The sequence below is a fragment of the Gallinula chloropus genome (assembly GCF_964237585.1).
Source record: "Gallinula chloropus genome assembly, chromosome: 2".
NCBI classification, from domain to species: domain Eukaryota; kingdom Metazoa; phylum Chordata; class Aves; order Gruiformes; family Rallidae; genus Gallinula; species Gallinula chloropus.
The window spans coordinates 71381041-71441988 of NC_140086.1; the positions used below are offsets into that span (position 1 = coordinate 71381041).

The following is a 60948-nucleotide window of genomic DNA, read 5'->3' on the forward strand; positions in this document are numbered from 1 at the left end:
GAGTGCAGCCCCAGAAATGAGACTAGAGCCCTGCAGGAGTTCCGTGCTCTCACATTGCTATTTTTTTTAAGAGAAAGAAGCTCAATTAATTTGAAGGTTAACTTAATTAAGTAAAGCTCACCTACTTATCTGGCTCTTCTAAGCTTTTACATCATTCCAGGTACTGTGGAGCCATTCATTAGGCCTCACAATGTGCCTCTCAGGTAAATAAGCGCTAATCGTATTTCACAGAGGGCTTGGACAAAGGCAGAAACAGTTAAGCCCAAAGTTTTGAACATCAGGCCTGTGGGAGTTGTGAGGGACACAAAGGAAAATGTGGGTCAGGGGAGGGAATCCCATAGCACCCAGAGGACTGCGGATACCAGTCAAAGGAGGAGAAAGACACCAGAAATGAACAGTCACCCAAAAAACCAATGAGTGTTTACTAAGCTCCAAACTGTGTGCTGCATGTTCAGGGTGGTCCACTATGGCTCTTGACTGGAGAAAATCCACAGCTGCTCCTGTTCCTGCAGAGATCCCAGGATGCAAAGGGCACCAGGACAGTGTGGTACTAAGCATCGTTTCAAATCCATTTAAGGGTCCTGCTTTCACAGAATCAGAGAATGGTGGAGATTGGAAGGAACCTCTGGAGATCATCTAGTCCATGCCCCCCTGCCAGAGCAGGATCACACAGAGCAGACTGCACGGGATCACATGTATGCAGGTTTTGCGGATGTCCAGAGATGGAGACTCCACAGCCTCCCTGGGCAGCCTGTGCCAGTGCTGTCACTCTCAGAGTGAAGATGTTTATTCCTCATATTGATACAAATCTTCCTGTGTTCCAGTTTGTGCCCATTGCCCCTTGTCCTGTCATTGGGCACCATTGAGAAGTGTCTGGCCTCCCCTTAAGAAAAAGGCTAGCTCACACTCATCTGTGGGTGCCAGCCCTGGCAGGGCACTCCCAGCACAAACCCCAGTGGAAATGCCACATTCACAGGCACATTCACACAAGCTCCTGTTGCTTTCACATGGTGAGCAGTGGCCAAACCAAGTCACGAAGGCTTGTCCTCTGCCACTCAGGCCGACGTGTTGGGGACAGTGAAACACCGAGTCTGGTGCAGGGCTGTGTGTGCACGTGAGTGTTGGACACTGGAGGGAACTGTCTCCTGTTCTTACATGATGGAGAGGGGGTTTTGTCCTGCTGTCCTGCAGTCACATGTACTGCAGCAAAGGAAACCTGATGCAACTGGACAAGGTCAACAAGAGAGACAAAACCAAATCTGAAACAGGTTTTTCAAGATCTCCTGCCTTGAATCCATGTCCCAGTTATGCTCTTTCTGCCTGTCCTCATACACCCAGGTTAGAAATCCTTGCCCACTTTTTCTTTTCCTATAAAAGAACAAAGCAAGCATGAAGTTTATTGTTACAAGAAGCACGATGCCATAATCAGGTTAAGAAAACAATTGACTGGATACTGACAGATATTACTGAATGAAACTTAATTCTGAAAAGCTTCATTCGCTCATTGGGGACACTTGTCTTGTTTACAATGACACTTCTGTTACAAGTATTTTTGAGGACAGATGCTTCTGAGAATGAGAGGAACCTGATGGTTTTGTGAATCTGGCATGCAAATTCATCTGGCAGGTTCAACCGCTGTTTCTTCACTTATCAGTGCTAATAAAAAAATCACCTTTATTGGCCTCATTTGAAGAAAGAGAGAGGGAGATGAAAAAAGAGGGAAAAAAAGCAGAGACATGAAGGGGAATAAGGACAGGAATAAACATGGGCCTTGATGAGCAGCTCTGAGGGGTTAGTAGCAGAGGTGCAAAGAGCTCCATGTATGTCACTAACCCACTGTTCTGTCTGCATTGGGTCTCTGCCAGTTCTGTACCTGACTGGAAAATTCCTTGGTGCTACTTAATTATTCCATAGTTCCTGGAGTTTCATAGAGAAACACATCTCCTGATAACCCTATTTTCATCTTGTCCTATTCTCGGCATTTTCAAACATGCACCATCTCCCGCTCCTGCCTTGGCCAGTCACATTGATCCTTTCCTGTCTCAGCAAAGCTTCCTCAGCGATTTTATACCTCTTTTCATGAATCAAAGTGGTTGCTTTAAGGGTTGATTTTTCCCTGAGTAGCTGTTCTGTAAGTAACAGCCTCAGCAGTTGGTTAGGTATCTTCTCTAGGTTCCCTTTCCCTGACTAGAACAGAGGCTGTATTTTAAGGACACATTTTGACACTCGTATCCTCCTCATTTTGAACAAGCAAGCAATTTTTTTTCCTTTTGAAAAAAAAGGAAAAAAAAAAGGAAATCTGTGGTAGTTCTAACCTCCTAAAACTTCTCCTTGAAGAACAGCCACATGTGCTCCAACAAAGGAGACTGGCAGCGATCATGCCTCATCACTGCCTAACCTGGAGACATCCAGATTTGCAACTTCAAGGAGGCTTCCAAGACTTAGTCCCTTTTGAGGGGACTTTGGGATATCGTAACGTCAACAGTTTTTGCTTTCCTGTGCTTGCAGGAAATGACATGGCAAGAGCAGCTTAGGTCTATGCAGACCTCTCCTGGCCAGGAGAAGCACTCAGGGTGGCGTGCCAGCAAACTGAGGCTGAGAAGTACATGCTGAAGCAGTCCTGCAAAGCAAAACAAAACAGAGGGGCAGAGCTGCAGACACTGTTGAAAGAAGCCTAAGTGGAAATTTCTGCCAAGCAGTGCCCAGGGAATTAGCGGTGGGACTGCCAAACCCAGAAGTGGTTTGAGAACCTCCTGGATCATAGCTTGGAAAATGCACTCCACATTAAGAGCTACACATGCTCCTAAGAGTCCTAGTTTAGCCTAAAAGTCAGTCTGATTAATTTATACACTGGTCAGGAGTGGGAGCAACACGGAGTGCGGAGCAGCAGAATGGAGCTGGGGGAAGGGGAAAAAAAAGAAGCAATCAAGAGAAAATACTGTTTGGAGCTCTGTGGTGGTGGAGAGACTGGATGTTACTAGCAGTGAGCAGGTTTGATGCTGGGGCTGTTCAACACTGTTAGAAAAGGCAGCAGATAATGAGAAACAGCATAAAGTATAAATCAAGGTAGGAAAAATTTACTGCAGTCTCTGCTGAGAGACTGTGGATAGAAAATTTGGAAAGATAGGGTGAAAATACTAAAAGAGGCCAAAGAAACGAATTCCTCTAGAACCAGCAGAGTGTTTTTAAATAATTTTCCTTAATAATCTACTATTTGCATTAGCAGAACATGCCATTGCATTATTTGGGCATGCAAACAATTGTTGAGTTCCCAACTTCTGCTACTGGAAAAAAATGATGACCCGGGGGAAAGAATTTCTGTAGTAAATACCTCAGCATGAATAATAAGATGAGGTTATTTAAGTGACAGCTCCTTGAAAAATTAGCCTAAGTTCCTAATAACTGTACTACATAGCTTAAAGAAATCTAATTTTATCTCTGCCTCCCACACAGTAAATCTCCCTATCACATTCTTTCCTTGCTTCATTGCTATTTCTTTGCTTAATAATCAGCTACTTAAAAGATCGAGGATAATGTTAATAATAGGCAAATTAGATACACAAAAAAAGAGAAATGTTTTCTGTGCTTTCAGAGGTACCCAGCATGACTGTCATAAAACCAGAGCGGAGGCTTGAGGAGGGAGCGTGGAAACCCGGGCAGGCTGCGGAGGAACAGAGCAAGGGCTCTGGCTAACTTAGTGTGGAGCAGACAACATTAGTCAGTGTTGCAACAGTAAAATATTTAACAACGGGAGCTCAGCTCCCCTTCAGCATTTTCCTTCCATAAACTAATTAAGCTATAATATTATGAGCACTTCCTTTCAGCCTGGGCTTTCCTTCCAGCGTTACTACCGGCAGGCTGGGCAAAGCTGGGTTATTGCTGCGATGAAACAAACCCACACTACATTTTGCCTCAGTCTCCTCCGTTATTATTTTCTTTCCAAGCCCTACACAAAGCCACTCACATGCCCAGTGGCTCAATCTCACTTCCAATTAAGTCAGCGGTGGAATTCACATTGACTTAAATGGGAGCAGGTTTGCATCTCAAAGGCTAACAGTCAAGGCTTTTAAGAGTCGGGCTACTAATAGGGAAAGGAGAAGGAGTTAGGAAATGTCGTAGTCCTCTCTTTTCTTCGGAGCGGTAATTCAAAGTGAATAGAGTAGGCAGCTTCGGTTTGAAATTATTTGCAGGGAGAAAAAAAGTACGTAGTGAGTCTATTTATAATGTGGTGATTCAGCTCTTCTTACATAGTATGCGTGGAGGGATCTGCTGCGGAGAGGGAGGCAGCACATAGCAAGAATTACCGACTCTGCCTTTAAATAGTTCGCAAGCCCTTTCTTAGCCCTTACTACACTGGGTCCTTAGCATATTGCCGAGCTTGTGCAGCAGCAAACACATGACTGGGTGCTAAAATGTTCTAGCCGATTAACTTGGTTATACTGGAGTCTGCTGCTCAATAAAGAGTGGAACACCCAACACTGTCCAGGCACCTCCTCAGCACTGGCCTCCTGCTATGGACAGGGCCCATACAAAGCCCAGGAAAGAGAGAGAATTTTGGCTTTCTTTTTACAAAACTGGCAAGTCAAGCAAAAGGCAGAGATGAGACCGATTTCTCTCATGTGAGCCCATTAGCTTTTGGGATGGGGAAGGTTAGTGCATGGGTAAAAGACTGAGGAGGTCTTTGGAGAGAGCCTGGCAGAGGCGTCCAGCATTTCAATGTCCCACAGACCCTCCAAAGGTAGCTGCTTCCACTCAACCCAGTCCCTCACAATTCCCACTCCTCACAGAAGAGGCACCCGCCCAGAAGGGCAGCCCTTTGGGAGCAGCATTGTAGGTGGTGACAACCTGCTGGCAGCAATAACCAATTTGTCCTCCTCTCCTCTCTCTCCTGCCCCTCACACCCGAGGAGGAAGAGGGATGCAGGGTGCAGAGTGACTGAGCCATGGTCCCTGGCACACAAGAGCTTCTCCCGGCGGGGAGTGAGTAGGGAGGACATAATTACCACCACCAATGGGGCCCTGAAAGCTGCTGCCATGCGGGGTGGGGTGCTGCAGTGAGCCCATGCCCAGCGGATGCTTGGCTCAATTCCAGCAGGCATGCAGCTGGAAAGTTCTCAGGAACCTGTGGCTCCTGCCCAGCGCTGCCCCATTACGTACAGTGCCGTCATTCTGTGGAGGCTGACACCATGGAAAGTTTGAGACCCTCTCCCAGCTGGATTTTATGTTTCTGCAGGATGCCCACAACAGCGGTAGTTGTAAGTGCACACCACACATGGGGGGGCACAGGAAAGCCTGCCCTGCCCTGCCATGCTGTTGGAAGAATTGTCCATCTACTCTGGGTATTGTTTGTTCTTCACCCCACTGATGCGTTCCACCTGTAGTTATGTCTTTCATGTCAGTGCCTTTTCCCCTGCTAGCAGAGTGGAAGGAAACATGTTTGCCTTTTGCAGTGTTTATTATTGAGCTCAAATGGAGAATGCTGAAGTGTAGCGCTGCCCGAGTAACCCAGTGTGATATGCCCACGCAGGAGGGAGAGGTAAAGGGAACAGCTTTTTTGCTGTTTTGCTCCAGCTTGCAGGTTTGAAGATCTTCTGAAGAACTGTAATGGCTCGTGCAGCAGAACTGTGGGCAAAGTTTCATTGTCTTTCACTGTGAGGGGAAGCCAGGTGGCTCAGCAGAAGTTGAAGGAGCTGTTTGAGATGAACACGAGGGTTAACAGGCATCTATAGCATCAGCTCCCAAATGTTTGCACCTCTTCCCTCCCCAGTTTGTGATTTGGAGAGTCCACATGCATGCACTCACACGTGTTGTTTTTCTCTCCTTCTTGGCACCATTCTGCTTTCCAAACCTTTTTGATTTTCAGGGCTTCAGAATTCAACAGTCCTGACCTATTTGTCTAATTAAAGCAGAGCTCTTGGGTTTGCATTTCTGCATCAAATGCTGAGGGCTGATGTCATTCCAAACAACCACACAGTTGATACTGAAACAGTAGCTTGGTACATGTACAAACTGCAAAACTTCTTGGGGGAGGAAGCAGTGCAGTCCTGAGGGCCATAGGTCTGGGTCCCCTTTTCTTCCTCTCTTCTTCCCTCAGGCCCTGAATCTTCCTCTCTCCCTTCCTCCTTCCCTCCCAGCCCCCCTCAGAGTGGTACAACCTGAGCTGAGGGCCCATGCCCACTCCTGTGCTGTGGGTGCCCTAATGCCAGCACACCTCCCTCCTGCTCCAGCTGCACCGCATGACCGACAGACCCCCTCTGTCTCAGTGTGCCAGGGGAACAATGAGGAAAAGGTGTTCTGTTGACGTTGCATACCAAATCCCACCGGTGTTCCTGGCTGCTGCTGACTCCACCTCGTCTTCGGAGAGCAGAAGCAGAGGAGAAAGGCATTGGAAGCACAGTGGGGTCAGAGAGGAGCCTGCCTTTGTGGTGAGGGCACCCAGCAGCTCCAGGATGGTTTGGTACTGTGTGCATGCAGGCCAGCAGTGCTGCAAGACGCTGCCACGGCAGCTACTCTGCCTTCACAGAAAGTGAGATGACTTTGAAAAATGTCGTCCCTCAGCTGGCTAGCTTTGTGGGGCAGCGTGAAGAGGGAAGGAATCTCCTCCCCGCTTTCCTGCTGCCATGGGCACGGATCTGACTCAGCCTGTCACTGCCACTGGGATCTTGAGCCACCCCTGTGTCAGAGTTACAGCATTGCTCTGCCAGATCTTGCCTTGCACCCTGCCCTCACCCGCGGCGGGGAGGGGGGGGGAGGGATGTCCCCTGACCCTCCTGCCCAGCCTGGCCCCGTGCAAGTAGCGCTGCAGGGGTTCCCATGCTTGCTGTGCCCCTCTGGCTCAGCTTCATTTACAGGGACACTCTCTTCCTGACTACTGGAAGTCCGCCCAAGGCTCTTAATGGATGTTTCCCCTGCATCATGACTACTGATAAACATTCTTCATTAAAGTACTAAATTAATCTCTGCTGAATATATGCGACGCAGCCTGAAGCACACCTCAATCTCCATTAACTGCATTGTTCTTGCAGCCGAGAGAAACAAGATTTATTTTAGTCAGTAAAGTGAACAAACACCACCTGTGATCCACTCAGGAAGCTGACCTGAGCTAGAAGGTGACATTTTTACTGTTCCTTTTTGACTATAACCAAGGCTAATGGTGCATGGATTATTATGCTTCCAGCAAAGCCGTCTTTTTCAGTCGAAAATGAGGTTTTTGTCAATTAAATTCTCAGTGAAACAAAGACTTGTACACCATGCATATAATAATTCAATTTAAAAAACACACTGAAAGAAAGGAGCTTTAAATAATGGCGCTGTAAATGACAGATAAGATTATTTTTTTTTCCCGGTGGCTCGAGTGAATCGCCCCTTTTGTTTGCGTGCTCTACATAGCGATCGCCAGCCTGCAAATATGAACAGCCCCTTTGCTTGCCAAGCAGCCCACTGGCTAAAGCAACTTACCCAGCACCACTGGTTTTTTGGATGAACAGGTTAAGCCAGTTCCTCCTCGTCCTGTCAATGTGGAGCTCTGACAATGGGTTCATGTTTTGGAGAGGGATGGAGAAATGCTTTCAGCGAGCTGTGTGGGACTTTCCAAGCACTAATAGAGCTTAAACGAGGGCACAGATTACATCTCTTTATCATGGTTACTCCCGGGAAGTTCAGAGCCTGTAAGAGCACAGGCTTTTTCCATGCGTGTTGTGGAGCAGGATTGCTCCAGTGGAGTCAGTGTGAGCCAAGCAGACAATGCCTTCAGGAGGTAGCCTGCTTGGTCTCCTGCACGTGGCACGACAGAGTTAAAAATGCAGTCAGGAATTACGTATTGGAGCTTCCATTCTGTTAGGTGCTCTCCGCCAGGACTGTCGGAGGGTCTGAGCCTCAACAGGGCTCAACAGCTTGAGCGCTCCTTAAATCAGAGGGGGCTGAGGAATGCCTAGAGAAGGGGGGCAGGAGGCAGAACAGGGAGGTAGAGAAGAGATGAAATCACAAAGGTTTGGGCGTGCTTGGAATAAACTTTTAGATTTTGTGTCCCACGCTCAGTGTCCCTCTGTATCACTACCTGGGAACACAAAATGAAATCAGAGCCCCTGTGAGCCAGGAAAATCATGTCAACTTGTGCTGAGCTGTGCAAGGAGCCGGACCAGGTGGGAATCACATGCTCTGATTTGGGACACAAAGGACATGTATGCCTCATGTGAGTGGAGATGGGGAAAAAAAAACCACCCAAGACTTTTAAAGGAATAATTTAGGTCTGTTCAGGACTAAGCTTTGGTTGGTTATTGGAAGAAAATCTTGTGAGGCAGATAAACTATAGACAGTACGACTAATGCTGTAATGATTATTACTGTCAAAGGCACCCAGCTCCTTCTGATTCCCTTGAAAATCCCCATATCGCTGCGTGTTGCACTGACGGAGCAGAGTAAGGCCTCTGATTAATACAGGAAGAAAAATCTCCCACCATTTTCATGCTTCATCTATGGTTTCCATAGCAGATTTGGCACCATCTCAAACCTTCCTCAACCCTATACCTATTATCAGTTACGTTATGTTACAGTGCTGCATTTTAATTGCTGTTTTTTCTGAGACAGAGGGAGCTGAATCTAAATATATCTCAAGCGCCGGCAGTGGTATTTAGCACAGCTACTGTAATTAAGTATTCAGCCATCGCCAACAAATAAACTTCTCACTTGAGCAAATAGGTTCTCTGAAAAACACGTGAGTGTTTGACAAAATTCCATTTTCTGTTATTTTAATATCATTAGGAGGCCTTGGCTTTCTCGATTGGCGGGGTGCGCATCTAAACTGCCAAGAAATTACCCGGGTTTGATCACAGCTCTTTTCCTTTTATGAATGCAGACACTGACAGCTGTAACAAAGATGCTCAGCTAGGAAGCTTTTTCTCCTTTAAGAGAAATGAAATATTGCTGAGTTAAAACCACTAATTACAGTTTATAATAACAATACTTCCTGGAAAAAAAAAATTAAACTATACTTAACTGCTGAGTTGATTTTTTTTTTAGTTTATTTGAACTAGGGGTTTGGCTACAGTCTGATGCCTAGCTACTTGCAAAAATCTTCTCAACTGGTACAGTCTAGCTGGTAGATCCCAGAGGGAAAAAAAAATGCCTCCCTCCCCTAATATAGGATTTTTATATTTTTTTTGGCCAACCATTTGCTCTGTATTTTTAGTGCAAAACTTAATGTATGCTTCGGGAAGCAAAGAATTTGAATAAAGATCACCCCAAAAAACCCCAAAGTACATCCTTCATTTTGAGTGTTTCAGAAGGCTCCTGGAATTTTTGCTACCTCCTATTGGATACTTTAAAAAGGGGGAAATCACTAGGCAAATTGCTTAGGCTGGAGTAAACTGGTGTACCTGTGGAGATTTATATGCAGAGCTCCACTCTTCTATCCAAGTGCACATGTCCCTGTTTTCTCCTTACATCTTGTCTCCTCCGAGGTCTCCCACTGGGACTGGGAAGTTTTTCTCACTAACTTTTCCCTCAGGAAATGCCTGAACATGACGTGTTTGAGAATAGCGAGAGATGGAACTTCTCGAGCAAGAATTTCCAAATGATCAGCTTTTATGCTCCTGGGATTGAAAGGCTGGCTGGAGGCGGGGATAAGCACATGCAGGTGCAGCAACTAGGATTTTCAACCCAATGGGAATTAACGGGGCGTTGGATAGCGCTGGAGCGCCAGTCTCCCATGAGTGATTTTGCCAAGTCTCTCTGCCGACTTGTACCAAGGATCAGGAGGGCAAACTGAGTCCTGCAAATGGCATTGAAAACTACGCCAGGAGTACCAACCCAGGCAGCCACTTTCTGAATGAAAGCACTCTCTCTCATTCAGCACAAAGTGTGCAGGAAACACTGAGCCTGATCAGAGAAGTGAAGGAGAGAGTATTTCTTTGCCTTTCTTTTAACTACCTTGTTAATCTTCCCTGGGGAAATAGCAAACGGAAAAGGACAACAAAACCACAGTATTTATCAGGTAAGGGAATATTAAAAAAAAAATAATCCGCCTTGTGAGGATCCAAGGACCAGCTCCTGCTACTCCTAATCTCTTGAGCAGAGCTTTTTTTTGTGTATATTGCTACTGAAACCAATGAGTACAGAATGGGGAAAAGCGTGAATGATCCTAGACAGTCTGTAAACATGTTCTAAATTATTCAGATCTCACCTCACCTTATTGCCACATGAGGAGACATGTCTTTGTAGGTTCTTAAAAGATGTCAGACCAGAAGGATCTGAACATTTCTAATCACCTACGTTATTTTAACAGCTCAAAATACAAATCCAGAGTCCTCTCCTGAGTATTTTGGTGGCATACACGAGTTTTTAATGCAGATATTTAAAACATCACATCCCAGTAAATCCAGTCTAATGCAGTATTAAAAGGAAGGTGTCAGTTGAGTATACTTTAATACTTTATTAGATGGGACATACTGGCACACAATGTTTTAAACAAGTGGCAAAGTTAAGTCGAACCAAAGAAATCATGTTGCAGCTCCTACTCAAGCTGTGGCTCACCCTGCTGAAGATTTGTCCCAGCAAGAAACAAGAACCATACTAATAAAGGCATGTTCTCTGCTCAAAACATGTGAGGCTACTCGACTCTGTTTCTACTGAAAGCTCACCCCTACAGCTGCTGAGGTACAGAAACAAAACTGCTGAGTTTCAAAAGGGCAGATGACGAGATACTTGTGAAGCCGCCAGTGTTTAATTCTTGTCAAATTTGCAGAGAGAAACAAAAAGACCAGCGCCAGTGGCACTACTACCTGGTTCAGCTCCTTCAAATGCATTCAGCAACAGGCAGGAATCTGACATCTCCTCTGGATCTAGGAGAAAGCTTCAAAGGCTAATGCCAAGGATCACAGTCCTGCTTCTGCTTCTCTCAGATGTTCCGTGAAGGAAGTCCCACGCCTGTACCCGTCTCTCGCTCTCTCTTTACACCTCTTTCATGTCGGTTTCTTCTCCTTGTCTCAGACTCGGTTGAAAAGATGTGCCCCTCTGGCTGCAACACAAGACACGAGGGTTCAGAAAAGCTCCCATGTCCTGTGTTGTAGCCGGAGGTCTCACAATAGTTTAGAGCGAACCCTCTGGAGCGCAGGCTGCTTTCGCAGGCACAGCTCTTTTCCCACTTCAACCTAAGTGTCAGTCTGTGAAAGAGAAGCGGAGGAGAATGGAAATCAGGCACTGGCGGACAGCAGGCAGGCAGCACTGTGTGCTACTGCTACTGTCAACATTGCCAGTGGAAAAACGACCCAAGTAACTGCCAACCCCAGGGCAGAAAGGTCAAGTTCAGACTCGGCGTTAAAAGCTGTCACTCTGCTGACCTCAGCAAAGACCGGCCAGCTCGCAGCAGTTGGAATGAGCCCTCCTGCCTTCCCACCAGGATCTTCAGAACCTGAAGACCAAGAGCGTCTCTTTGGCAAATTTGCGGGCACCTGTTCTTTCAGGGGCAGATAAAGCTGAGCGGATAATTAGCAACTAACCACGTATTAACAAATTCTGCCTTTTGTTTCTTGTTTGCAAATTGCCCTTACACGGATCACAACATTTCCAAATTTGTTATGCAGAATTATTTATGAATGCCTTCGTAATTAATAATTCCAGGTCTGCAGATCACTCGTGAGGAGTTGTGAGCGTTTGGAAAATCACACTGCATTTCTTAATTATGTAAGCTGTGTAAAACTTAATACCTGATGAGGTTAGTTGTCTAATTAACTGATGCCATGGATGCGCAGCACAAGAATTCACTTTTAGTAAACATTCAAACTTTTGAATTTAAAAAGGGCACTGTTGAGAATAGTTTCTCCTAATAAAGCCCTGTGCCAAATAGCTGCAGAAAACACCCCCTAGGAATGGCCCAAAGAGTTAAATCGAAATTCACTTATGAATCCAAGTGGATATTCACAGGACAGCATGTTATTTACTGCTTGCTCAACTCAAGTCATAAATTAATGCTAACAAAAATATTCAGAGCTGTTGTTGAATTTCTTATGAGTACAATATTTACTTGTATGTGTTCTTTTCCTTGTGGACTTGCAATGCATTCCCAACTGAAATGCTTTGAGAGGCAGAGCTTAAAAAGACTTTTTTTCTCTCTTTTTTTTTTTTTTTATAAATGTCAATCCAGTACAGTACATTGCTGTGCATTACAATAAAGATCAGCAATTTGGAGCCAGGTATACAAGACAAGATTATTGCTATCTCTGTTCAAAATACCTTTGGCAGATTTATTGCTTTTTTGTCCCTGACTCTCTACATATCACTTTTATGCTGCCACTACTTCGTTTGGTACTTTCGCTTCTCCAAACAAACTTGAAGAAGCCGGAGAGGAAATGAAATGTACTTAGCTGCTATTTTTATGAAGGTGACCCACTGGATGCCTGTTCAGGCACTCTGATGATAAGTACTCACATTAATAGAATTTAGTAAATTACATAAGCTGTTTGCTCTAAAGTGTCAAACTTCTGTTCAAAAGATTTTTAATTTTACTTTTTTTTTCTTTTAAACTTTCTTATCTACTTCAAATAAAACTCGCAGCTATCAGCTTTGTTCATTTCCAGTCCTACCTCACGTAGAATAAAGTACAGTTCAACCAGTCACAGCTCAGGTTAGCTAAAGGACAGAGCTATGGAGTAAAAGATCTTTCCATCTGAATGCATCAGAAGGAATGATGTCAGTGGGTCTTACAATCACCTGGCTCTTAAGGCTGTCTAATGATAAGCGCAACAACAGTTTTCCAGCCGTTAGTCTGAAACTTGAAGAACCCCCAAATCTTTTTGTGTATGTGCTCTGAGACTTTTGCTATGAACTATATAGTTTATCTAGAAATCAGTTATTTCCAGCCACCTGCCTTTCTTATCTCAGCTGCATAGTAAAAAAAAAAAAACCCAACCACAACCACTTTTACATTCAGAGTGAAAAAAAAAATCATGCCAAGCTCCATCTGTCTTACCAATTCCCCAAACTGTGCCTAGATAGGCACTAAAAGGAAATCAAAACACAGAGTACTAGAAACTTGGGACCCAGAATTAATCTGCTTTTTACAGAAAAATTATGTTCAGATAAAGCTAAAATATTCAGTTCATCCCCATTACAGCAAGGAAATTCAAGGTTAGAGCTGATATTGCATCCTTAAAGATTTGCTGATGCCCTGTGGAAAAAGCATGAAAATCATTTGGGTTAGAGAAGATTCTGCCTAATTAGTCTATATTTCCTTCTTTTGTGTCTCCTCGTTTTTGTTCACGGAAGGCATTTCCAGGAGAAGTTGCTCTGAGTTCACGAGCCTCTCCGGAACGTCCTCGTGCGCTCCGTGAGACGTCTCAGATAGGAAGCAGGATGCATCAGCACTGCGACCCGCTCTGTACAATGAGGCCTTTTACCTGCTTTATACCACCGACGGGGGTAAGTCGATTTACAGCTAAATGGGAAACCTGTGCCTTCCTCAGGATTCATTTCCCTGGTCTGACAGTACAACCATCTTTCACTCCACAGCTGTAAACTTTGAGTCACAACGAACACTGATGGGAGGGATGGTGGGGGAGAGATTTGCAAATCACCTCTTGCGCAGCGTTTCGCTCCCCTCTCCCCTGACCCCAGTGGGAATCAGGTACAGCAAGCTGCAGGGAACAGTCATTGAAATTTGGCCTCTGAGCTAAGCCAGTCAGCGAAACCTTCACAGCGAGCCATTCGAGAGCTATCAGTGACGATATCATTAGGCAGACAGCCATTACTTCTGTGGTGTGCTTAAGGAGCAAGAATGGATATAATGTGCTCAAAACAGTACAGAGGTGTCCGAGGGGTCCTTCCCCTGGGGTGAGGAGCTGCCATTCCAGAGCCGGCTGTCAAATCAGACCTAAACTAGAGGTCCGAGAGGAATTCTGACTTACACTGCCAAACCCACACTTAGAATTCGGTGGTGTGGCTGGACCCAAAATGGGAAGGGGGTTATTTTCCAGTTCTGGAAACACATCATGGGGATACTGAAGCCACAGAATGTGAATTCGAAGTCAAGCCAGGATGATTTGTCCTCATCTTCAAGACATTAAATAGTAATGGGCAAAGAAGTAAGTATCCAGATCCAAAGGACAGCTTCAAGACATTAAGACATTACTGTCCAGATATCCAGATGTCTCAATGTCTTGAAGCTGTCCTTTGGATCTGGATACTTCCTTCTCTGCCCATTACTATTATTTGTGAAGGGAGACATTTCTTGCCACTGCAGGAATCAATTGTCTTTCCCAGCCCCTATTCCGTGTTGCAGCTTTTGAGTTTGTGACAAATACCCTTTTATTCTTCTAATTAAATTTCACATCTGTTCCACACCAGTTCACCTTATTCTTTGGAGAGGACAGTCTTGCTGGGCCTCACTGAAAGTTTCAGTCATTTTATAGAAGCAAAAAAAAAAAAATAAAATGTATGTGTTCTAATTTACCTCACCACTGTGAATTAATTTGCAATTTGGTGTTTAAGGTGACACTAAACTAATTACATATTAGCACATTAATGTAGCTTCAGGCTGTAATAATTTCCTTTCGAATGAACAGTGCACACTTCCAGCAAAGTCCTTAAGAACTGTTTTGGAATGCAAGAAAGCGATGATCAATGATCAATTCTCCTGCTGCTGCTACTTCAATATAAAGTGAAGAATTGTCTAACTTTATTTTTAAGAAAATCAATCTCTCTTTATTATTAGTGAAACATTTTTGACAAATTATGCACCTTGCCTGAACACAAACCCTTTCTGTACTCAACAGGTACACATCCCCTCAGACAGAATTTGGCCCTCGGTGACTTTAAGCTCGCCATGAACCCAATCCTCTCATCTGTATTCACTGTGGGATTTCCCTCATTCCAGGCTCCAGAGCCTTATAACCATGCAACTTGGGACAGGGCCTCTGTGGGACACGTGGCAGTTCTGCTTTGACATGGTCATGCACAAGCATTTATCCATGGTGGCTGTTTAACTAGCATAATTCAAGAGAGCGAAAGGCAAGGAATTTACCTTTAAACATGGGAACGCTTTATACGGTATTTTCTGAATTAAAGACTGTGATTTAAAATAATCCTGTAAATTGAAAATCTGTATCTGATGTGGCTGAAGGGGGACTTCTAGACCTAACTGTCTTAAATATAGATTTTAAATCAATATGAGTAGTTTTGGAGCATTACCGTTCAAGGATTTTGTGCCACCGCTGTTAAAGCATTATTAATTCATGTTCTTATCTTTCTCATTTCATAAAGTGTAAGTGGGTTTTTTGGTGCAAGTCTATTAATGTAGGAGCTATAATCCATCTTTTTCTATTTTGCCTCGGTATTGTCTCCCCAGATCAAAGTTAGATTATAACACAGAGTGAATTTCATAAATTATTTTGAATGATTTCACGGAAAAAAAAGAAGAAAGGGGAAAAAAATGCAGGTTAAAGTCAGAAGCACATCACATATCACACAATTTACCAAGAAACAGTCAAGACTGCTTGAGATAATCTTCTAAAACTCAGCAATAAAAAGTTTGTTTAATTTCTAAAGATGGCAGATGTCATAAAAAAAAAAAAAAAAAAAAAGAGGCTGATGTAAAAATAAAGCCTCCAGAGTCTGGCAGTGCTGTTCGGATGTCAATAAAAGATAATGCAACCTGTCAAATTTGCAAGCATGTTTTATCCAACCTTCGCATTCTACCTTCCCCACTCAAGCATTACCTTCCAGGAAACATCCGCATCTGTCTGATTATCCTAAAGTAATTCTGATGAAGAGAGCAGGTTGCAAATTAAAAGCGTCTTTCTCTTCCCAGTTATCTCTCTCACCCCCCCATCTCACTTTTTAATCCTTCATTTCTTACAGTTCAGCTAATTTTTTCTCGAAAGGTTAAGGAGCTAGCAATTATTTCAATGGCTTTTGCAGCTTTAGGGTAAGTGTCTCATCTGATCTTTATTTTAAGGAGCTTCCCTTCATGCTTCATATTCAATGCCTCTTGTCGAACACCGAGGTTATTCCAGAGTTGCAGTACAATGGTAACTTGGGAGACACCAAGTCTTGTACCTACTAGAGCATGCACACTGCAGTATGCGGGAGGCCTGCAGTTGCCATGGATGGGTTGTCATGCCTCACACTCCACTGAGATGGTTTTGCACCACCAGATAAAATACTAAAGTCTGCTGCTGGTTTTAAGCTGATTTAGATGTATTTGCTTCTGGGAAAAGTTTTTTCCTTCCTGTATCCACTAAGATTTTTCTATTTTAATTTGTCTTCTATTAAGTCAGCCTTCACATTTTTTACTGGCAGCTCATAGGTTGTGACTACAAAGTTTAGGAGAGGTTGCTTGGCTATTTCCATTGTATATGTTCAGTTTTGGAAAGAGGCACAAAAAAAAGCGCACAGTCTCAACGAAATGAGCATTTATTTTGAGGCTTCTTGCTGACAGCCCTCATCACTGAACTGAGAAAGTTTGCATCATATCCCCACGATATCACTTTGCGTTGTTATGCTTGATGGATTCAATCACCCTGGCCACTGTGTTTCAGGAGAATCTGTCCAAATTCTGCATCAACCTCCAAAGAAAGTCTGAACGTCAAAAGATCTGCTGCTTGCTTTCCAGCTGTACAGCAAGCATACATAAATGGCATGAATCACTCAAGATCACAGATATTTCAGGAGCCCAGGAGGGTGGAGCACTGGGTCAAGGAGAAAATGTTTGTGCTTGTCATTCTCCAGCATCTGTACTTAGCAAACCTGTCCCTGTTCAAGCATTCCCTCCTTGGACACAGCTGGTTTATGCTGTGAGGGGGCTGCAGTTCATTATCCAGCAGCTTGGGCAGCACAGAGAAAGTCCATCTCCACAGACAAAACCAAAACTGAGATAGGCATCAATTTCTCCCCAAAAAAGTGTCTGTTTCCTAAATCTGGAAAAAGAGAGGAGAAGCTGGCCCAGCATTTCCACTGACTGCAGAAGTCGCACAAAACAGCCACTTTCACCCCAGGATTGCCGTCAGTTTGGGGGGGACAAGCTCTGTCTCACCAGGCAGCGCTGTGCTGCTGTGGGTTTGCTCTGCGTGGCTGTGCTGCTCTCCTCACTGGGAAGCCACTGGCACATGCCCGCTGCCACGTGCACACACCCTGCGACGGGGATGCTGCGGCTTGCACAGTTCAGGGTCCTTTGCCTCCCTGTTCCTGCAGGGCGAGGACACACAAGGAGACTGTCTTTGTCATTATGACAGGCCGTAATTTTTTTCCCCACTTCTTATTCAGCTGTGATTCGAGCTGTCCTTCTCCCACAGAAATGTGCTTGTGTAACAGCATCCTCGTCCTGCTTGTGTGCCCTTAGCACCGCCTTTCCACAGCTTTCGGGGTACCAATTTGCAAAGCAGAGGTAGGCAGCCCTCTATTAAAACTGGCCTAATTAACTAAATGAAATAGCACTGAGGGAAGGCATGTGGCTATACCCGTGGACTGCTATAAAAGTCTCATCCAGTCATACTCTTCACTGATACAATGACCCTCAGACAAACATCTCCATGGGCTGGAGACGTGCCACTGGATATTGCTTCCTTGAGAACTGAGCAGCTATTACAGACATTTTATGTCTGGGAGTGCTGCCACTTACCAGCTTATCTATAGTTATAGTATGGGGCAATGAAAATAAGATTTTAAAGGTGGTACTGAACGGGCATGTGTTGATGTGTGTAAAAATCTGCTGTGGGTTTTGAGCTGGTGTCCAGCAGGCACCAGAAAACAGAGCTGGACACAGTGTGACCAGCGTGCTGCACCGACACACGCCAAGAAACCTCCCAGGTGCTGTCAGCCCTGGGCAGCACTTGCCACGTAGCTCCTCCCAGCTAGCCACCAGATCTCTGCTGCAAATAAAACCTCTAAACTTCACTTCCCCGGAAACTGATTTCCATATTCACCATTAAGCCCCTGTTGGGGCTGTCTGGGGTATGTAATTGAAACATGGTGAATAACAGAGCCGATGATGGATATAGAGATGTTCTAAATTTGCCGGTCTGTAGGTGGTTTTGTCCACTGCTACTTCCCTCCAGTACTAAGCCCTGACTGTAGCCTCAGAATTAAATACTGTATATGAAAAAATTGTTCCCACAGCACAACTGACAGAAATTTGAAATGATATAATAATAACGTACAGTCCATTTGCTGTCTAATGTATGTGTGGGATTGAATAGCTCTCTGCGATATATTCCCTTCTTGCTAAATTACTCTAACTTCAAACTGAATTAAAGTAGTTAGTTGCCACTACACCGTTGAACTTTGATAGTTGGATCCATTCCAAAGCCTGGGACTGCTGTCCCTTTTCTTGCAAAACTTCACAAATAGGGGGAAAAGACACAGTTTAAAAAAAAAAAACCACAAAACAAAAACAAACCAAAATAAACCACCCCAAAACCCTGAGCTTATTCCATTCTCTAAGCTGTTTCTTCACCAATCTGGAAAGTGTGATTAGGACTGTGAAATGTGGATAGTTGGAAATGTCCCACCATGGCAGGGATCTGCTGTATACATGCTTCCATTCTGTTCTTCCACTGCCACGGTACAGCTATTTCTCAGACTGTGGCTCTGTTTTTACCCATGTACCAATCAACACATTTAAGAACAACACCCTAGCTGGCAATTGTTGCTTACACAGTGACTTGAGATCAATGCTATGGCAAAGCCATGAGGATACCTGCTACCAAATTCAGCACAACAGTAATCAGTGCAACCCACTTGCTCCACGTAGCCTCAGTGGCATGATGTGTGGAAAGGACCTTCCCTTTGAACATCCAGCCCAGCACCGGCAGTCGGGGTGCCAGGAGGAGCTGGGCTTCAGTTCCAATCACTTCTGAAGCGGCTCGAACCCCTTCATAGGCGGCCAGTATTTCCTTTTCTGTTGGAATATAATTGGCCTCGGATCCTTTGTAGGTCCGACTCCAAAGCCCCAACGGTCGACCTCGAGTCTCCCCTTGTGCTTTCTGCCAGAGACTCCAGGTAGGGCCATTCTCTCCAGCCGCAGTGTAAAGCACATTTTTAACATCTATCTCTGTCCAGACAGGCCCAAGGGCCACTGCATGGACTATCTCGCATTTGATCTGCTCAAAGGCTTGTTGCTGCTCAGGGCCCCATTGGCTCTTCTAACACCATTAGCTCAAGTCCCTCTGTTTTCCACTAGTGCCAATTATGCTGAACTGCGTGGGCACATACCAAACTATGGGGCATACAAAATTATTGCATTAAAGCATTGCATATAGAATCCTACCCACACGGCACACGTTAGCTCTGGCTTTGTTACTGCTTAGGCACGCTAAGCCGCAAACGTGACTCGGGTCATAGCCATTTACTGAAGTGTCTATTCTACCGCTGACTACAGCACTGGCTTTTGAACAGGTCCCACTGTAGCATGTTGGTGGAGGGTCAAAGTCAGTAACTGTTCATGCTGGGTATGTCTGGTACCTCTCTGCTCAGCGCAGACCTCCTGTTTTATTGCATTTGCTTGGCAGTGAAGGAGGTAGGCAGATACAATCTGATGAAGATGGTTACTGGAGAATCATCTTGTTATAATCTCCATGTCTTTGATTACTCTTAATTAAGTGAAATTTTTGTGCAAAGTCCTTCTGACTCAGAACGAGCACAAGTACGTCCATTCCAGTTCTTAAGAACATAAAAGACTATGCCACCATCCTGCCCATAGATGCCCTTCTGCTACCCATCCCTCTTGGAGAACAAAAGCACTCAGTTAAGGAAGGAATAACGTACGAGGCATTTTTTTGAAGTTCAGGCTATTGAAGTGCAGCATTTGAGCACTTCGTGTACTTCAATGACTATTCTTTCAGCTAGCTGCAAAGGAAGAAGAACAGACACACAAAAATAGTAAGTACATAGTCCGAGGTCACACAGACCACGGCAGCAGGGTCTGGCAAGGGCAGTGTCAAAGCTTACACGTTCTCAAAACCCATAATATTTTCACGCCTGTTGTACAGAGGTGATCCTGAAAGCACATTCACTGCTACAGCCAGGAAATGCCTTCCAGAGCATGTGCCCTGGCAAGACCAGCATATTAGAGCACGGCTTTCACGGCCTGCTCACACACATCGGCCACTGCTTGCTGCCGAGACAGCTGAGGGGGAGGAGACGAGGAGGAGGCAAAGGACATCACCCTCACACCTACTCTGGAGACAACCTTTTCAGGGTGTTGTAAATAGATCAAAGACACTGAGTGGGTTCTCTTGAATACCATGTGTCTCTGTTTGCCAGAGTCAAAGGTGCTTTGGGCGGAAATTTTGGGCAAATTTGATGGCATTGTGTTCAATGCTGGGAATGAAAGGAACAATAAAACAAGAGAAGGTTCCCAAAAATACCTGTGGGGGTAAAAATGGGAAAAGGGAAACAGAAAACAAAGGAAACATTCCTTATGGGAATCATTCAGCGATCTTTGGCTGCTACAGATGTCACTAGCTCTTCTGCAGCATTGCTAACAAAAACCAGCTTCAAGAAAACCCACTTTGGTTGGACTTGGTATCTCAGTTAAATGGCTCAGCTTAATCAGCATCATATGTTTGCACAGTGTGCGCATGCTACCTGTGGACAGACCCTCTAAGTAAATCTAGATTAGAGCTTGTGGTCAGATTTTAATTCAAGTGAATTGGCTGTAAATTGAGTTAAAGATGGTAAATGGTGACCAGAGCATGCTAAGAACGTGCAGTGCAGGCTGAGCTCCAGTGCAGAGGCTGTCCAGAGATACCAAATACAGGTGAGCTGCATGCCAACAGAAAGCAGAGGAATCTTTGTCAGGACCCGAACTTGGAGCTTGGTGCATTTTCTACAGTCAGTCAGCTGAGGGTACAGATCTGGAGAAGGTTTACAGCTATGCATGCATGAGAGACAGTGAGAGTAACTGGAAGTTTTCATTAGGACATTCACAGACTGTCTGTGCATGACAAGTAGCCCAAAGTGACAGCACAGACTGTGGGTGAGCCCTGGCACAGGCTGCCCAGGGGGGTTGTGGAGTCTCCTGCTCCAGAGATATTCAAGACCCATCTCTACATCTACCTGTGCGAACTATCCTAGGGAACCTGCTTTGGCAAGGGGATTGGAACCAATGTTCTCTGGAGGTCCCTTCCAATCCCTACAAGTTTGTGATTCTGCACAATGCAGCAGAATGTGGTGCTGAAAGCTGACCCTTGTGATGGAGCTGGTGATGAGCTATTCTGCTTCCATTTTTGCCAGCATGTTGGTGCAACAGGGCTAAAATTTGCCAGGCACCAACCTCCTGCCAGCTTGAACAGAAAATATGTGCTTAAATAATCTTTGAGGATCTGTGTATAAAATGGTATTACTGTTGCAATCCACCAGGGAAGTCTTCATCTCCAGCTTGGGAAGCACTGCTTATAGAGGTGGCGGTCTGGGAAATACGTAAAATAATATATTTGTATAAGCAACAACAACAAACCAATAAAGAAAATGCTAGTATTCAATAAATGAGGACATATATTTCTCCTTAAGATGCCATAGACAGGTAAAAATAGCCCTATGCCACTTCTAGCATTCAGACAGACAGATTACTTTTGTAGACCCACATAAAAGAATGGAGGTAAAGGAGAAATTAACTACTGAATAAAAACCTTCTCTGAGGTTCAAATGTTCAAAAATTCTTCTTCCTGTAAATACAGTTTTTCTAGCTCAAACCTGAGTAAAAAAAAAGCAAGCAATCTCCATCACTCAAAATTATGTTCATTTACAAAGCATATACAGAAACATGCTCTACAAAAAATCTCTGTGTCTTGTTATAAGCAAGGAGGCATCAAAATCCATAATAACAGCATTCATAAGAGAAAGATCAATATAGCATCTGGTATTTCAAAGGCAGAAAATGATTCTATTAAATTTCTACTGGTAGAAAACGCACTGGACAAAATACCTAAAACCCATAGTGGGTTTTAGCCTCTCACAATGTGCCACTGAATAAATCACAGAGAAACCATCACAAAATTCTTTGCAAAAGATGCACTAGGGCCTGCTTCACCCTTTTCTGCTTGAAAGAGCTCTCCAAGGCAAGACTGCGGCTGGGGATGTCACTGACCTTCTCCATCTAAAATCTTATCAAAACATCTCTGCTGTCACTGGGTTGTGGGGGTAAAGCCTAAAGTTTGTATTTTTTTTTTTCTCCCTGGTTGCTATTGTTCTGATATTGTGTGTGTGTGTGTAATTAATTTAGTTGTGCTGCAGCAAAAATAATAAAAAGAGAGTTAAAACTGATTTTTATTCCACTTTTTAGATACATAAAAGCAAAACCTAAGAAAGGCTACAGTGAGTTAGACCCAAGGTCTGCCCTCCCAGGAGAGCACCCTGCCCTTACAGAACTGACATTAAGAGATCTCTGAATACAGTTTTGCCCTTAGGACTGTTGACAATCTCTTGTTCTGGTATCTTGATAAAACTAAAACCAAACTATGGCCATAGGTGAATGGTTATGGAACAGTAAGAATAGGACAACCATATATGAAACTTCTTTATAATACTCTCTCTGCCTTTAAATTGTTTTAGCTCGGCACCTTACTTCTCTGAATGTGGGCTTTATGCATTTTGCAATGCTCAGTGGATTTATTTTACTGAGCTTCAGCCATCTGTTGTAAATTTTTAGTATCTACCATGTCCTTTAGCAAGGAATTTCTCAAGTCATCTACCTGTCATGGGACAAACAAAATGAGACAGCCCTAGCCAATGGGCAGCTACAGTGTCAGCCCACTGGCTGTCAGTGTTGTCATGTACTCTGTTGGTAACTCATGGATGGAATTACACAGGAAAATAGCTTTGAAGTGTGATGGGGAAGTAGATGTTGATGGGTATCTGCAGAGCAAATATGCAGATGTTTCCCCCAGCATGAGGGACACCAGAGGAGAAAGCGAGGAAGTCGCTGTTTGCAGACCTTGGAGACTGTGGACGCCAGTAGGCTGGACCAGCCTACTGGGTTACCAGCAGGGAGATGGTGCCCATGGCTGCCTCCGACCTTCCCGGGAATGGATGGCTCTGTGAATACAGCACAGAGGATGAGCTCGGGAAGAGCAGTATAGAGTCAGGCTGTGTTTCAAATAGAAGACAGGTGCTGCTGGCCCAGGAAGAAACCAGGAAAGTCGTATTTATGTTCCTTATCCTTTATATAAGTGACCAAACGTTCCATCATTTCTGCAAGATCTGGCATGCCCGTGGAATCAGAGAGGAAGCTAGGCCGAAGCGGCAGCTCCCTTTTTTCCCCCTGAAACCTGTGCGAAGGCCCATGTTGCTGCCATAAACTCTGACCCTTTGTGCAGTCAAATACAAACCCAGCTATCCACAGCACCTGTAAGTGGCCTTGTCTTAGAGTAAGGCTCAGTGCCTTCCAGCCAGGGACATTAAATCAAGCTAGAGCCTGCATTTTTAACGGGCACCTGAGATAAAACATAGCAACTGGTACGCGGCCTTAGAAATTTGTACATTGGTAGTAATTAATACCAGTCATTAACCTGGGAGCCACAAGGGCTTATGGTGTTTGAAGGCCTCCAGTGGATGCTAATAAAGCCAGGCTTTTATACAAGGAACAGAGCGGTTATGGATAAAAGCAGTAGGATAGATGTGACAACCAGCAATTTTAACTTATCACCTTGGAGCTTTATTTTTGAAAGCTTTTACTTCCCACTGATTGCAGGCTTCCAATTTTGTGTTGTCATGTAATAAATTACAAAAATTATCTTCCTTTTTTTTTTTTTTTTGGCATGGTACTTCATAGACAAAGTGTCTAAAAAGCTTCTTTTTTTTAACAGAATGAGTTAAGTATTGCTGCCATGGTGATTATAAGAAGAAATCAGCACCAAACAGCAGCCTGGAAATCTGGATACAGATTCAAAATTCTCAAGTAGCCAGGGTATTTGATTTGAGTCCTTTCTAACTGGAGGCTTTTGCTGCATGTATGGAGGGGGTGAGGGTGGAAGGCTGGGCCAGAGAGGTGCTTTGGGAAGGCAGATCTTTAACCCTTTTCCTGAGAGTGAGGGGACTGTCTAACATGCTAATCTATATGAAGGAGATCTGAAGAAGATCATTCCTAGCAGGGAAGTGAACCTACTCCTCTCAGAAGGCCAGGTGAAGGAGGAGGCATCATCATCCCTGAGGTGGCTGTAAGGACGGTACCACTGTGCTGATCACTTAAAAGCTGTCCTGTTTGACCAGGACCTTCCCAATTTGGCTCTAAGGTAACTCTGACTCTTGCATATACCAAGCACTTACAGAGTGTATTAACATTCACTGCCACACTTACTCCCCACTGAATTTATATTCTAAATAAGTATTCTGGACCAAGAGGTCTTGTTTGCTGACAGTGCACATGCTTGATCATAACCATCATAAAAAGTCAGCAATGGATGCAAAGAGAAAAATTATACAAGAGCCATTGTGAAGCTAGTAAAAATGTTTTGATATTTAATTAATTATATTCCATGTATCACCCACAACAAGAGGACAAAGACGTTGTGGGAAAATTAGAGGGCTGAAAGCGTGAAGCCGTAAAAAAATGCCTTACTCAAGCCCTGCAACTTACCTAGAGCAGATATAAAACCAGCAATAACCTGTTAAGCACCCGACTAAAAGGTAAAGTCTTTGCATCAGAAAAAGGTAGCAAGATCAATGATGGAAAGCTTCTGCCATGAATGTCCCCCATGGCTGGCTTAAGCAGGGAGCCCAGGGACTGACAGCCAAACTGACCTCTGCCAGGCACATGGAGATATAGGGTCACTTCAGACTGCTTTGTTCCCTGCCTCGCAGAGTGGTGTTAAAGGATTAGTCACATTTTACTGTCAGTGGCACTAAACTCGTTCATAGTGATCTATGTGTTATAACTTATAATATATTATTTATAATATTTTAATCACCTAAAGTTCAGGGACCTCAAAGCACATATTAATTAATGCCTACTCTAATTAGCTCTGCCTCAGAGAGAGGAAGAAGGCAAAACTGTGCAACCTGATTAGCACCACACTCCAGCACCATAATTAAACCAGAACATACAATGTAAGACATATCAGGAGTTAAAGCAATGGAAGGTTGGTCATCACCATGGCAGCCTCCCACTCCTACAACTTCCTTTTTCCTTAATGTGATTCTTCTTTTTCCTTTGTGTCTTCCTATGAATGGCAGTTTTCACAAGGGAAAAGGGGAAAGATCTGCTCCTCATGGGCCAAACTCAGCTCTGTTCTCACAGTAACAGCATCATCTTCAGCAGAGTTACTCTATACTCCATTGTGCCTGGAAGAATATATTATTATTATGAGGAAAAAAATCTCTTTGTGCCATTGCCTTCACATCACATGTAATGGTTTTTTTCTTCCTTTTTTTTTTCTTTTTGGCTACCAGCCACTCTACATCTGTCTGCAGGCACAGAAACCTCTGCTTTGCTGCCTTCAAGCATTCTGTCTCCTTCCCCATCCAAGAATCCCTGAAGATACTTTGTGTTAAATTTCACAGCTGTTGGATTCTGGAAGGAGGGGGAAGAAAAAGAAAGAAAAAAAAGTTCTTCCTATTTTCTGACTCTTCACAATAAATTAACCGTGGGCTGAAGGGGCAATGAGTGTGCGAAGGTCACACAGCCAGTCAATGGAAAAGCATCAATACAGCACTCAGTAGTGCCACTCTCTCACATCCTTCCCTTGTCTGCTGAATGACCAAGTTAGGAAATTCCAATCACTCCATTCAAGCATCTTCTTACATACATTTTAGACATTAAAGACAAAATTCCAATAAACTGAGCTGCTGATCCTAAGTCTCTGGAAGTCACTAACAGTTTTCCCATTAACTTCAATGCTTTTAGGATAAGACCTTAAGAGCTTTCTAATGATATTAGAAAAAAAAATGCCTAACTCTGTAGTGCTATCATATAGCATTAGTTTTCCACCTTTTTTGCTTGCAGCTCCTTAAAATTTACTCAGTAGACTTGGTTTTCTTAGTGAAGTTCTACAGACACCTTAGGAATAGTGCCTACACTCTCAGACAGGAATAGGTTATACACTGAAAACATCTGTTAAGAGGAAGGAAAGGCCATTCATTAAATAACCCCCCCCCCCCAAACCTTACCAGTAACTAAATATAGGAAAGTTCTGGTATATCTTTCTTATTTCATGCTAACTACCAAATTCTTTAAGCTCTAAATTGCAATTAATTTCCCTCAATTTCACTTCCCCTGCCCTGTTCCATAAAATTTCTCCAAATAAATAATGAAATTGAATAGTTAAGCTTGCAGAAATTGCTATTACTTTATCAATGCCAGAGCCAACAAAAGCATTTTTCATGCACCTACATAAAAGAGAAGGAACTGAATAGCTTTTAGGAAATGTGCTACATTTTAATATGCCCTGGTGACATGCAGAAGCCTGTCTACAATGCTGAAAGGAATGGAAGTGGAAGAATGGGTGGAAAGGGCTCCACTGATAACACTATCTGAGCTCAGAGCACTCGGTAATACCAAGAAATTTTGTACACTTATGCTGCTTTGTCATGAATTTACTGTTGGTAGAACAAACAGTGGTGCCTTGCTCCAGAAACAATTCTCAGCCAATAGATTTTGCATCAAATCCTAAATCATCATTTTATTAATTTTGAAAACGCAAACCAATGCAAAATGTTAATGTTTCAGTATCCTTGACTCTTAACTTGACACTTTACTTGTGTTTGCTACTATTTTCCTTTACTGTACTATAATTTATTTTGCTATTTAAACCCATTTGGTGATATATTTAAGGTGTTTTATTAATTCTGATAGGTTTGTTAACATGACCCAACAGCGTATTTTGTCGATTTCAGCAGGTTTCCTTCCACTACTCTGCATCAAGTAACTGAAGAGACATTCATGTATGCCTAAATTAGACCAAGGCAGCAAGTGAGTTTAGGCTCACTTAACCTTCCCCAAAGTTTTAGAGGATCTCATTAATGTTGCTCTGCAAAGCATCTATACTCTTATAATGGAGCCATTATGTGATATTGTTACGATACTTTCTTCCCAAGCTCCCAACACCTTGCAAGTAATTACTTTTTATGTCCTGTTATTCTCACTAGCAATTTTCAGGTTGTATCATCACAATTTTCAGGTTGTATCATTGCAATTTTCAATTTTGACTCCTCCCATAAAATAAAGTTTCCTGAAGTCCTCTGTATGTTTTGTACCTTTATTAGAAGGAGCCAAGAGGAAAAGCAGAAAACAAAAAGTCAAGGTGTTGTGTCGTGGTTTTACCCTGGCTGAGAGCTGAGATCCACTCAGCTGCCTGCTCTTCAAAGGAAAAGAGGAGGGGGAGAAGAGGGGGGAGGGAGGGGTGAGGCAAGGGAAGGGAAAAGGAAGGGGCAAATAACAACCCCAAAACCAGGAAACCAAAAGCCCATGGGTTGGGATAAGGATAGTTTATTAAAATAGCAGAAAGATACAATGTAACAATGCTAACAGGACTTTAGAGCAAAAGATATATGAAGCTGTTGATACACAATGCAGTTTCTCACCGAACCCACAACTCAGGCCGTGCCACCCAGAGCCGTCCTGGAACCCGACCGTCTCCCAAAAACCACGCGTCTTGGAGCTGCCCCTGCTCCTTCTCCCATCAGCCCCCCTTTATACTGAGCATGATGTAATTGGCATGGAATACCCTCTTTGGCCAGTTTGGGTCACCTGTCCTGGCTTCGCCCCTCCTTTCTCATGAAGAGCTGAGAAAGTCCTTGACTGTCTGACAGCAACTAAAAACATCAGGGTGTTATCAGCACTGCTTTCAGTTTAACTCTCAAACACAGCATTCCATCCGCTGCTGCAAAAGAAGTTAACTCCATCCTGACTGAAACCAGGACATGTCGTTACCCTTATTTGTATCTACAAATAATGCTTTGCTCCATAAATGATTCTCTGAGCTCATAGTGTTAAGGTTCAGTTGTTAGCTTGTCCCAGTTTAGCCTCATATGGATATAACCAGTATATTCATGAACCCTTGGGCACTGGGAGAAGACTTCCTTGAATTTTGAAGATGAAAATAATTTAAAAAACAAAAAAAAGCCCTGTTTACAAGGTAAAAATGCATGGCTACATTAGTGCTTCAGTAACTGAACCCAGCCTGAGGCCACGGGTTGAGACAAAAGCTTCTCTCAGAACCCCTTGAATTTGGGCAGATGCAGATATGAACTGGATCCTGGGGACACAGTTAACTGGGAGCAAATGCGACAGCCACACTTCACTGAAAAACCTACAGAATTTTTCACCCAGCTGCTTCTTTCTCACGAATGCAGAACCGTGTACAAATTCTGAAAGCTTAATGAAGGTTTTCAAGAGAAAACAGAAAAGAACAGTTTCCATCACCTCTGCAGAGGATTTGCAGAAACCAGCGGATGCCGGACTAGGGGACTGGATGCAAAGACTGATGTGGCAGACTGACTTCCCACAGAAAGCTGACAGTCATTTTGGAAATACAGAGAAGAAAAATGTCATCATTTTTCCCATCTGCCCCCAGCTTCTCTCTTCTTTTTAACCCTCAGGGAACTAACTTTTTTTTTTTTTACCAGGAACCCAAGCGCACTGGGGTAACGTAATTTCAATAAATTAAGCACCAGCTGTTCTTTTTAGAGCTCTGTTTTTTAAAATTTATTAATTATTAAATATTTAAGCATTAATTATACTTCCTGCATGTGTGCATGCTAAAACACAAAACGCAGGGCCCGCTTCTCTGGCTCTCTGCATTCAGGTGGCAGAGGCAGAAGTGGAAACCAGATGGAGCACGGCAGATGGGTATTCTGCTGCTGCAAAGAAGTCCCTGGAGCTGTAAAAGGTAATGCAGTCCAGCTTCTGAAAATTATGCTTCAGGCAAGATGACTAACTAGAATAATCACAAAATCAGGCAACAGAAAGGAAAAAAATAACTTCCTGTAATAAAATGAGAAGGGGACACAATGATGGAGACAAACTAGGAGGTTGACTTAGCAATACCTCGTGGTAATGAGCGGTGATCATGATTACAGTGAAGAGACCTATGCCTGAAAGCTGGCCTGCTTCTTCCAAGTACAGCAGATGATCTAATAAAAAATAATATCTCCCCTAAACCCTTGCCTCTCCTAGATTTTTAGTCCATTCTGAGTAGAAAAACTACAGCCATTTCATTTTTCATTTGGAGATTTTAAAGAGCTTTTTAAAGAAGCTTACAGATATCACTGGGATTCTTGATGGACTATATCCAAAGAAACACAAATATTCCTTGATGCTTTGATACTTTACAATCTATACCCTGACTTAGAACGAATGTTCTATTAGATAGAACATGGGTACAGTTAGGTGCCTCCACATGGGACAATTGTAAAGTCAACCTGCCGAGTCTGGCCAAGTGGCACTGCTGGAGATGGAGGTGCCCCTCTCTTCTGCCTCACTTCCACAACATAGCTGCCATCTTGAGCTGCAGTGGACGCCACGCTTCTCCTGCAGTTCACAGTTATGAACTCTGTCCTGAAGATGGACACTAAAGCCACCCCTTTCTCACAAAGTAGAGAATTACAACTACCTTGGAGCTCTCACTTGGGTTCTCAAATCCCAGATTCAAATCCTTCAAATGTCTGAAGATGTTTGGCCTCTTCTCCTCTATCCGTTAGTACAGTTCGTTTATTCTCTGCCACTTCCAATCCAATGAACATTTAGTCACTTCCTAGAAATTGGAAGAGCTTCAACTGAGGGAAGGACAACCTTGGCTCCATGTCCCATCACCCCTTCTCTCAAAGCATACTCTATAGCCTGGTGTTTAAGCTGCTTCCCTTGTGAGGCAGAAAATGCAAATTAATATCTACTCAGGCAGAGGTGGGATTTGAAGTGGGATCTCCCAATTCCTGTATGAATGCCATTAGACCAGGCCGAGGGTGTCAGAGCCATGCTTAAAGAATGTCTCCAACACTGGATGCTACACAGGAGACAAACATTTCTAAGTCTGAAATTCTGACAGGTCTGAGGTGCAAGACAGATGCTGAACTGCTCAGCAATGTCAAGGCTGGAGACATTCTGGGCATGTAGAGAAGCAAGACTTAAGGTACCTCAGGAATATCTTAACATTAGACAGACTATATCTGATATTCAGAAGCAAGTGGTTCTGCACATATGTGATTGCAAATATCTATATATTTTCCTATCTTGGGAACACTTTCAGCATGTCCAAGCACCACCAGCTTCCAAATCTAAAACACAGAGCAGCAGGCTTTGAACAGAAATGTAGGGTACATTAATTCAGGCTTTGTAAACTAAAAGCTAAACTGCTCATTAAGATCCTTGGATACTATACATATGTGGAGAACGTGGTGAGGTCATGAAGGTGTGCTAGGAGACAGAAAATGAGCAAAACCCTCTGTATACATGGGGTCAAATTTCCCAAGCTGTCTCAGCTGAAGTTCTATCTTTTGTCCATATGGCAGTTTCACATGTATACATCACCTGTGCAGCTGAGTACAGCTGGGCTTGAACTTCTCTGAATCCACTCCCATTCAACTGCAGGCATAAACCCAGTGAAGACCATGAATCCTGCCATGAATTTGGTACAAATCTCTCTATATAAGTAATTTTACAGTCATACAAAAGGAGGTTTTTAATATCCTATGCCAGACAGCTATTGAAATTTCATGGGTGTATGAGATGGACACATTTTATGACCTCTTAACTAATTATTGTGCCATTACTACCCTTAGTGCTTTCTACATTTGCTGACCCCATACTACACTTACATACCTCTCTTCATATGATTTCAGACTGAATATGACTTTCCTCTCATCCCCGTTTTCATTTAACTCTGATCTGTCCCTTTTTTGAAATTCTGAGCTGGTTTTCATAAAAATGTTATCTACAATCAAAGTTCTGCTTCTCTTTAATGCCCTGGGATATGGCCTTATCTCATGCTATTATTAAAAACCAAAAGCTCTTTTATACAGGTATATTTTTGACCTCTGCTCTTCTCTATTTGGAACAAAACCTGAAGCAGCACAGACAAGAATAGAAGCGGCATCGCTCAGCTCCCAGTTCTGTACTTTAACCACTAGATGATGCTTCCTGTGAGTATATAACATTTCATTTAAATGCAAAACTCTTGCTATGTTTGCTTCCACTTATGATGTGTTAATATTATTTTTTACGTCCTGTCTCTCCTTGACCTCTTCTGTCCTCCTGGGCTTAGCAGATTTTTACAACAATGGAGGAAGGTTTACGTTGCTACTTGTCACTCAGCCTGTATGTGAAAGGCTCCCATCACACATCTGGGGGTAGTTATTACACCATAGTCAGCCCTGTTTGAACAAAGGACTCTCATGGCTCTGTGAACAAAACTTCTGATAACACTGGCCTTTTAGGAAACAAGCAGAAACCTTTTGAGGACATTGCCACCAGCCAGGCTTTTTTATGTGAGAGGAAATGTCCAAGAGTCCCTTTTTTACAGCCACATGGATAAACGGGGACACAATCCACTTAAACTGAAGGCACTATATTTGTACAAAACAGCCTAAAGACAGAGTCAGCCCCAGTCAATCAGCATTACAATAAAATAAAAACAAACACTGTGGTTCTGTAGATAAAGTTACCAGGTAAGTGGATAAAGAGCTGTTGGCATATTGTGCTCTGCCAAGAAAGTAAGACTGCCAGGAAATTAAGGAATAAGTAGAAGTGAATAAAAGTCTCAATAAAAGAGGCTACGTTGCACAACAATTTATTAAAAGGAGCTTTTAAAATAAAACTATGACCTTGACTTATTTGTGGCTATGACTTATTTCTGACTGTAGATCATGAGGCTGTTTTCCAAGTGCAGAGGAAGGTAAACGAAACATGCTATTTTCTACAAAAGCCTGGATTCCATTTAAAAAGCTTGTCAATCAGAAGTGGGGAGGAGATATGAGTAAGAACAACCATAAGAATAGTCATTATCTTCTGAAAAATCAAAGCACCTCAGGCAATGTATTTGACCAGCAATATGCTCAGATGTTCGCATCATTTTGATCGGGAATAACGTTAGGCTGCGAAGCTCCAAATTTGCACAGCACTTTAGCACCCAATTCTTCATTGAGATGGCAAACAGCCACGGTGAATTAAGCACTTGATGCATTGAGAGATGGTCAAAATTGAAATTTCTGTTCTGCAGAATCCTGACCCTTCAGAATTTGATTATGCTCTAAATCAGAAAGAATGCCACTACTTCAGAATTTCCCATTAAACAAGTGTCTTGAAGAAAAGGACATTCAGGAATCCGAAACAAAAGCATTTGGGTAATGACAAACCAATTTATTTTTATATGATTGAATGGTTTTAGTTTGATGTAGCAAGAAGCTTTACATCAATTGTATCTAAATGCTATCTAAACCACTTAAGATAACATTTCATGTCATCACAGTAATACGGTTAACATTAATAAGTAATGTAAACGGCGGGACAAAATAACGAATGAACATTAGTAAACCAGAAGATTTTTATGAAACTGGAATAATTATTTCTGATGACTCTCCATGGATATCTGCACTGTATCTGCTACAGAACCTTAAAACAGTTGTTTGCCCTTTGTTCACTGGTAAAAAAACCAGACAACCCTTCCATTGCCCAAAACTGTTCTGGCCTCACTGCAGTGAGCAGGGATTTTGGCATTGACATCAATGAAGTCAGAACTTTACTCACCAATTTCAGAAGGACCACTTGTGTAGTGGAATACATGCAAATATTATTCCTGTATTGATCTGAATCCTTAACGACAAAACTTCAAGGAAAAAGACCTCATATCAATCTCAGCTGAGAGCATCGAGCAAGTATCTTAAAAATAGTTCACAGACTTTCAAACCAGCAAAAGCATCCAGACAGATTCTGAGACCACTTTCCACGAATCTACATCGTCTGGAACAACACTAAAAAAAATATTTCAAAATCAGTACACCAAACCACCAACTTTAAAGTACTGCCAGCCACAGGAAAACAGCGCCTCACTATTTTTATCATGCACTTAGAAAAAATCATTACTGTTACTGCATTATTAAAATCTGCATACTTATAAATAAGGTATCGACTTCTGACATTACCGAGATACTGTTCTCAACAGTTAATAGAATAAACCCAAACCATATGGTAATGTAAACAACAGGAGAATTCACCAAATGGGGGCAAATACGCCTCAGGCACCATCTATTGTGTGCACGTATGCCTACAGGGCAGAGTGCTGTCACCCAGCATTATACAGAAGCTCCATGTATTTCTCAGGAAACAAGTACAAACACTCATAACAAATCATGGTGCTAATGATATGTCCCTCTCTCAGTAAGACATTGCCTTCCATCTTGGTTATGCCTGAGAAGAGAATATTTCTTTTTTTGCAAGTTCAAAAAAAGAATAATAATAATAATAATAATAAAGAGAGTAGATTCCCTTCTTCCCTCCTGCGTAATCCCTCGAACAAGAGCTTCATTACAGACCTGAAAAGCCTCATGAGGCCCTTCTGTCAGGGGACAGGCATCTTTGCCCATCTACACTGCCCACCGCCTTTCTCGTGGTACCTTGGAGACTAAAGATCTGCTGGATGTCTGCCAGCATGAATATAAGCAAGAGGCTAAAGATCCTTACATTGTTTTAGGCCAGTATAATCTGAAGTGACATCCTCACTGCTGCAGATAGAAGACTAAAAACCATCTACCTCCAAAACCAACACCCAGAGCAAGGTAAAAGGCAAGTTAACTTGAAACAATAGAGAATCATATTTGAGGAAAAGTAGAAAACAGTATTTCAAGCCCAAATCATGCTACATAAATGACTGCCAAGTGCCATTGAAATTTTCATAGTGATCACTTAAAAGCTTCTTTGTTTTCTTTAACTTAATGTTTATTTTTGGTACATTAAGCCAGTATTTTTGGTATCAGTGGGTGGAAAGTAGTCTATAATGTCAACTTCATATGCGTATTAGCCAGAGCTTTGCAACTACTTTAATCTGAACAGATGACTGTGCTTAATAATACAGTATAACCTTTCTTAATCTCCAAAACAAATTTGCAAAGGGAGTGGAATACTTTGAGGATAATGAATGTGATAGGGATATTATTTTTTTTAAATCTTGATGTCATTATTTGAAACTGACTCAATTAAATTTGTTAAGTAACTTGGGGCACCAAATGGAAATGGAACCCTACTTCCTAGGTACAGAAATGCAGTAGGAAGCAAAGCCCTGACACAAAGCACACAACCCAAGCAGCCAGGGGATAGGACAGAAGCTCTTTCAACCCTCTTATGACTGGTCTGGAAACTGAGCAGGGATCTCCCAGGTGCCAAGGTGTTAAGTACAAGTCCCAACCACCACTGACCCCACTGGATGTATAATTGAACTGTGGCAGCCGGATACAAGACAAAATGGAGATGGAGAGCAAGTCAGCATCCACTGAAATGCAAGTCTAGGACCAACTGCCTGTGTCACAGGTGTGTTATAACACATCAACAATGCAATTCCACTGAAGTTCTCTATTCATCACATAAGTATTGCTGGATATTGATAGTAAATTTGACACAATTGTAAATGTGCAATATTTATCCTATGTTCCTTAATTATCTCTAAGGACAACAAAAGCAAATAAGGTATTTTTAACAGTGACGAAAATTAATTCCATGATAAAACATGCAAAAGTTTCACTGGAAACTTGTGGATAATGGTCAGAAGTCAACAGCACCTCAAGCATAAACTTAGAGTATGTGCAAGCATTATTCCGGGCCAGTTAAGGTGCAGTAAATATTTAGCATCTGTGGGTTCCTTATGATTTTCATAAAGCCAGAATGAAAGGGTTAAGAACATAATTCTGTACTCCTTTTTCCTTTCTCCTTTATGTTGGCTTTTTTTTGGTTTGTTGTTGTTGGGTTTTTTTTAAGGAAGAGCCTCCCTAGAGGTCTCCCAAGGTCTGAATCCATCGCTGCATTTAATCACTTTTGGTGTCTCTCCTTCTTCTTTGCAGCAATTTTGCCTGAGCACTCTTGGGACTGGTGTTGCATTACAGATTCATCAATGATTTGCTGCTTACTCTACATTATCCCACAAGTGCTGAGGCAAACAGTTCTTTGCCAGGATCAAATGATGTTCTATATTCGCCTGCAGTTTAAAATCTTGTTAATGTTGACACTTCTGAAGAAAGCTCCGCAGTGAAACTGGAATGAGGAAAACCTGCAGGCTTTGGTGACTGCCAAATAAATGGGTTCTCAGGGCACTAAGTTTTTTCCACATCCTCTGTATGCCCACAGGGGCATCATCAACTTCGGTGACATCTTTACCAGAAACAATGTCAAATAGAACACCTAGTGCATCCTGTCTGTGGGTGATGTTGCTGATGGGTGACTGCTACCCTAAGTTGCTAAACCAGCGTGCCTGAGAAGAACTTTGCTCTAAAGTCAATTAACTTTAATGGAAAGACTCCAAATTACTTCAATGATCTTTGGACCAAACTCAATAAGAACTAATTAGGTCTCCAATCCAAAGGTTAGCTGTCAGAATTATTAACGGATTTTTGTTTGTTTGTTTTTAATATTGGATGAGAGACTCTTTTTAAAATTATTTAGAGGGACCAACATCACTTTGAAAGTCATAAGTTGCAAATACAGATGCCAGTATTAAAAATACTCATTTCAGATAATAAGCAGTGAAATTTTACACACTGGGCAAATATGGGCCACTTCATGGGGATGAAGTAAGTACAAACTATGGATAGTGACACCTGTAATTTAGTTCTGTGGCATTTACTGTGCTCCACAGCCTAACCAAACCTTACATGTGCTCACCGTGAGTACAACTAGGTTTACTGACAACAGCTTCCAGTTTAGGACTGGAGATGGACTTCTTGGAACTCACCTCACTCCCTCTTCTTAAAACTCCTGACACAGAAGAATGTCTGGAAAACTTACCACAGGAGAGAAGACACTTGAATGACGATGACAATACAGGTGGGAATGATACCCTCAGCAAATGGCTGAGCAGTCTTGGCACTTTCTAAGATTTATTTATTCTGGTGGCAGATCATCACCTGCAAAGCAAATTAAGAGATGTTCAAAATCTGAAAGACACAAGTTAGACTGGGGTGAATTATGTGATGTCATTTATCTGAAGATTTTCCTCATATTTTTTCTTCCTTAGAAATTTTCCTAGTAGGCTTTTTCTTTTTCCTTTTCCTTTCTCCATTACTAACAATAAATTGCTAAATCATTTCTACATATTGGTCAGCAGCTTATTTCTTTTTTAAAGGAAGTTTTCCTGGAAATTGTAGGAAATACTTAAAGTTTAAAGTATAATAAAGGTACTCAAATTATAGCATACAAGAGGGGGAACAGAGATGTAACTCTTCCCTATGAATTGGTCAGACAATAAAATGATTTAACTTGGAGCACAGTGTTCAAAAAAAGACCAAAAATCTGCTTTTGGATACTGAAGTCCAAGTCTCTCTGGTGTGAACAAAATGCCAAGTCATATTCTGGAAGAGCATGGGCCAGCACCTTTTCTGCTGAGCTCTGACAACCCAGTTACAGGAGCAGAGCCTGTCTTTGTGGTGTAATGGAGGAAACAAGAGGGAAGACATAGCTCACGCCCTCCCATGGTGCACACAAAGGCAGAGAGCAAAAAGCACTAACTGTGGGCAGAGACTGTTCCTTCCTTTCTCCCTGATGGGTACTAATCCCCCTGAAATACAAGGGGGGAAGGGAATGTGGATGTACCCCTCTCCTACATCTCCTGTCCCCTCTTGTACCCATCAGAGGGACAAGGTCAAGTGAATTCTGGCAGAGGTTTTCAACAGGCTGCCTCCACCTGCCCCTTCTCCAGAGGCCATGTCAGCTGCAATGTGCATCTGGTCCATAGCCCCTTCAAGTCACAATCTTAGAAGGGATGAAACAGCGGGGTACAAATGGGATGCACTGAAGGTCACCTGATGAAAGTCATGGTGGGCGTGGGTAGACGCACTCCTCGTCTGCTCTGTGTGTGGACCTGAACCACTGGCAAACCTGTTTGGCCTGGAGCACTGCTTTGCAGAGCTAACCTGGAGTAGCTGCCAGTCTCTTGCAGAGCTACAGGCTCACTGCAGAGCTGTGCTGTACCCTCTACAAATCCAAGCTTTGGAAGCAGCGACACTGTTGACTTGTTCTAAAGCCAATGAAGATGTGGGTGAGCAGCCTTTCTGAAAATCCGTTTCTCTACAGTCTTGCAGCTGCACTGAGCAACAGTTAATCAGATTTCTAATTAATAGACAGACAACATAAAAGATTTTGGGTTAATGAAAAATTGGAAGAGCTTGGATACACTAAATACCTGTGCCGACTCCAGCCTAAAAGCTCAATGATGATGTGCAAGTATCTTTGCAATTTGTGTTAAAAATAATAACAGAACTGGCACTAATTTATGCCCAGTCAATCAGAATGATCCATAATGTGGAAATTTTAACAAGCTGCTGTCTAACAGTTTTGACATGTTTTTAAAACAGGCCATCCTGATCAGCCCTGTGGAGGCTAGTGCTTCTAAGCTTTATGACTCTCAAAGGAGGAGGCATAAAGATTTAGTGACTCAGTAGACATGGCTGTGCACAGACCTCTGCATCCAGCTTGGAAATGACAAACAATTTGTTAATACAGAAGCTTTTTGGTTTTTTTTTTTTTTTTTTTCCCCAATGAAGTGAAAACAGAGCATTGATTAAGCAATCCAAGCTGAGAATATCCTATCCAAATTGGAGAGCTTTCAGACTGGCAGCTGGTTTCAAGGCTTTGAAATACAACTTCTGCTCGTTGTTCGATGCTTAAAGATACCTATCCCAGAGCCACAGTCAGTAATTGATGTCAAGCTGACACTGTAGCTCACAGATGGATTTCAGTTGTGTGGGCCACGCCACACACAAAACACCTGTGTAAAAAGTGGAGTTTGTCTCAAATGCTACAAAGGGAGAGAAAGGATTAATAGAGCCATCGACAAAAAAGTTCTCTGTACAAACAGAGTATGGCTGAAGAATACCAATAGCCCAACGTGCTCTTAACTCACCATCGGCCCTCTCTTCCTCCTATCACGTTCGTACATAAATTCAGGCTGAGCCTTTCACGCGCATCACGTGCCTTTCACTCTGCACCGCACAAATTCTAAGCTCATTTCCTGTGAACTAATTTTACTGAAGCCACCATGTGTATTTAGCAGTAAATGGGAACTAGGTGTGTAGAGGTAATTAGAAATATTTGTGGGGTTTTTTTTCCTTGGCAGAGAAGAATTCAATTTTCCAGGGGAGCTTTAAATACAAGCTTTTGTCCCTCACAGATATTAAATTTTGAATGACTCATATTCTCATTCCCTTGTGTAGCTACATTATTAGACTGTATTTCCCCCCAATTCATCAGAGAATAGGCTATGTCCATAGCCATAAAGTAGAGATAGTGGCACGTCACAGAAGATTAGGTCCAGACAGGAAAACAGGCCCCTAAGTACAACGGGAGGAAGAAGCATCTAAATTGTAATATTCAGAAGGCATTATGGAGCCTTTTAGGAATTAAACATAATATGATTTTGTGGTTGAGTATTTGGGTTTTGAGGTGGTTTTGGAATTTATTAAAATAAACCTGCAAAAAGAACATACCTTTCACTGCAATTCTCCTTATGCACCAATAGAAAATTGCTGCAATGAAAATATTTCACTTTAATCAGGTCAGTTTGTTTGGACAGACTGTTGAGTAAATACCAATGCCACATTATTTGTATTTTAGCTCTGTCTCCACAGCTAAGAAAAATCAACATAGACATATAAGCCAGGTAAAAAAACCCACATTATTTTTAACATAAAAAGCATTAAAAGAAATGATACGTTTTCCAACTAGTGATCTGTACATTTTACGTGCCTGAAAATTAAACCAGTTAAATCAGTCTCTCTGGATTTTAAATCAACACCATCACTCTAACAGGCTTTTAACAGAGGGAACATCCTTGATGTAGATGAATTGTTTTCCTGAAAAGTTCATTCAGGACTACAAGATCCTGTTTCCTGAAAATCTTGCTGAGAAAGCTAGCACACATACAGGAAGGGCCAGATTTCCATTCATCATCCCATTTAACCAATTGTCTCCACATTCTTGATGGAAAAAGTTCTAATTATATGAATACTTTCTTCTTCTTCCCTGGTAAAAACCAAAGCAAAACAAAACACCCATCAGTACAAGAGATGAAAATAAAGATTTGTGTTGGCTACTTTAGACCAGAAACTGGAGGAAAAAACTTTACTAGTGGTAAAATTATTGGATTTTTCTTGTCATTGTTGAGATGAGTAAGATTTGTTGGGTGAGCAACTGCAACACTGCTGCTCCTGTAGTGTTCTTTACAACACTGTGCTGGTACCTGACAATTCTGTAGGTATTCATACCCTGAGTACCATCTTCATCATAATTTCTTTTAAATTCTTTATTATAACAGAATGTAAACACTTTATGAGATTTGTTACTGTTCTTTTGGGAAATACAATATGTAGTTTTGCCACCCAAGAGCGAAGTAATGGCTTTGTTTGTACATGAGATGACACTCTTCAAAACAAAATTCCATTTCCTTTTCTTTCTTACGACCCAGGATCCTGCCTCACTGTGAAGTTGACACAGGGATAAGAACTGAATCACATACAGATTCCTCACTAATCTCTCCTGACTCTTACTGACACACACAGAAGTGACATTCTGGCTAAGTTTTATTGGTCAAACTTAGATCCACTGAGATTCTGACGAAATAAAGGGATGTATTTACACACAGAAGAGATTTGGAGGGTTTGAGGTTTTTTTCCATTCCTACAGCAAAAAATGACAATATTCAAAGTAGCTGTGTCCATTAGATTAAAAAAATATTATTTTTTCATTAACTCATTATTTTAAATGTATTTCATGATTTATTTGTAGCGGGAAAAGGATTTATAGTAAAAACCACAGGAGAGTCATAATTCAGGTCACATTTGTGCAGCTCACCAGCTAATCTGAAAATCTAAATGTACTGAGACTTTCTAATATCTTCTCAGAACTGTGAGTAATATTAGTTATGGAAAGGCTCAATCTAAAAGGAAGATATTTATATATATAAAAAATATTTTCTGCTTTGTCATCTGCTTCTTTGTTCATTCATTTTAATGCTTATTACTCAAAAAAAGCATCCACTGCCTTCCCCCCATAGCTGGTTAATAGCTAATGTATACTACCCTACTGGATTGGCTAAAAACCAGAAAGGCACCAGTGTGCTTTCTCCTCCTACCAAGTACTCTGTCATAGAGTGACAGATTATTAAAGTAAGTGATCCAGGAAAAATATAATGAAATGTTGTATCTTTTCATTTCCAGTATTCTTCTGAAACTTCCAACTCCTATTAATGACCGTGGGGGATGAAAATAGGAAAACTCTTCCTGCAACTGAGAGGGAGAGAGAGTCTGAGAAGTCGAGGAGACTGGGTTCAGCTACTGGTTATGCCCTAGACAGAGAGAGACAGGTTTATTTCGAATATTTCCCGTGACTGTCAAAACCTGTTTGCATCCTTTGGCTTTGAATGTATTTCACTGACTTCAGTTGCTAGCTCTTTGGGGCAGAGTCTGCTGCTGAATATACTTCGCCAGTGTTAACGCAACACAGCCATGACGTATCTTAAGACCTGACAAAAAAATCCAAGTAATAAGTAGTTACCAAGGAACTTTCTCCATGCAACAATTTAGTTCTGTGAAAGACCATTTTCCCCAGCACTCAGTGCAGCACTTGTACATTTGCAAATCACCAGGGTGCCAAAAGGAAATCTAATAATACTTAAAAGGACATAAATAAACCTGAGTCGAGTGGCAAAAGGCTATTAGAGAAATACTAGGGAACTGGACAAATCCCTTGCATCTTGCAGTTTCTGAGCAGTCCCACCTTCCACAGTATTCTGCACTCCTTGTGATACAGCACGTCTATCTCTTAAACAGCTTTTCCCCCTCAGCCAAAAATGTCATCGCCATGAGAAAATGCTGCACCCGGTGAAAGAACTCTAAGGGATGTCGGCCCTGATCTGCAGCCCTTTTCTCACACAAATAATCTTCATGGCTTTGATGTTGACCTGCGTAGGATTATTTATGTGAGAGAGAAGCAAGGTAGGCACCGAACTTAGGAATTGCGCTAGCACACTGAAGCATTGTACGACGACAATAAAGACGCCCATTTAAGCTCTCTCAAGTTACATCTATTCTGCAATGAAGAAAAGGGACAGTAAATTGAACAGGTAGCTTTTACAAAGCTGCAGCCAGCAACTAGTGGGACCTTGCAAGCACAGGTCCCAGGTCTAAACTTGAATGAATGACCATGTCAAAAAGAAGGCACTGGAAATCAGCAGAGTCCACAGAAAATGCCCAAGGTACTGCACACAAACTAAACCGTCTGAGGTGTCAGGAAATACAAAGACAAAGAAGACACCTCTAGGTGGGAGAAGTGTTATTTAAGTTAAAGATCAACAACAGCATGAGGGGAAAGTAAGAAAAAAACCCAAAACCAGGCACTATACAACTATCCATAACTATACATGCTACACATTCATTTGGGCTGCAAAGAAGGGACCAAGCAATAAACCTATGAGTTTCTCAGAGGCTCTCAGGTAGAAGAGTGAGGGCGAAATTACAGCCTTCAAGTTGGAGCGTGAGATACAGCTGGAGTATCACATGCCCTTTACAACTGCCCAGACCCACTGCTTGCACCCACTGGTCACAGAATGTCCTGTGAATAGCATGGTCCTGGTATTGTTACTGCTTTGGTGTTACTGGTGTGATTTTGGGGGACATGCCCAACAACATTTACCATTCCATTTTTCACATACAATCTTCATTACAAAATCAATGTAAAACTAATTATACAGATAAAGGCTTTTGTGATAATGCAGGCTAATGTAAGTGAAAAAAAAAACAAAAACCAACAGAAGAATGTAGCGCCCAAGATTATCTGAATAGCCAGGACTCACAGAAATATAATTAACAGAAGCTTTAATCAAGAATAACTGAATCTTTTGTGAAATAATCCAGGGCAACTATGAAATTGTTTTAAAATTGTTAATAGTTGCTCAGATGGAGTTCTTCAGATGAGTTTTCAGTGCTCTAAAGCTGATTAATATAAATGTTATCTTGCTGTATTTTCAGAACTTGTAGAGATGTGTCTCTCCTTCAGAGAGTGGCGACTTGGCACTCTGTGGGAGCTGAGAGAATCTGGCCCAAAGATTCCTGTTTGCAGATGATGACTTTACTGTATTATTCACTTTGCCTTGGCACAGTCAATCAACAGAGGAAGCGCAGCGGAAATAACAAAGCCTTTTCTCTATTTGCTGATAACACTTTTAGTACGTTTGAGGAGAAATCTGAAGAACCGCAGTAATCTCTGTACCTCTGAAAACGTGCTGAACAGAGAGGAAAGGACAGAGAGGAAAGGACAGAAAGGACATCAGTACTTGCAAAACACAAAACAAAACCCAGGAAAATTTCTCCTAACAGGCAATGTGAAAAATAACTCTTAAATACATTTAAGGAAGTACTTGAACAAGCCTTTCCAGGACATAGTGCCTCTTTATACCCATTAATTTCACACCTATTTGAACACAAATCAGTGGATTTAAACTAGGGATGAATCTAATCTATGTTGTGTATTCAAAACAGTAGGTTCAAGGGATTAACCAGGACAACAACAGGGTCTTTATCAAACAGGATTCCTTTGTATCCATCCTGACATTATCAGAAACGCAGCTACCTCATAATTAGCACATCTCCAACTTTAACCTTTTGTCTTGACTGCAATCTCTTAGATTAGTGGTGATGTTCAGCCTCCTCAAAACTTCTTTCAAAAATTGACTATTTCCATGGTAACAGCTGCCACTCTCATTCAATGAGCATCAAGAAAATGTGATTTCCTTCGTAGCAGTGGGCCAGGCTGGGTGCACAACTTTGGCCTTTGTCAATGCGCTTTTCAGATAAATCTGTTTATTCCAGAAGAAGAGGAAACAGGTGCAAACACAGCTCGGGAAGCAGGATTGGCAATGGTCCGAAAGGGAGCTGTCAGACGACCCACCTGCAACACCAGTATGTTCTGCAGCTGCAGCAGGGAAGGACAAGCACATTCAACACCAGCCACCAAACTTAAATCAATACTTTCTAGGGAGGTTTCCCCCCCTCCTTCTTTTTGCTTGTTTCTTTGGTATCTCCACAAAAAGTACCGAGACAGCAGCTTAATACTTGCCCCCAAGAATAGCTGAGAAATACTTAACGTAAATCAAGGGTTCTCAGTCAAAGAGCACTGATGTTAAGCCAAAAAGAACATCAGCTCATTGCTGAGAAGCTGACACAGCTTTAATGATCAGTGTCTTCATCTTCAACACTCACATCAGTCTCTAACCAAAGTCCTTATCTCAGCTGAAGTCAATTCCCAAAGTAGCATCAGCTTCAGCGGGACCAGCAAACACTCACAACAAAGCTACTTTGTCTCCTGCCAGTCATGGGAAATTTTTATGGAAGTTTATCAAATTGGAGGCTTTTCCCAGAAAACCCATCTGTTCCATATGAACTCATTCTGACACCTATACCTTCTTTGAAGCCAAAGGTTTCCGAGTCAATCTGTTAAGACGAGAATGGATAAAGCAAGATTCACATCTCCTGCTGCAGCAATCCACCGAAATAGGCAAGTTTTCCCTTAGTCACAAATGCAAGAACGTGTCAGAAAAGAGAGCTGCAATTTTCCAAAGTTAGCATTGCATGTTCACTTTTCTTAAATTGGTCTTTGAAATAGATATTTTTAACTTTTTTATGAAATTTTTAGCACTCATGTGAAGGACTGGCAGACAGCAAAAAGACTGAAATATTAAACATAACTCTAGCAGCCTTTTTTTTATTTATTTCCTCCTTAATTCCTCTTTAACACTTTCAGGTCTAGACCAGGTGAGTTCTTTCCTTCCCTTACATACTTCCAGGTGTACCAATGTACCAATACCTGTTGTTATTTAGACACTTGGAAAACCTGAAGTCAGTTTGGATTTGGGCCTACCCTTTTAAACCAAAATTACCAAGAGTTTGATGAACAGCAGTTTGTGAACATACTGCAAGCACTAAGGTAATAGTATGTCTATGTAAGTATCACAGAACCTGGGTGCCACTCAGATTCAAAACCTAATTCCATCCCTGGACCGTAATTCACAAAGGGCCAAATTAAAACTCTCAGTTCTGGGCTCACACTGGAAAAGCCCAGTTTTGAGTGTGAGGTCAGAGTCCTAACCGCATGTTTATTTTCACTTCAGCTTACGTAAAAACTGGTGCATAATCCAGAAGTACTGAAAGAATCCAAAGGCTTGCCAAGTTCCAGACAATAGTCAATGGAAAAAACCAAGTGTACAGATCTGCTGGCAGGAGATGTTTCTATGCACTCCCATCTCACACGTGTTCCTAGGGTGGTTCTCAAAAATGAAACTCCTTTGGGAAGGGAAGGATGAGGGATTTAATTGAACTGTAGCTGTGAATGCCACGAATAGCCTTCAGATTTAGTGCAAAGGAACACCAACAAACTGCTGTGGATTAATGAAAAGGAGGAAATGGTTGGCAGGAAGGGGTGTCTGCGTGACGGGTGACATCACAGCAACAAAAGCTTTTTACAGGACAAGTGAGATCCTGCATTGTAGGTGTTTGCCATCTCAACAGTCATAGTCTATATTCTGACACCGCAGCCCAGTTTTGCAACCATACTACAGGCACCAGGACTGTTAAGGTATTGCTGTGACACCCCGCAGTGCTATCCTGCACCCTGTTTGGTGCAGTCTGGCCTGACTCCCACTCAAGATAGGCGAGTGACTCTACCTGCACTGGCTCTGGGAGTCAGGAGAGGCACAGGAGGCAAGCAGTGCTCATTTCCCACCTTCTTCAAGGGTTGTTCCTTCTCTCCAGTAAAACACCAGAGCAGAGTTGCTGTACCTGCATGGTTTAGAAGGTTTTGTGGAGTCTAGGGAGTTCAACGGCTGGATGGTGCCAAGGTGGAAAGTCCTGTACTGCAGAAGGACAGGAAGGAGAGGATCCCACTTCTAATGCCTTCCAAATTAAATCTTTGAAGGGAAAGTTGTGGCTTCTCTCCCATCACCTCTAAAACAGCATCAGCTCTGATCTCAAAATTTCATAGGAAACAGGCTAGGGCGAAGACCACAGTCCTGATGCACAGGTGCCACAAATGTCACTCACCCCTACTCAGAAATGTTAATGCCATTAACATATTTAGTGTCTTTAATTATTTTTTTTTCTATCAGTGACATGGAAGGTTCAAATAGAGTTGCTTTGTCTTTATGCCGCTTGTAAGTCTCTTCAACTTCTAGCAAGCCGTGCATCACAGGCCCCTCCTACCTCATGCCAGGGAGACATAAGCAGCACCCCTGCACCACTCCCCTAGTTTTGCAGTTTTCTGCACACTTTTGCCATATATGGATGGAACTTGTCCCACACCAATTGGTGAGATAACTGCTGTCAGAGCAGATGGTAAGATAGGCCTGAACAAAATATTTGCTACCTTTTTATCATATGAAGGAGATGTAAGAGGGAAAGGATGTCTTTTCCATTTCCTGAGGGTTGCAACAAAAGTTAAAACAAGCTTTAACGATCAGTGGAGTTGGAGGAACAATTACCCAGGTCCAGTGGATGCATACCTTACATCTAGCTCTATCTCCTTCCCTCCTCTGTGATTTAGTTTGCCTCCAGAGTATGGCACTTGCTGGGGGAGTTCACAGACTGCCAGTATGCTAGTTCAGCCTGCTCCAGGCACCGATGTTCAGAGAGCAGCATTGGAAGCAATTCCAGATTCCAGCTCCAGCAAAACCAGGAGCAAACTCATAAGGTGCTCATGATAAAGAGGGTAACATTTGTTCCTGTATTCTGTGCGATTGTCTCGAAGGGATGCTAGCACAGTAATGCCCTCTGTGGGAAGCTATTGCTCAGCGCTAACTTTCCAGTGGCAGTTGAAACGGGGAAAGTTATAGGAATGTTATGTTATATAGGAATGTTAGGTTATAGGAAGGTTATAGGAATGTTTGTTATAGAATTAAATGGTTGAGGGTCTGGCCAGTAAGAATGTCACACCCTTTATTCCATGGATGGCCTGCTTAGATAGCGGGGAAACTCCCAAGGACTGGTATTACCCCCTGCTTAGATAACGGGCGCCTGGTGTTACCCCCTGCTTAGATAAAAGCCCAGCTTGCCTAGTACGCATGCGTCAAGAAGAAAGGTGAAAAGTTCATTTCTGAGGAAGACTTTGAGCCTTCATCTTGGGACCCCCGACGACCACCCTCAAAGGACACTGCGCCTGCGCCACTAGGAGGAGACTATGGAAATGCTCATCTTAATACGAAGCGGGACAGGCCATGCATATGTATAGGCGGGTGGGGCGACCTTATGAATTTTGTAACAATTTGCGGTATAAATATGAGTGCGTTACTGTATCGGGCACGCACGTCTTTGGAGGAGCTATCCCCCGTGCGTCCGCCGGCGATTAAACATACCTTCTTTATAACTTTCTAAGTTGTAAAGTGTGTTTTCCGCGTGTCACAGTCACCATAAATATTCAGAGAGAGATATAAATAGCACCGTGCTATAAAAAGTAACAACAGCAACGGAGGTCTGCGTGAGGATCAGACCTCAAAACGTGACACTGCAGAAGAGATGCTGCACAGGAGCTATTCAGGCAGAAGGCTTCGTATTCGGAGGAGAAGGAAGAGCAGCTTGTCAGTTGGCATTCCAGCAGTCAGCCGTTTGCCAGGGTTTTCAAAGTTGCACTTTATACCCCTAGTTTCACAAAGGTCACGCTAGCAAACCGGCGGGGCTTAGTAGGCCAAAGATGTGTTTGGGTTCTGCTCCAAGGCCCTTTCCCTGACTGTAATATTGATGTCAATGGAACAAATATCTCAATAGCTGCACAGAAAGGCCAATGAAGAAATGCGGTATACTCAACATATGGAAGAAGTTTGAAGCCTTTCAAACCACTTATGTTGCCGTGAGAAACCCATGAATATCAACAGCGGAACAAAAAACCTAGCATGGGAGAAAGAAACCTGCATCCTACCATGCTAATTTCCATTGTCAGAGAGGAAAGTCAACAGTAACCTTAGCAATTCCAGGTTTTCAAAAGTTGTATTTATTTTGGGTTTCCTTTCAAAAACAGTGTTCTAATGAATATGCAGCATGCTGGGTCTGTGGCACCGGTAGTATGTCCATCACCATGGTACCTGAGCACTCAAGCAAATGATTAACCAGCAGAGCAAACAGAACGGAAGCAGAGAGCCAACAGGCACTGTGACAAGCTCTTCATACACCTGCCAGTACATCTCTATCTGGACCTTCACTCCTTCAGGCCTTCCACTGTCCTGTCTTTATTTCATCCATGCTCTTGTGATAACCACGTCTTTCTTTCCAAAAGCTGCTAAGGGATGCAGAGATCTCAGACTGGCTTAGAAGGAAGGGTGAAATTAATAACAAACCCCCAACTTTGCTGAGGGGCGCAGTAAGGAAATAAATAAATAAATAACTTCTTTTGCACAAACTAAGCCAAATTATGAATTGACAGAATTTTTTTGTGCCTGCCACGCCACCAGCCTGGCCGCTTTTAAAATGACTATTCTAAAGAGGGAAAACAAGCCTTTTCCTCACTAAGGGCCAACATGACCTTTCAGGAGACAGGTGCAGACCACACATGAACAGTACTGTTAGCATTATCTAATAATAATGAAAAGAATACAGAAATACAGAAAGAATACATTCGGGAAAAATTCTGGAGAATGTATCAGCCCCTCCCCACACTTCAAGTAAGTAGCAAGTTAACAACAAAAATGTTTGTTTAACATATGTGCATGTAACTACTTCAAGCCTTTTCTGACTTGGGATCCTTAAGCAGAGACCTCTGGGGTTTCAGAAAAAAATATACTGTTGAATCATCTACCCCTTGCTGGCTTGTTTTCTGTACCAAAGCTCCGAGGAGCACGGGAAGGCAGAGGGCCTTGCGTGCAGGCCAATGTCAGAAAGGCCAGCTCCTTTTGGTGGTGGGGAATGATGCAGCTGTAATACAAACCTCTCTAAAGAAGATGTCTATTTTCCATTACTAGTCAGGACAATAACACTGCAGTCTAATTAAATTACTGTCATGCGGAGTTTTTCCTCTTCACTGAAGCTACTTCAGACTTAGGGAGTAGTTACATCCTCTCCATTCCAGGCTGCTTATATTTTTCCTTTAAAAGAGGGATATGTTTTGGGGCAATGCCACATTACTAGAAATGAAGACTCAAGTGGTCTCTCCCCAATGTAAATAAAATACACTGAGCTACCACTGTGCCTCAGTTTTGCAGCAGCTAAGGAGCACTGCCCACCCACCCTATTTTGACTGTGAAACTCTGACTTAAAGTTCCCTCTAAGCACCAGTCTGATTTTGCTGCTGCTCCTGTGTCTAAATTATATCCATTGCTGTCATCTCAAAGGATGCAGATCTTCTGTGTACTTTATCAGGTTTTATAATCGAAGCTAATGGCAGATCTGTTTGTTTAGCTGTTGTAAGCGGCTTTGAAGATCTCAGTCTCAGCAAGGGTGATGAATTAAGGATGTCAGCTGGGCAAACAGTTTAATTTTGAATGAATTTAACCAAAATTGATTACTGAAAAGCTGATACGAATCTTTCAAGTTCATATTATTTCACATACTTTAGCAGTAAATATTCCGCCCCTTCTTGCCATCTGACTCACCAAGCATAAAACTGGAAGAATCAGCAATGATGCCAGCTCCTCAGACACGAGACCAACTGTGGATACTATAAACAAGCGTGAGAAGCCACTTCCCGATTGGAGCAGGGAGTACAGCCTTCATCAGCTGACTAAATTTCTGCGTAACAGCAACTCTGTTCAGCAGCCTAAACATGATAGCCAAAGCATTTACAGCATAACCCAGAAAACAGGAACTGCAGAGAACTATTCCATGACACAGTTACTGTAGTGTACCTGCTTTTTAATCTCTCTGGTCCATTTTCAAATTAACTAAAATCATGACTTAGAGGGGGAATACAACATTCTTAAGATAGTATAAGGTTTTTTTCTTCTCCTAGGTAACCTGGAGTCAGGAAGAAACCAAAATAACAGTGTCAGTGCTGAAAATTACAAGGTACGGTTGGAAATCCAGAGGTCATCAAGTCCAACCTCATGCTCAAACCACTGGCACTTTAGAACAGGTTGCTCAGAATTAAAAGGAAAATAATTTAGAGCATAAAAAGAAATAAAAACCAAAGACTTCCTCTATTCCCCTTTTTTTTGCACTAGATTAAAAGATAAGCAAGAGAATTTCTCCTCAAGCATATAGCTTTTCTGTGTTGTTTTTAAGTAAATAAGACCACTATGGAAAACACCTACAGCTGCCTCCTTTGGTTGACCTAGTTCCCTTCCTCCCTTGATGCAGGTAACGTTTAGCACAGTGTGTAGTAAACTCCAACTTAGTTGCCAGCACTGCTGTGCCACATGCCAGGCCAGAAAAGGCTAGGAATGCAGCACGTTCAGTCCCAATGGTAGAGGGGAACAAAATAATAAAAGAAAAATATGCTTCCTATCACTCATTAGCCATCTCCTCCAAGTTCATTAAGGAACCAAGCCGACAGCTGCTGAAGAAGGTTCCACCCCATCTTTCTGCTGGGAAAGCAAGTCCTCTAGGGCAGGGGCTGGAGTGTACGGCAAAGAAGAACAGGGTGGGGGAACCTTAGGAGATCTGAGTGAAGCCCAGATGACTCATCAGAAAGTAGAATGTTCCTATTTTGGCGAGAGGCTGAAATAGCAGCCCTGGGTTGTGCTGCGGCAGAGCAATAAATGACCCTGAGCGCTTGGGACAAACTCCTCTGTGCACGGATAGTCTGAACAGTAGGGGCTGTTTCACATCTCATTAAGCAAAGAGGTTTACATGACAATTAACACATTAATTAGCAGTGTCTTTTTCACAGGTGGAACTTCAGCTTGAGATTTCAACACTTTTAGACAACTCTTTTGTGAGCGAAAAGGCAGGAATAGTTTCTCATGACTCAGGGTGGCAAGGACTCAAAGAGGGATCTGGCGTAGGAGCCTTGTTTTTGTCCACATAGTGAAGGACGCTGCAACCAGACAACAGCCTTTCCTGTAACTTCAGAGGAACAGTACATCCCCAGCCTGCCATTCAAAGCCTAGCCCTCAGCGTGGGCAAGATGCCAGGCTGGCCAGGCTGGCCACTCCATGAGCTTAATGTACGGCCTAACGTGCCACAAAGTCACACAGAGCCAAAACAGAGCTCGGGCTTGAACAAGCAGTAGCTCCATTTCTCAGCTCCAGCCGCTGACCTGTGTGGTTCTCCACTACAGAAATCCCTTTCATTGTATCTGTAGTGATACAACCCCTGAGAAAACCCTTCAACAAACACCAAGAAGCAATCATGCTAATTTCACTGAAAATAGGTATCAGCTATAAGAGAATGTTTATTGCCCTAGGGCCTCACATTTTTGACAAAGAACTAGTAATTTCTACCAGAGGCTGCTTTAAAAAAGAGTTGGTAACAAGTATGAATTTCCTTAAACTGCAGGTATGTTTCTCTCTGAGGTTTTTGTTCGATACCGTCTTGAATTTCTATTGCTTTTTGAGAGAATGGGTTTGCAGGTATACAAGAAAATCTAGAGCACTGGAAATGAATGAAAGGAAGAAAAATACTGGAGACTGGAACTGAGACTTGTAGCTTTCAAGAACTAGGGGGGATTCCGATACTTAGTGGGTCCCTTCCCTGCCAGAGGGATGTTGCCAGTCCATGGAACATAGTGACATGCTCAATATAGGCAATCTTTCGCTCCCCTCGGGTACATACTGCAGGGAAGTTGTGTTCTAAACAATGTATAAACAATCATACTTGCCTTTTACATACTTCGGCACTCAAAACACAGATAAATTACTGTGCCGTAGCCTCACCTATCACACCACTTAAAATAAATCCAGGCTCAGGAGGCACACTAGATAACTTTTCTTTTAATTAGCTTTTCGGAGACAATGGTATGTTTTAGAATATGATTTATTCCTTTTATTTATCAGCCTGTCTTGTTTCAGATGGGTACTGTCTGACTGACCTCTAGATACCCTTGCACTTGCTCTGTGATATCCCCAGAATGTCAATGCTTCAATTCTTCATCTTTCATTTCCCAAACGTTTCTTATTGGTCATTCTGGTACCAGTGGCAGCTGAAGTGGAAGTTTATCCTCCGATAATCTGTACTGCTTTAATGGATCCCAGCATCCTGAGGATATTTTCCAAGTGTTATGGTGACACCAGCTGAGATCTTGGCAATAGAAAAGTGTTTCATATGCTTATTTCCTAACTTAGTCTCTTGGGTTTTTTTCTGCTTTCCCAACCCTCTGTCAGCCCCTTGATTTCTATGGCTTAACTCCTTTTGTTATTGCTATATTCTTTGTAATCACTTCGAAGTATCTTTCTGATAAGAAAGCCTTTGAAGAATCTGAGGGCATTCCCACCATGCATCCAAAATCTGTTAATAATGTTCTCGCAACCTCCAAGTCATATTTGTCCAAAAGCTTAGCAAAAATCCCCTCTAAAAGGAGCGGCAACAGTCACATCTTCTTTACATATTTCTCTGTAAAACCAGAGACTAGGAACTACAGCACATAAACCTTGTAAAACGATGAGCATATTTCAAACAGCTCTAATACAAAATACTGCACATAAAACAAGCCACCAGTTTTAGCTTGTCTCCAAAACAAGGTATGCTTAGAGATGCCTATCCTTGAAGCATCACTGTCCCTTATTATTTTTTTCCCCCAAGATAAAATTAGCCTTGCACCGGCATGCCTGAAAAAGCCAAATTCTCGTATCATTTCAATCACCCAGTTTGCTCATGACTTTCATCCAGCTGACTGAACACCTATCATCTCACCTGAAAGAGAAGCTGGGAGTTTGCTCGCCTCAGTCACCTGCAGGATCTTTGAAACGCCTCCTCTTGTGTTCCTTCCAGAGAGCGCCTTCCCGCATCCCCCAGTCCGTCCCCGAGTCCCCCGAAAACACGCAGTCTCCCGGTAAGTTCTGGCTAAGTTATCCCACGTAACTCCGAGGAAGGAAGGAAGGCAGGAAGGCAGGAAGGAAGGAGAGGCTGGCGGGTGAAGCCTTTGAAACACTTTGTTTCCTCGGTGGTCTGTCACAGTCGGGTCTCCGGTAGTAAACTGAACAAACCTATCCTCCTCCTGGCTCTTCTTTTCTTCCTCTTTTTTTTTTTTTTTTTCTTTTTTTCTTTTCTGTAAACACATAATCGGCGCTTCAATTCCTTGAGGTGCCACCAACCGCACTTCTCTATTGCCCTCTGCTGCCTGCTACCTGCCACCGCCTTCCCGGGGAACCGCCGGGCCGCGGGCACGGGCACCGCCGCCAGCAGCGCATCCCACCCCCCCACCCCGCCACCCGCCTCCGCCGCCAACCCCCCAGTCAATACTCATACACTACGGCCGAGACTCAACACAAATCATTGTGGGTTTTATTCCCCCCCTTTGTTACAAAACGCCGGGCCAGATTTACAGCTTGCTGGGCAGCCGCGGTAGCTGCGAAGCACTGAAGGACGGAGGCGGGATGCAGTTAGCGATGCGGGGCTGCGGATGCGCCGCCTCGCTTATTAATTCATCTATTTATTCGGGTTTTGGGTGAACAAAAGCCAGGAAAAAAGTAGAGACAGATGCGTTCTGCCTTGAAATGTGGGCGAATGCACTCCGCTGCTGCCATAAATACTCCAACCAGGGAGCTGAGGGTTATCTGGATGTTGGTTTTTTGTTTTAAGGGTCTGGTCCTGCCAGCACCTAATGCTCAGAAATAGTGACTCGCGATGGGGTGTTCGGTAGGAAGGGGGGACCCACGAATTGGAGGCCACGGTTGCGTGGTCATTTTACCTTTTTCTCTGGAGTTTTATTTGTTTAGCTCGTCCAGTACCACACCTAAGGTGAGAAGCATAGTTACTGCCCCATGAGACAAGGCTCGGGATATGCTGTAGATGGATGGCGTGGGGCAGAGCCGTTTGCACTGCTTTTCGGACAGTGACGACCTATAATGCAAAGAGAACCCAGCAAACTACCCTAAACAGGGGAAACGGCCCTAGAGCAGAAGAAAAAAAAATAATTATAAGCATTTCAGACAGACTGGGAGAGAGCGAGGGGAAGAAAAAAAAGGACAAGAAGAACATAAGAGCAGGTTGGGGGGAGGGGAAGAAATAAAAATAAATCCTTTCTATTGTATTAGTCACTGCCTCGTTAGTACTGTAAAGTGGCTGTTAACCAAGTCATTCAGGTACTTGTTCTCATAGGAAAAGAAAAAAACAAAAAAACACTCCACAAAAAAGTTGTCCCGAGGTGCTGGTGCAAGTGCTGCAGCCCACCTGCACCGCTCCAGGGGCTGGGGGCAGCCAGGGCCAGCAGCTCCCAGCGCTGGTGTTTGCCAGATGCTGGCAGAGAAGGAACGCCGTGTTAGCTCTTCCTCTGCCAGCCCAGCTTCCTACGGGGCAAGCACACTCAGGCGGTTAAAAATCGGTTTAAAACCAGGCCCACCTCCCAGACAAGCTTTGAAATGATTTTTGCTCACTCTTCGTCTCGTGTTTGAATAATATGTTTGTTTTCCCACCACCGCTATTAATAACCGGGGATGTTTCATCTGCCGAAAAATCTGTTGACTGACGAGCGCTGGTTGTGTTTTAAATAGCAGGGATGTCACGCAGCATCCCTTCCACTCGGGAACGGCAGAGTTCACACCAGAACTACCATCAGCAAAGCCAGCAACTTGGCAACGAAAAATGTAATATTGGAAGGCCCCCTAAAAAAAATGTGGGTTTAATTCAAAAATAAAGTCAGTGGAGGTGCTAATTGGAGCTATTATGAACATTTCATCAACGGGTTCTGATTTATTGTCTGCGCCGTAAGACTCTCCTATTAAAGGAAGCTCAGAAACTCCGTTCTTTCCATGCTTTCTCAACTTGCAAAGCCCCCGGCTTTTCTCCGTGTTAGAAAATAGGAAATAATTACATTTATTCAAATTCCTTGATAGCCTATTGAAGGCTGCTCAGGTGAACACCTCCCCTAAACGAACACCATTACCAACAGATCAAAGAGGAACGTCGAGCAAATGAACGGGGCCGAGGGAATTAACAAAACACACATCAAACGCTGAAAAGCTGAAGGTTGTTTTATTTCTTTTTAATAAGAGCACATTTGCGCAGCGATAAAGGAAAAAAAAAAAACCCACCCCAAACCCAGAAAAAGTAGCTGCCAAAATTCATAGGAAGGCACCTAAAGAGAGTGGGAGGCAGCTGATGTGATGCTCAGCCCGCTGAACATCTCTGGAGCCTCTCCGAAGCTGCCGGGTGGCGTTTTTCATGTGGCAGCCCTTGGCAGAAAAATATCTTTGTTATTTTTATTAGTTTTGTCTTTCTTCCTTTCTTCCTTTCTTCCTTTCTTCCTTTCTTCCTTTCTTCCTTTCTTCCCTTCCCTTCCCTTCCCTTCCCTTCCCTTCCCTTCCCTTCCCTTCCCTTCCCTTCCCTTCCCTTCCCTTCCCTTCCCTTCCCTTCCCTTCCCTTCCCTTCCCTTCCCTTCCCTTCCCTTCCCTTCCCTTCCCTCTCTCTCTCTCCCTCCCTCCCTCCCTTCCTTTCCCCTAAAAGTTTTCTTTTCTACAGCAAGAACCGACCCCAACCCCTCAAACTTTTGGGGCGGAGGCGGGTGGCTCCCGGGCACGGTTGCTCCTTGCCGGCGCTCCCGGCCGGCCGGCGGGCTCCCGTCTCGCCCACAGCTCCGCCGTCCCCTCAGCCCAGCGCGGCCAAAGCGCCGGCGGCACGAACCGCAGCGGCTCCCCGGCCCGCGGCCAGGCCCAGGCTCCCCGGCGGCGCGAAGCACGGGCGGCCGCACCGGCTGCCTCCCCGCCGCAAGCACCGCGCTCCTTCTCCCTCTCTCCACCGGCCGAACGGCGCTAAGCGGGGCACCGCGGGCGCCGTCCGAGCCCGGAACCATGGTGCTGCAGCCGCGGGTACAACGCCGGGCCGCGGCGAAACGCTGCACATCACTCCCTCTCCCGGGTCCTTTCCCCTCCCCTCTCCGCCCCCGGCCGCCGGACCTGACTGGAGGCGGCTTCCGGCGGGGCGGGCGGTCCGCGCCATGGGGCCGCAGCAGCTGTTCCTGGAGGCGGCGGCGGAGAGGCTGGCGGCCGCCTGCCCGGGCCAGGCACGGTTCCTGCTGTAAGCGCCCTGCGGCGGGGCGCGGGCCTGGGGGGAGCCGGGCGAGGTGGCGGGGAGCGAAGCGGCGAGGGGCGGGAGGGGGCGGGGGCGGGGGTGGGGGAGGGGGCTAGCTGGTGACGCGCGCGGAGAGCCCCGCCCCCTGTCCTCGCGCCTGCCGTGGCGCGCCGCCGCGTGGCCGGGGCCGCTGGGGTGAAGTGACGTGGTGTGACGTGGTGTGACGTGATGTGACGTGATGTGACGTGACGTGACGTGATGCCTTGCTCTTCTTCCCACACAGGTGGACACTCCGCAACTCCCAAGGTGAGTGAGGGGACCGGGGGCCGCAGAGGAGGAGGAGGAGGGGGTGACTCCAGCCGCGGGGGGCTCCAGCCGCGGGAGGGCGGTGCCTGGGGGGCACCAGGGCAGCTGGAGGGCGGACGCGTGGGCCTGAGACTGGGGGCCGCCATTCCCTTTCTCTCCCTTTCCCCCTGTGCCACCCAACACGCTGTGCTTTGGGGCTGCCTGCAGCAAGGGCGTACTTGGGCTGGCTGGGCAGCAGGGCCCACGCGTTTCCCTGGGGACTCGGGAGGGATACCGGGGTCTGGCGCTGGCTGTGGGGAGTTGCCAGGGCAGGTGCAGGGACGTGCCTCTTGTTACAGGGTCTGGAAGCGATCTTGGTGCCTTGTTTCCTCCCGGATTGAGGCGCCACCATCTTCTTGTACTTAAAGTGGGTGAGGAGCTTTACGCGGCTTCGGTGTCGCAGGTCACCGGCGCCTGCGGAGCTGGGGGTCTCTGTCGCTAAAGGTTTTTGGGAAGGAATTGCTTTGGGAAAACCCGTAACCACGTACTGTGCGAACTTCTGTCCTGCCTAAACTGGCCCAGGGCTGGTGCCCATCCTGGTGCTCAGCTTCCTCTTGTGTTCTAGATGGGTCTCAGGCATAAAACCCACCTCCATGCAGATAACGTTAGGACAGGGACCGTTTCAATGCTTTCCTGTGAAACACAACTGCTTCAGGGTTATCCATTTACCTTTTCCAATCTGTAGATTGCAAGCGTGGATTAGATCGGACGTGTCCTTACTGCTTCCAGTTCCTGGTTCCTGACAGCCACCGGGTGCGGCTCAAGCCAAAGATGAGAGTCACTCCGCAGATAGAGAAGATCCTTAAGCGAGAGGCGAAGAACCACAAACTTAATATGAAACAGACCAAGCTCTTGAAAAAATACAGGGAGTCCAGCAGCGTTCTGGTAAGGATGTTGGCTGGGAGCCAACAAGCACCTGATACTTCCCTGAAACCTTCCGGTGGCAGGAGAAAGCAGATCTGGAAATCTTTCTCTGTGAAGAGGAGCTCACACCTACACGTCACTTTTCTTTGTGAGCACATAACTCCCTTTTCTTTTGGGATATCTTCTATTTGCAATCCACACTATAGAGATCACGAGCACAAAGACAAAACATGAAACTTCCCCCCCCACCCCCCCCCCGCCCCTGCAAGAAAACCCCAGCCCCACATGTCAGGGAAGCTGCGTGGCCAGCTCTGCCCTCCCTGTGACTCCTTTGGCAGCAGTCTGGGTAGGCTCTGCAGATGTCTGAAGAACTTGCTGAAAATCCAGTATGTGTTCTCTTGCCAGGGAGCTCTGGCATTTCTGCTGTCAGCTGCTGGTCCTTTTGCATGGCTTTGCAGAAGCTTTGCCTGTATCTGTGTTTTCTGTGAATATGATAGAACTGGGACCAGGCAACCCTGCTAGATGCAGAGCCTCGCTACAGCCACGCAGATCCTGAAATCCATTTGAATCCTTAGAGATCTGTTGCTAAGGATACTCCCAAAAAAGCATGCTGCCCTTGACTGCAGTCATGCTGGTTTGGCCAGTGTGTGGGGCTCGCCAGAGAATCATGGGCTGGTTTGGGTTGGAAGGGACCTCGGAGATCATCTAGTTGCAACCCCACTGCCAGGAGCAGGGACACCCTCTGCCAGAAGGGTGTCCTGTGCTGCCTTGGTTTCAGCTGTGACAAAGGGGCTGAGAGGTCATCAGGTTTTTTTCAGTTTCATCAGTTACCTAACTTTTTACATTGGAATATTACTGTTCTATTGGAAGTCTTTTAAAACTAAACCACATGGGGAATTTGAAGAAGTTAATGTTGCTTTTTGGGCTTCAGTTCTTTTTCCTAAAAATACTCAGGAGTATAAGATTTAATTACTGTTATTTGAAGAATAATAGTATACATTTAATCTGGTGTTGCCAAGGCCTACATACACTACTATTAAAACAGGATATGTGAATGGAATTTTTAATAAATGAGACAGCGCCCTATTGTGCCCAGCAGTCGCTGGCACACTTGGTGTTTTCTCAGATGAGGGTCTGTTGGTTTGGGGAGTAACATTTGCAAAACAAAAAATTATTAAGAGTCAGGAACACAAAATTAAAGTGAGGGAATGTCACAGAGGTTCTCAGATGTCAGGACCCAAAAAAAAAATAAAAAAAGGCACTTTGACATCACTCTTTCCAAGCTGCAGATCACAGCTGAGCAGCAGAAAGGGCCTGTGAGAAGCTGAAATATTTATTTTTCTGGGATCACAGAATCGTAGGGGTTGGAAGGGACCTCCAGAGATCATCCAACTCCCCTGCCAAAGCAGGTTCTCTAGGACAGGTCGCACATGGAGGTGTCCAGACGGGTCTTTAATATCTCCAGAGAAGGAGACTCCACCACCTCCCTGGGAAGCCTGTGCCAGGGCTCTGTCATCCTCACTGGGAAAAAGTTCTTCTACATGTTGGTGCGGAACTTCCGGTGCTCCAACTTGCACCCATTGCCCCTTGTCCAGTCTCCACAGACCACTGAGAAGAGACTGGCCCTTTCCCCCTGTGTCCCACACTTCAGATATTTAGAAACCTTGATCAGGTCCCCAAACAAATCATGGGATCACAAACCATGACTGTACATGAAGTGCTGTCTCTTTAGAGAACTGAGGAACAATGTCCTACAGAATTGTGATGGGTTCTCGGATTTGTTCTGTGGCTGGAGAAGGTTGTAGGATGCCCTGTGCATCCATATGAGTAGTTTAAAATTCAGGTTTAAATAGGTCTGCTTTAAACTCTGGGTAATACTCTAATCTTGGGATGTAATTACAGTTTCCTGCACTTATGTTGTGCCCAGTTCTGTGCGCATTCGGGCTGTAGATTATGATTTAAGTATTTCTGGTCTCAAGTGTTTAAAATACTGCCAACAACTGACAGCTTTTGAAATTAGCAATGCAGATCCCTCTAATCTAATACCTGAGACCTGAGAAAATGAAAATTTGACCGTGGTTGAAAAAAACCCAAGCAACAGTGTGACAGGTTGTGCCTCAGATACCTCTCTTTGCAAGCAGGGCTCGATTGGAGAATGCTTCTGCCATGAGAAGGCGTGTAACGTAGGAACTAGTTCAGAGCTCTGGAGTTAACAGCAGATGCAGTTCAGGGAGTGGAAACTGGCTGTGTGGTGCTGTGATTAATCCACCAACTCCTGCACTGCACTGCAAGGTGTTCACCTCCCGTTCATGTTCCATGGTGTGCTGCATCGTCATGTGATGCTGGGTTTTTCCCCCCCCGCCTGAATTTCATTTAGAAGAAATAAAACCACATCAGGACCTGAGCTGTGTTAGTTAATGATCTTTCTCTTTTTTAACTTGGTTAGGCTGACAAAATAATGTCTAGGGACAGTCAAAACACGAAGCTGAAAACGTTTCATTTTGGCACTTCTAAATGTTGCTCTCTCTAAGCAATCTGAGTTGGGGTAAATGGAGATGAGGAATGATTTGGTGTCGATGTTTTTCAGAAGAGCTTAGGCACTTCTGTGACATTCTCCTGAGTTTGTTTTGGTTTGCTTTGGTTTTTAACCAGAAACATCACCTAACTCTTTTTCAGTCAGCGTAATTGTGTGCCTCAGAAAGTTGTCTTGTCTGTATTTCCCTCTTGTCTCTTAGTAAGGGTAGTTGCCATGGCAGTGAGGGATATTAGGAATATCTGACGCGCTCTGTGACTGTCGGGCATTGTCTGTTCTGGTGCATCTCTGCAACATACTGTGCTGCTGCAAGTTCCCTGCAGCCCAGAAGTCAACAGAACAGAAAGTGCCCTTTGTTCAGAACTTCCTCTGTGTTGTACTATTTTTGCACTAATAGAAAGCCTCTTTTTTTTTTTTTTTGTTCACTGAGCCTGGGAGAGCTATGGATGACGGGTTTTTCTTAGAGTTTGGTAACATAAATACTTCTCTCTCAAGAGTCCCTGGAAAAGTATGTAATCATCAGGGGTAGAAAGTGCTGATGAGCTTAGATCACACTCTATGTCATGTTTTTTAGCAGAATACAAGTAGGCTTAAGATACCCTACATCCCATTCAGGTGCTGTTTCACTTCCCCTTCTGACAGGGTTCTTCTCCATACTTCACCATGTGGCATCATGTACAGAGTTATGGGTCTCCTGAAATCAGTAGCTAGGGGCTTGGAGTCATTTCTACATAAACCTATAGGATGTGCTGGGCTTAAGCAGCCTGAATGAAACTACCAGGTGTAAAGTATATGTTGGTTTTAAATATCTCGTGTTTCACTTACGTAGATACATAGCTTTTGTCATGGTATCTGGAGAATAGTTCAGATAATGCTTATAATGGCTTTATAATGTAACAGTGGAAAGACTGGAAGAATGGCTGGTATTTCTTTCTTCTCTCTGCAGCTGGTTACTTGTAACTCGTGCAACAAAACAACAAGACATTATGGTAAAAGCAGGGATTTTCTGGCTGCCAGGACACAAAATTTTGGCACTCCAAGTATTAAATCTCACTCGAGGACACCAGATGTCAAAATGATGTCTGCAAGCAAAGTGACTCCTGTAAGCTGCAGCAGGTTGGGATCTAAAGGGAACAGCCCCTCATCACTTCCCAGGTACCTCTTTCTCTCTTATTTAAGTAGGGTGTATTGTATTGCATCTTCTTGGGAAAGGGAATCATGTGCTGACTTCATATCAGCCACTTAATAAACTTTTAATTAATAACTAAGATTTTTTCTTCGGTGGTCTGATTGAGGGGATCAATTTTAATTTTCCAATCTTTAAAAACAAGGATTCTAATAAAAACGACTGTTTTTGTCATTAATGTGAAATGTCTAGCTTAAAATTTGCATAACAAAGTTGGACCTCTGACTGCTCGCTTGCATGTGAAAACACACTATTTATGTTCAGATTTTTTCCACTCTGATTATATAACTGCACTTTGATAGTTACTTTATGTTAATTCTGATTCATCACCGTTAAGACATTTGTGTCTCTTGTTTTTCAGAACACATGTATCTGGACAGATGACCAACTCTGCTTCCAAGACTCCCCGGAGCTCCAAATTTCACTTTTCTAAGCTAAAACAAATGCTGAACCTAGAAGAAAAAGAGAAAAGCCAGAAGACAGACTTTAAAGCCTTCCTGACTTTACTTTAGTTATACAGTATTTCCAAGTAATAAAGATTACAGCAATAAGTATTCTTTGGGTTTTAGTAAATCAACAAAGTGAGTTCTGTAAAGCTCCAGCCAACAGCGTGTGCCCTGTGAATGTACCGACCCTATTTTCTAGGAGCAAGCTCTGTTTCTCAGGGGACTGACTGCCTGCAAGAGGGAGATGGGGAAATAGCCAGGCTAATGTGCTTGGGGTATCTTTGCTTTCCCTAATGCCCGGATAATCAAAAGCCCGGGTGTATTGTTG

General features: G+C 43.6%; 1 protein-coding gene across 1 annotated transcript; it reads left to right on the top strand.

The window, feature by feature from the left end:
- Positions 1–55026: 55026 nt before the first annotated feature.
- RMP24 (ribonuclease MRP subunit p24) lies at positions 55027–60717 on the top strand (the record flags this gene model as incomplete). The annotated part of the gene is given in 6 exon segments (XM_084280013.1): positions 55027–55050; positions 55052–55090; positions 55093–55252; positions 56277–56476; positions 59935–60143; positions 60536–60717. Coding segments are annotated over 6 exon segments (783 nt in total). The 3' UTR covers positions 60687–60717.
- Between the last annotated feature and the right edge of the window lie 231 nt (positions 60718–60948).